Source organism: Grampus griseus, assembly GCF_964374135.1.
Source record: "Grampus griseus genome assembly, chromosome: 15".
Taxonomy (NCBI): Eukaryota; Metazoa; Chordata; class Mammalia; order Artiodactyla; family Delphinidae; genus Grampus; species Grampus griseus.
The window spans coordinates 76,687,711-76,759,799 of NC_139009.1; the positions used below are offsets into that span (position 1 = coordinate 76,687,711).

Genomic DNA, 72,089 nt, shown 5'->3' on the forward strand with positions numbered 1-72,089 from the left:
TAACACACCATTGTAAAGCAATTATACTCCAATGAAGATGTTAAAAAAAATAGATGTCATAATATTGATTATACAAGTTTTATCATCTTGTTAAAATATGGCAAAATTTGAACAAAGGCCGCTATTGAAGCTAACACGCAATGATTGCATTTTTCATATTGTATATATATCTAGTGTGAAAAAAGAGGGGATTTTCATTAGTTTGTATCTCTTCATCACAATAAGTTTGGTCTTCCAGAAACTTAATGTGTCCTTATTTAAATGAAAACACGATGAATGGATAATGTCAGTACTCAGGGATTAAAGTACCCACACCCACTTCAGAGCTCCATCACACTGGCGCTCTGATTGGGGACCACCAACCTCTGTAACTGGGCAAGCTGCTAGCAAGTCAGGCTGCCAAGCTTCAGGAACGCTGGCCGAAGACACAAGATTTCTGGGTCAGGGACAAGGAATAGTCTTTTCAACACGTGGTGATGACACAGTTGCCATCAGAGCAAAAACTCCGGAGCTGAAACCTCTGTGGGAACCAGAGCCAGGGTAGGAAAAGCGGAACTGTAATTGACAAATCGCTGGAGCCTCCGAGGGGACAAGTCGGAGAATGAAAAACTGGAAGGGGGCCCATCAAGAGGAGCCCCGACACATTGTGAATTTTACCTCCAGGATGTGGACCAGGTTCTTACAGTAAATATCAGAGAAAAATCCTTCTGTGCTTCCGGCTGTGTCTACGAGAACACAGAGACCCTGATCCACATTGGTGTCTGGGCCCCTGAGCCTAGCTTGTGCTGGGAAGCTGCTGCCCCTGATCCCATGATCATTGCTGTGCCTTTGGCCTGTGGTGACCACAGACAAGGGACTTAGCCTGTACAGGACTCAAAGAGACAGCTGCTTCCCATTGGGCAGTGAGTTGGTGAAACAGTGTTCCTCACAACAGAGCTGGGAAGGGGCGGGACTAGAGACAGAGAATAAGAACATTGAAGGACTTTGGCCCTGAACTGGCCTTGGACCCTCAGGGAGCAGACAGGCCTGGAGACATTGATCTCTAAGAGGGGACAATGCGCTTCCCCCTACTGGTAACTTGCTGTCCCGGCATGGGACGGAGGGGATGCTGATGCAGAGCCAGAGAGCAGCAAATTCTAAGCAGATGCATCTGTTCATCTTTTGTGATGCTCGCTTCCTGGCCCATCCCAGAGTATCCCTCCAGCCCTTGGGACCGAGGATCAAAGCAGTTGATGGGTTGGGAAGGCCTCAGGGTCCTTCCCTGGCCTCACAGTCTTTGAGAATGCAACCCCCATGCACTGCTGACGAGTCTACTTTCCATGAGTTGTTGCTCTCCTAGGCTTCATAAGTTGTCCTAAGCATCATCCTTCCCTTCAGGAATAAAAAGGGGACCTCCAGTGGGAAGACGCTGAGAGAGTGTAAGAGAGTAAAACAGCCCAGTCACTCTTCGGGCTGGGCTTAACAACACAGAGAAAGCCAACTGGGCATTAACAGGAAACATGCTGCAGCTGAAAAGCGGCATAACACCCCCCTTTTCTGAGTGACTTCCACTTTTCTACTCTCGGAGACTTTGTTCTTTAAAACTCTGGACTATCAGAAACTTGGCTGTTTGAGCCACTGTGGAAAACAGTATGGAGGTTTCTCAAAAAAACTAAAAATAGGACTGCCATACGACCCAACAATTCCACTCCTGTGTACATATCCAAAAAAAACAAAAACACTAATTTGAAAAGATATACGCACCCCAGTGTTCATACCAGCATTATTTACAATAGCCAAGATATGGAAGCAACATAAGTGTCCATAAGAAGATGAACGGAGGACTTCCCTGGTGGCGCAGTTGTTAAGAATCTGCCTGCCAATGCAGGGGACATGGGTTTGAGCCCTGGTCCGGGAAGATCCCACATGCCGAGGAGCAACTAAGCCTAGAGCCCACATGCCACAACTACTGAGCCCGTGTGCTGCAACTACGAAGCCCGCGGGCCTAGAGCCCGTGCTCCACAGCAAGAGGAGCCGCCGCAATGAGAAGCCCGCGCACCACAACGAAGAGTAGCCCCCGCTCACCACAACTAGACAGAAAGCCTGCACACAGCAACAGAGACCCAACACAGCCAAAAAAACCCAGAAGATGAATGGATAAAGAAGATGTATATATACACAACAGAATACTACTCAACCATAAAAAAAGAATGAAATTTTGCCATTTGCAACTACATCAATGAACTTGGAGGGTATTATGCTAAGTGAAATAAGTCAGACAGAGAAAGACAAATGCTGTATATTACTTACATGCAGAACCTAAAAAATATAACAAACTAGTGAATATAATAAAAAAGAAGCAGACTCACAGATATAGAGAACAAACTAGTGGTTACCAGGGGGGAGAGGGAAGGGGGAGGGGCAATAAATGGATAGGGGAGTAAGAGGTACAAACTGTTGGGTATAAAATAAGCTACAAGGATATATTGTAGAGCGGGGAATATAGCCAATGTTTTATAATAACTATAAATGGAGTATAACTTTTGAAAATTGTGAAACACTATAGAGTACACCTGTAACTTATATACTATTGTACACCAGCTATACTTCAATTTTTTTTTTTAAGTCAAAGGACATACAGACCAAAAAAAGAAATTCGACTGTTTGAATTATATCAGCAAGAATGAAACATCTACTTTTACCTGAAGGATATAAGTCACTTTGACACAGAGGAGCAGCCTTGACTTCCAGCCCGAACACAGAGCTTCAGAGAGTGCTCTGGGCACAGCATTCTAGATCTATCTCAGCTTTGTACTTTCAAAGGACACAGATGTGGGATGCCTTTCACAGACTGAGGTTGATCCCTTTCCACACAGTCTTTTTGCTGTGGGTCCAGCAAAACACTGCTTCACTTAAATCTTGCCTAAGCATTACCCTTGCCCCAAATCAATAACGGTCTCTCTTCCCTCGTTTGGTGAGATGGCCCACAGCTCCTGCTGGACAGTCTCCCTTATCGCAATGAGTCAATTAACCTGACATTGTCGGGCTACGGAGTTGTTCCTGGTGGTCTTAGGCTGATGGGGGCACTGTGACAATCAGACATGGGTTCTTCACCGTTGGACCATGACAGCAGATCCAAGTACCCATCATGATATTCTAGACGAGTGGCTAATATATGCACTGCTGCCCTGATGGCTGTTTCCAGCCTCCTCCTTCACCGGTGCTGCTGTGTCACGTGTGCTTAGTTGTCACTTCAGATTGAACCCAAATATTAGGTCAACCTGGAGTGGGACACACCCGTTGATACTGATGACCCTGGCAGTGAGGCCAGAATAGCATTTTTTGCCGTGTTAATTGTTAGAGTTTGAGGGGAGGGGTAATGGCATCCCTCTTTCCCACCTGAGTTATGAACAAATTGAGAATTAAGACAAAGTCCAATTTTTTGCTTACTGATAAGGGTATTACTGATAAAGCTGATTTTGGAGAGTATGGATTCCTTTTGGGGTTTTTTGGTTTTTTCGGGGGGTGGTTTGGGGAAGTTTTTTGTTTCTTATATTTGGCTGCATCAGGTCTTAGTTGAGGCATATGGGATCTTTCCTTGTGGCTCTTCCTTGCGGCATGCAGGCTTCTCTAGTTGCAGCGTGCGGACTTCTCTCTAGTTGTGGTGCACAGTCTCAGTAGTTGCAGTGCGGGGGTTCAGTAGTTACAGAGCGTGGGCTTAGTTGCCCCATGGCATGTGGGATCTTAGTTCCCCGAACAGGGATCAAACCCACGTCCCCTGCATTGGAAGGCAGATTCTTAACCACCGGACCACCAAGGAAGTCCCATGGATTCCTCTTTGCAAACAAATGAAGCACTGAGGGAGAATCACAGTCATGCCCAGTCACAGGCAGCTCTGGACTCTCCCAGACTTCCTCATAAAAATGTAAATAATGAAGGAGCAGAGTAGAAGGGATGCTTTCTTTAATTCAGTTGGTTCCCAATAGAAACTAGGTAAATAGGTGGGCCATACAACCCCAGCTTCTAATAAGTCAGGTGACCCCATATTTATCCTATAATACAGTACTTTTGAGAGTGGAAGAAGATGGTATCAGCAATTACACCAGGACAATAGGTGTGCACCAGGGTGTGTGGTCTTCCCTCCACTTGGGTAGCAGGAGTGCAGGGGAGGAAGAAGGCCAGGTGCATCACGGAAGGAAGCATCATGAGTGAGTAAGAACTGCTTTCCCTCTTTGGTGGTTCATGTCAAAGCGGAAAGTGTTACCAAATTGGTAAACTAGACCCTGGCCAAGATCCCTTGTCTCAACCAAGGAGTTTCTTTTTCCACTCGGATTTGCACAGCCGATAACAAAACCGATGCTGAGACTGGAAGAGCACAAGCTTTATTCAACTGCCAAAGAATGGAGAAGTGGGAACTTAGTTCACAAATCAACTTCTCAATCCAATTTGGGTGGAGACACCAGTGTACATGTCAGAAGGTTGAGGTGAAAGGGAGGGAATTGGAAAGAGAGGGAGGAATAGTCGTGAACTGGGGTATGGTTTGGACCTGGAACTGATGCAACACTCCTTTTCAGTCCTTGTCAGGCTTTTTCGGTTGTTGTCATGTCAACCGTCAACTCTGTGTGTGTGTGTGTGTGTGTGTGTGTGTGTGTGTGTGTGTGTGACTTAGCTAATGCATTACAATGAGTGTATAATGAGCTCACAGTCTAATGGAAGTCAAATCTTCCCCCATCTTGGACTTAGTTGGTTTTAACCAGTTCTTGTTTTTCTCTTTGCAGCTTCCTCCTGAAATTTAGATAAGAGCAAGTAGTTTCCATTCAAGGGAGGGGCAGGGGTATGATTCTGGGGCAACAGCCTTGGCAACAAATGGAAATTAAAGGGCCGTGGGCGCTGCCTTCACAAGCTGAAGCCCTTGTGTGGACTTGGGAGCTCCCTTCTCTGTGACATCTAGGATTAGGGACGAAAAGGTAGGCTTTATTCTGAATGAGGCTAGTCTTGCTAGGGAAGGTGGGTTGCCTGAGGAGGAAGTCAGCTCCTCATTTATTCATTCACTTAGCAATTTATTAATAATTAATATACTTATTCAACATATATTTATTAGACACAGATACTGTATTAGGGGCTGGGGATATAACGGTGAACTTGACAAACACTACTTCCCTGCAGTCAAGGACTTTATATTGCAAGGAGGGAAGGAAAGAAAGACAAGGGCAAATAAAGTCATTACAAATTGTGTGAAGGAAACAATGGAAAACTGGAGATAGAAATTTCAGGAGGTAGAAGAAACAGCTTAATTCAGACATGGTGGTTAGGGAAGGAGTCTTGGGGATGTGACATATAAGGAGCTCCTTGTAGGAGCCAGAGAGGCAAAGAATGAGAATAAGCCAATACACGTAAAAGGGAGGTACATGAGCATAGCATATGCAAAGGTCCTGGGGCTATAAAGGACTTGGCATGTTCAAAGAACTGACAGATTAGCATGACTGAATATGGCAATGGAGACAGTGACCTGGAAGAAGGGTTCGGTCAGCAAGGGCCAGACCATCCAGGCAAACCTGTACACCATGGTTAAAAAATTTGCATTTCATTCTAATTGCAAATGGAGGCATCAAAGAAGTCTAAACATTGGAATGACATAGTTGAATTTCCGTTTATGGGGATAATCCTGGCTGGCTCAAAGAGAACTGATTTAATATATAGATGGAGTAGTAGATGGAGGTCACCAGTCAGGAGGCAGATTTACAGGACTGGTGAGCTATGGTGGTCGCCAGATATGCAGTGGTGGGTGGCAGAGAAGTGGGAGAGGGATAGGTGGATCTGAGGTGGGTTTTTTTTGAATGATTCCATTTATATGAAATGTCCTGACTAGGCAAATACAGAGAGAAAGGAAGCAGATTAGTGGTTGACCGGAACTGGGGGGAGGGGCGATGAGGAATGACTGCCTCATGGGTTAGGGTTTGTTTTGGGAGCTCAGCAAAATGTTCTGGAATTAGTGGTCATGGTTGCATAACACTGTGAATGCATTAAAAGCCGCCGGATGGTATATTTTTAAGTGGTGCATTTATGTTATGTAAATTTTACCTCAATTTAAAATGAAATCACCTGGAGAGCTTGTTAAACCACAGTGGCTGGACTTCACCCCTGAGTTTTTCTGAGGCGGCAGGTCCGGGAGGAGTCTGAGCATTTGCATTTCTGGTAGGTTGCCGGTTGACGCTGAAGCTGGGACCACACTCTGAGGGGCTCTGATCCAGGCAGGTGTTGAGTGATGGAAGAATTCCTCCTTCGTATGTAAATCAGCACATCAGGGCTGTATTGATCACCGTCCATGTTTCAACAGTTTACTGCAGGTAATCCAGGGCTGAACTGATGTCCGCGGTGAAGAAAATGAGTTTTTTTAAATAACTGAACTTAGGGCTTCCCTGGTGGTGCAGTGGTTGAGAGTCCGCCTGCCGATGCAGGGGACACGGGTTCGTGCCCCGGTCCGGGAAGATCCCACATGCCGCGGAGCAGCTGGGCCCGTGAGCCATGGCCGCTGAGCCTGCGCGTCCGGAGCCTGTGCTCCGCAACGGGAGAGGCGACAACAGTGAGAGTCCCTCGTACCGCAAAAAAAAAATAAAATAAAAAAATAATAAAATAAATAACTGAACTTTGTATCAGATCTAGTCTCTGCCATCCCCTAACTGAGAACTCTTAAACTAGTGCCTTCACCTCGTTTGCAAAATGGGAATAATATCTCACTAGGTTGTTTTAAAATGTAAATTAAAAAATAAGGAAGTATAGAGAAGAAGAAGATATTACTATGAGAAAGCACCCACCATATCATCTAGCTTAAAGCAGGTTCTCAATAGTTATTCCAAATGGACTTGAGATGTATTTTGAAGGTAGACTTCTTGGTGGATAGACTTGATGGGTTGGATGGTTGGATGTAGGTCTTTAGGGAAAAGAGGAATCAAGGATGACTCCTAGGTTTCTGTCTTGAGTAACCGAGATGGAAAGGACTGGGAGTCGGGATAGGCATATTGGGCAAGGATCAAGGGTGCTACTTAGGACATACTCAATTTGCAAGTTCTGAGACAATCCAAATTGGTAGCTGCCAATGCAAACCTGGAGCTCCAAGAAGAGCTCTGGGCCAGATCAAATTGTCAATATCCATTTGGAATTTAAATTCGTAACAAGTAAGATCTTCCAGTGAAACAGTATAGAGGAAACAAGGACTCAAGGATGAGCCCTGAGGAATTTCAACCTTCAGAAGTCACATAAGGAGGAATCAGTAAAGGAGAGCGAGGTTGCGGAAAAACTAGGAGTGACTTGCTGCAGAACCCCTAGCACTGAGGGTAAGGATGAGGGGAGAGCAGCAGGCCATGTCCGATGCCAATTAAGGTGAGGACAGTGGAGTGTCCACTGGATTTGGCAACAGCGACATCATTGGTGATGCTCAAAAGAAAGGTTTTGGTGGAGAAGTCAAAAGTCAGAGGTCTTGACTTCAGAATGTTGTGAACAGCAAATGGCTTACCAGTAATCGGGGACTTACCAATTAAAGTAACAACGAGAGGTTATTCTTTGTACACTGATGAACAAAACTTTTTTTTTTAACTTGAAAGTAAGTTTTGGGCAGGGAGGAATGAACACATAATTGGGAGTATACATTGGAAAATCTACATCGAAGGGCAGATTGTCAGTAGCAGTTGAAAATAAAGAATGTCCAGGGAATTACCTGGCCGTCCAGTGGTTAGGACTCCACACTTCCACTGCAGGGGGCATGGGTTTAATCCCTGATTGGGGAACTAAGATCCTGCATGCCACAAGGAGAGGCCAAAAATTTTAAAAAGAAAGAAAAAAGAAAATAAAGAATTTCTTTAATCTATGGTCAAGCAATTCACCAATCTATTCTAAAGAATGTCTTGTGTGTGTGCACAGGAAGCATATACTAGAACGTTCACTGACATTGTAAAACAACAACAAAATATGGAAACAAACTACCTGTCCATCAATGAAGGGATGACTATTCAACCAATGGTAAAAATCATTCTATTGGAAACTGCAGCAGTTGAAAAGAATGAGATAGATCCATCCATATAAGCATAAATAGCTATTTGAACATATTGCTGAGTGAAAGTTGGAGGAATATAGGTATTGTATCATACCAATTAGGGAAACACACACAGAACAACACCAAGTGTTTCCAATGGGTACATAGGAGTATGTAAATGCATAGGAAATGGACCAGGATGATGCCAACACATCAGTGGTTATCGTTGGGTTGGGGGGGGGGGAATTGGGATTTGGGGAAAGGATTTGGATTTGTCAGTTATGTTTTTACTTTTTTTTATTTACAGGAGAATGTAGCCATGTATTAATAACAGCTGAAATTTATATTTTTTAAAGTGGAAAGAGTGAATGGGTTGTGAGGAAAGTAGCTTATAAGCAGAGGCTGTGAGTGTCTCAAGGGAGGAGAAGTAACTCTGGTCAACAAGACTCTGACCACCATAGAGCAGTGGGTAGGAGGACCAGCTCCACCCTGAGGCTGCCTAGAGCAGCTGGGAGCTTAACCCTCTGCCTCATTCTCCTGGTTCTGTTGCAGATGACAGGTCATCACAGTGGCCTGAGACTGAGATCAGAGTTGATGAACACAGTTTAGGCCCCAAAAGTTGAGGTGGGGAGTAGAAGGTACCTCTCATTTCTCTATTTCAGCTGCATCAAAAATAAGGGCACTGCTTTGAGTTTTATTTTGTCATCAGTGTATTCTCTATGTGTTTGAATGTAGATGGGGACCAGGGGTAAGGGACTGTACCCCCAAACCTTCAAAATTTAATGTCAGTTCCAGGAGGTTAGATATGTTTTTCTGCTTGTTTACTACTGTATCCCCAGCATTTATAACAGTGTAAGTGCTCAAAAAACATTTGCTAAATGATTGAAATTATCGGTCCTGACACTCCTCTTGAGAATTAACCCAAGTTCTGGTATTCGGGGTTCAAGCCACATGGTGAGTTTAGGGAAACCACTGCTGCTGGCTTTGACCTTGGGCAGTAAGTTACAGCTTTTATTATGGTCATGCTGCTATTATAGGCACAGATGAAGCCGATATTAATCAGAGCTTTAATCCGCAAAGATCTTCTAAATTGCACAGAAGTAGAGAACATCACTGTGTAGGTTTTGGTCTTTTAATGGTTGGTATTAGATATTGGGAGGTGGCACTCTATCAGCTGCACAATCTTTGTTATTGGGAATCTCATTTCTAGTTGCATCTTTGGCCAAGTAGAGAACCAATGAGGAATGATGTTATTATGACTTTTCACGTGACCTGTCCACTTATTCCTGGAGTCATTACCCAATCATACGGCTTAGAGTTGACTCTGGAGTATTTTCTTCATAATCAAGGCTCTTCTGCTTATAAATGACTCAAATGCTAATTGATCAGTTAATTGATAGTTTATTTTCTGCATATTTCTCTTCCCTTCTTCTTTCTCATTGATAACTAGTGTTGTTTTCTTGCCTCAAGGTCACATTAGATTATAAACAAAATTAAAATTCTCAACCTAAGTGAGAGACAAAAATTCTCAGTTGCAAGCTCTCAGAGCCTATGAAATTTTCTCTTCCAAAGAATAAAAGAAACTGGAGATGAAGAAAGGGAAAAGCAAATATAGACACTGACCCAAATTGGAAAGGATGGGTGGGAGGGAGTAGGAATCTGAAATAGACTTGCATTTGGGGGTTCAGGTTGCTGAATGGAAGAGATTCAGGGGAAAGGCTATCCTTCAGCATAACAAGTATAACCCCATCTCTGCCAGTCTATGGATAACTCACCAGCCAAGAGCCCTGGATCTGAGTAAGGCCACCTTAACTCGAGCTTAAGAAAGCAACAACAGCATCAACATCTTGAATATTAGAGTATTTCAAAGGCTGGAGGAAAAAGTCATGGAAACCACTGTTTCAGAGACTGGAACAAGGGAAATAACACTGCTACAGCTCTCTTTTTCCATCTGTCGTGAGGAGATCCTATCTTATCAATAGATGCACATTTGAGATTAAGGATGGGAAATCATGTTCCAGGGCCATAAAACCCCAGCTGGAAGCTCCCATCACTGTCGTGGCTGCAGTGGCCCTGGGATGCCCTCCATCTGTCACATCTGGGATTGTTAGGAGATTCCAGCGCATCAGCTCAACCGCCTTCTAGTGCAGCGAGTCTCTGGATTCAGAGGAAGGAAGAAAGACGGTGTGCCTATCTCCCTTTAGCCCTCCATACAGCTGGTAAGCCACCAATTCTCCCGACTTCAAGCTTGAACATCCTAAATAATGGGCAGCTACCCTGTCTCTCTCACTCCCATCGTCCCCCATCCCTCATCCAAAGAGGCATCTCTAAGGATTCTGCACAAGGATATCCATGGGCCCCATGAGGTATTTTGACTGTTACGGGATATCCACCTCTGGGCGTATGGTTAGGGTCCCAGGACAGTTCCCCCAAAAGACCACAAACTCCCCACAATGAGAACCAGTTGTTCACATCCCTCTCTGCCTCAGGCTCTGCAGTGCCTGATTCTATAGTCATCCCCAGAAAGGAAGTAAGCCTACATCATTGGAGGCAGTCCCAGCTCCTCTGACACCCTGTGTCTTGGACCAAGGTCCAGAGAGGCTCCTCAGGGTTGGACACAGAGCAGTGAAAGAAGGTTCCCCACACATGGTTCTGAACAGCAGGAGTTACCTTTGTCCAAAGAGATGCTCTTGTCCTCGAGTCCAATGTTCAAGCTCCACCTGCACCCAAGGGCCCGGTAAAGCTGTCCAGGACTCCCAGGCCTTTAAATGAGCAAGGAAGAAGGGTTCTTTCCTGGCTCTTGGTGTGCCCACTTTGGCAAGAAAGATAGTCCGGAACAGACGTCCTGTCAGCCTTCAGTGGGTGACTGGGAGGCAACAGTGGTGTGGCCGGGCTGGGGTCCTGGAGAAGCTAGAGCAGAGTAAATTCCAGGAAGCACCGATGAGGAAATACAGAAAAGGCCAGGCGCTGAGTGAAGGAGAACTTCCTTCTGGACTGCTTGGAGGCAGAGGTGTGGCTCTCTTGATTCACTGACTTGTGTGACCCACAGCCTCATTCACCTCTGATTTGGGGCCATTCATTGTGCTCCTTTCAGTTTTGCATAACCAATATTGAGAGCTCGTTCTGTATCTGATAGAGATTTCCCTGATTCATCTTTTCATCCTCACAGCAACCCTTTAGGGGCCATTCCTCTTTATTTGTTATGGAAGAAAACAGTCCCTGGGAGATGACACAACTTACCCAAAGCCACATAGCTACTGAGAAATTTAGCTGAGTTAGAAGCCAAGTCTCGGGACTTCCCCGGTGGTCCAGTGGTTAGGACTCTGCACTTCCATTGCAGGGGGCGTGGCTTAGATCCCTGGTCGGGGAACTAAGATGGTGTATGTCGTGTGGCACAGCCAAAAAAATAAAAAGCCAAGTCTTTCTGTTCTTAACCACGATGTGATATGTTTCCTTTGGGTCACGGTCTCCTGCACCGTGTGTTAACTGAGGCATATAGGACGCCTTGTGCTCAGTGGTGGATATTAAACACTGCACTGTGTCCAAGGAGACTCACGTAGTAGGTGGAAACTTGGAGATCTCCTGGCTTCCTATCTCTGCATTAGGAATCAGACTCAGCCTCAACATTGGTGGTGAAAGGGAATCATTATCCTTGAAACCCTATTGTTGTTCAGGCCTAAGTGTTAAGAAAAAAAATCTACTCATTCAATGCCAAAATTTGCTTGTAACTCACAACCACTGATCAGGGTTCTGTTCTCTGAAATCCACCACCGACTCTCTCCCTGGGAGTATTGCAATAACCCCTAAATGGTCTCCCTGCTTCTGTTGTTACCTCCTTAAAGTTCAACTTCCACCCAGCAGTGAGCAAGATCAAAGATGTCGATGTTGGGCTTCCCTGGTGGCGCAGTGGTTGAGAGTCCGCCTGCCGATGCAGGGGACATGGGTTCGTGCCCTGGTCCGGGAAGATCCCACATGCCGCGGAGCGGCTGGGCCCGTGAGCCATGGCCGCTGAGCCTGCGCGTCCGGAGCCCGTGCTCTGCAACGGGAGAGGCCACAACAGAGAGAGGCCTGCGTACCGCAGGGAAAAAAAAAAAAAAAATGTTAAGGGTTAGACAACTGATGATGTACTTGAAAACATTTTTTTGATTTATTTTATTGAAGTATAGTTGATTTACAATGTTGTGTTAATTTCTTCTATACAGCAAAGTGATTCAGTTATACATATACATGTATATATATATGCATTATTTTTCATATTCTTTTCCATAGTATTTTATCACAGGGTATTGAATATAGTTCCCTGTGCTCTACAGCGGGACCTTGTTGTTTATCCATCCTATATATAAGCGTTTGCATCTAATCCCAACCTCCCACTCCATCCCTCCCCCACCCACCTTTTCCCTGGGCAACCACAAGTCTGTTCTCTATGTCTGTGAGTCTCTTTCTGGAAAACATTGTTTTTAAAAGACCATGAACACAGCCTGAGTTTTCCACATAGAAAAATAAAATTTGTCACCAGTCCTCTTAGCTCTGATCTCTCTACTTCTCAAAACAAAATTTTCTCCTAAATATGGCCAGTGTTTTCCCAGGCCTCACCAACTCCTAGGACGGGGTCACACCAACCATGATGACCCATCTATGAGCTGGCTTACACAAAGGTATGGGTAGGGAGTGGTTCACCACTGTAATGCTGAAAACTGGTCTTTTCTGTCCTCCCTGCCCCACTCCCACCCCACGCCCAACCCCTGCAGATGGTATGTGCCTCTTCCCCTGTAGCCTGGGAACGAGATTTGGTTACCAACCCATATGACGGGGGAGATTTCCGAGCAGTAAGGGGAAAGTCCGTACATGGAACCCTGCCTCCTGATATCTCATGTACTCAGCTAAATACTATTTTACCTCTTTAGGACACAGCCCAGCTAATATGCAACCGTGTGTTGTGATTCATAATAAGAAACATATATTTGGTCTTTGTCTCCGTTTCTGGCACGGAACTCCTAAAACCCTTGGAATGTCCTAGGTATGGAGAGCAATCATGGTGTCTTTGTTATGTTAAAGAGGTGATTTTGCTGGTTTCCAGGAAAACGAACTCTTTGATTAGAGGGTTTGGAACTTTCACAGTGCCACCCGCCCTTGACCTCCAGGGAGAGGAGAGAGGCTGGAGGCTGAAATCAATTGCCAATGGCCAGTGATTTAATCAATCATACCCATGTAATGAAGCCAAAAGATGGGGTTTGGAGAAGTTCTGGGCTGGTGAACGTGTGGAGATCTTGAGAGAGTGGCACCCTCAGAGAGCAAGGGAGCTCCGCGCTCCGTCTCCATACCTTGCCATACGCATCTCTTTCATCTTAGGCCCAGCTCTAAACCTGGTAAGTTGGAATTTTGAGGGGAATGGGTTTAACTCACTAGGTCTAAATTCTGCCCAAACACCAGAGCTTTTCGTTTACACCCCAGGTGATTCTGCTATTGCTTCAAGTTTGAGAAACCGGTGCACAGTACAGCTCAGCACTTACGGCATTGCATAATGATGCTTAGGTGGCCAGGGGTGCTCTGCCTGGGGTGGCTCAACCGCTGACACCCTGCTAGGTAAGTACAGCCCCAATTATGGGAGTGAGGTGGTTCGTATTTGCTGTCTTGCTCTGGGTAATTGTTGCTGATTTCTCCCACAGTGTTTCATAATATCCCAACTCCAGGAGACAGAAATTGAAGGACCCCAAATCAAGAGTGCCTTTATTTCCAGTTCAAATACTCAAGGTCGGTGCCACCCTCCGCAAGTCACAGCCACGCCATGCACCTCCTTTTCCTCACCTATAAAATGAAAAGGCTAAAGGATGATGTCGTTAAGAAAAACTGTCCAATTCCTGGAAAAGGGGTGGGGGGGATAATTATGGTGTGCCTTTTATTTTTAATTGAAATAGAGTTGATTTACAATGTTTCAGGTATACAAGAAAGTGATTCAGTTATATATATATCAATATATCTATATGTATATAGATAGATAGATAGATAGATAGATATTCTATTTCAGATTTTTTTCCATTATAGGTTATCACAAGATATTGAATATAGTCCTCTGTGTATACAGTAGGTCCTTGTTTTTAATCTATTTTATATAGAGTAGTGTGTATCAGTTAACCCCAAATTTCCAATTTATCCCTCCCACCTTTCCCCATTGGTAACCATGTTTCTTTTCTATGAGTCTATTTCTGTTTTGTAAATAAGTTCATTTGTATCATTTTTTTAGATTCAACATGTGATATCGTACGATATTTGCCTTTAATCTCTATGTCCATCCATGCTGCTACAAATGGCATTATTTCATTCTTTTTTATAACTGAGTACTATTCCATTGTATATATAGACCACATCTTCTTTATCCATTCATCTGTCAGTGTACATCCATGATGCTTCCATGTCTTGGCTATTGTAAATAATGCTGCTATGAACATTGGGGTGCATGTTTCTTTTTGAATTAGAGTTTTCGTCTGTTCTGGATATATACCCAGGAGTGAGATTGCTGGATCATATGGTAACTCTATTTTTCGTTTTTTAAGGAACTCTCATACTGTTTTCCGTAGAGGCTGCACCAATTTACATTCCCACCAACACTGTGTGTCTTTTCAAGGTCATACTAGAGCATTACCTACCAGGCCCACTCAAGCATCATCTCACTCTCTACAAACACAACTTTATTTGACTTACTATTTACTGTTAACTTGTAGAAAATAAAGAGCATATGACTTTTGTCCAATAGAGATGTAAATGACATCAGTCTGATAGAAAAGATAACGTACAAAGTTTATACTTTAAGAAAGAGAAGTAGGACTTCCCTGGTGGCGCAGTGGTTAAGAACCCGCCTGCCAATGCAGGGGACACAGGTTCGAGCCCTGGCCCAGGAAGATCCCACATGCCGTGGAGCAACTAAGCCCATGCGCCACAACTTCTGAGCCCACATGCTGCAACTACTGAGGCCCACGTGCCTAGAGCCCGTGCTCTGCAACAAGAGAAGCCACCATAATGAGAAGCCTGTGCACTGCAACGAAGAGTAGCCCCCACTCGCCACAACTAGAGAAAGCCCACATGCAGCAACGAAGACCCAACCCAGCCAAAAAATAAAAGTAAATAAATAAACTTTAAAAAAAAGAAATAGAAGTAAAAGCATATACTTAGACACATGGAGGAAAACATAAAAAGAGCTGCAAAAGACTTAGCAGTTGCCTCACGAAACAGAAAGCAGTTGGCTCAGAAATAGGACTGAGGCGGGAGAATATTGCTTTTAACCATAGACATGTACTCTTTTGGTAAGAATCTTCTTTTAAATAACTTCATAAAGTCTAAGAAATAAAAACTGATGTTTCATGGACATGAATAATTATTCATTACAGCCACTGGTCTCAGGGTTTTGGGGCAGCATCTTTAGTCCCCATGCCCAGTTGTTCGCAAGTCAAGGGACAGTGTCTTCAGGAAACAGCCTTTGCCCTTCAGCAACTCTGGCGCCAGAAGATGTGAGCCCCAAAGCAGCTCGACAGAAGAACATCCCACTCAACTGTTTTCTCTGTACTTGTGATTTTGGTGGCAAGGTTCTTAACTTCCCCCCTGGAATCCAAAAGCCCCTCAAGGCTGTCTGTCGCTAAAACTCCAAAGGAAACAAATCCTTCAATGAGTGTTGGCCTGGAGCTCATGATACTCAAATGTAAGAGGATTTGATACAGCAAATGCGTGAAAATCAGAAGTGCACCAGGCAATCGCCTGAAAATGAGGTTGCTGCTCACAGGGGCCTTCCATGATCTCAGACACTGTGCTATACTGTGTACGTTATTTCTCAAATGCAGTGGGTAATCCCGGGGTCCATGGAAGTCTGTTCCCTGGGTCCCACAAGCTATGAGATTATTATGTTGTTGTTTTCGTTCGTTTGCTTGTTTTTTGTCCCTACTGAGCGGCATGCAGGATCTTAGTTCCCCGACCGGGGATCGAACCCCGGGCCCATGGCAAGCGAAAGTACCAAGTCTTAACCACTGGACCACCTGGGAATTCCATATGTTTTCATTTTGATTTACTCTTAAATAAGTTACCAGAATCTCTTCTGGATGACCAGAATGCCCACCTTACCCCCGAGCCCAGCCATATGGCACCAGGGCTCATATTAGAGCTTCGTGTGAGTGTCTACACATGCCAAGTAACAATCCAGGGTGTCACAGTGCCCGCACGAACAAAGATTTCACAGTAGAGAAAGGAGATGGGAAAACTGAATCATCACACAGCCTGGGAGGATGGAGATGCACGATCACGTCACGTGCAAATGTGTCATCGGATCCCCATCGTCAGACGGAACAGTTGATAAAGCAGCAATGTAAACTGGCAGCTGTCACAACCTGTCACCAGTTATTAGCACCGAGCGTAGTACTAAATATCCAATGACTAATTCTTCTACTCGATATTCCGGAACTAATTAGCTTGGTGTTCACTTTAATGTTGACTTTTATAAAGCTGCATGTTAAAAATAAATTTCGCTGAAGAAGAAAACTTTTGAGAATCAAGAGACACTGCATTAGATCAGGGCTGACTGATTGCTCACTAGCGTGCCCAGTAGCGTATGTGGTCTGGTTGTCCAAAAGTTCTTTAAAAAAATTTACGTTACTGGTGCTATTTTGTGGACTGTATTTAAGCGAACATAATTTTCTGCATTTGTGGTATTGTCAAAATAAGAAATCTATGATATGCAGAACCAGATCTGAGCTACATCATGAGCTACATCTGAGCTACAATTATACCCGAGGTCAGTTATTTCATTTCATCAGAATATATCATCTGAAGCATGGCTGGTGGGAAATTTAGGCTCTCTGTTCAAAAAAAAAGGCAACTTTACTGCAGTTTTTAAAGGAAGTATGTGGATGGTGAGAATGGCTAAAAGAAAAAAAAGAAAGCAAGGCTGTGAGACTATACAGAAAGTAGTCAAATAGTGGTGCCTTTTACATGCGCTATCCCTCCCACCACCCTATCACCATTGATAAGGGCCCTTCTCCCCTCAGCTAAGCCCCAGTGCCAGACTTACCCACTGCGGTGTCCTTATTCCATCACTCTTGGTAATTTCAGATTACTCCTTGTTTCCTATTTCATTTTGTAACTGTTTTAGCTTTCTTATCGTATAAACACGTGGAGTTTATATTTGGTTTTATGGTAACAGATTATTAGAATTAGACATAAGTAATTTAATGAAGAATTGGTTTTCTTTACAAGTTCCTAACCCTTAAAAGGATATATTACACCCCTTACAATACACTGGAAACATAGAGAGATTATGGGAAGCGTAATCCCATTAGGAAAGGAAACAAAGCAAAACAAAAACAAAGGTCAGCTCCATGCTAGTCCCAGGATCTCGGGTAAGACGGGTGAACTCTGAATTCGTGGTTCTTCATAACCAACCCTGGGACAGATGTTTTCTGGGTCCCGATGTCCGTGTACAGATGGCTTGAGAGATGTACAGTTTCAGCTTGAAAGGAGAGCCACACGTCACCGCCTCCCTCCTGCTTTCGAGCCCACATTCTATTCCTTGGGTGCCACGAGGTCATTGCTTCTTCTCCGTTCATAAAATAAGATGAGAACAGGGCCAAGCCCACCTCTCAGCATCAATGTGCAATGACGCTGAGAAAATCCAGATGAAGACACGCTGAGAACGAGAAATTATAAGACCAAGCTGCCACCTCTAGGCTGAGTTAAATCCTTAAATCTATGCGGAAGGCAGTACTGTATATTTTCCCCAGGTTCGAAGTGAGAAAGATGGGCTGGCCTTGTTCGGAGGAGGCGATGAACCAGTCGGGAAAGGCCACGGACTCAAAGGTGGAGGTACTGCCTGTCCGGCCATGGTAGAAAAGGAAGGGCTCCATGGGCTCAGGTCGGTTGTACAGATCCAGTATTTTCTGGTCCTGAAATGGGACAGAAAATGCCAGAAGGAGAAGCACAGGCTGTTTGAGTAGTTCAACATTACTTGTACACAACATGTAAATGTTCTGAAGTTTGAGCAACCCTATCCGTCTAGTAGAGCAAGCCTAGAAAAACCCATTTCAAAGGAACAACAGAGTGAGCACGCATGAAACGTCACCTTCCTGCCCCCCACCCTCAACTCCAGAGATGGCATGGAGTGACACAAGGCACAGGTGCATGAACAAGTGGCCACCCTTGAATGACAAATTGGAACTCTCCCCGCACAAGAGGCTGCGGGGACCACTCCACCCCCAGGAAAAGGAAGGAAATGCAAATTTGCGGCAGGAAGCCAAGGTCTTCCCTCACCAAAGCTTCATCCGTGAGAGCCCCCCTCCCGCAAGAACCACTGCTCTGGCAAAGGACCGCCAGGGCAGGGGTGCTTGGGTTTCCAATTAATTGCCAAACATATGAGAAAGGTCAGAGCCACGAAAAAGGCACAAGAGGGTCTAACAAATCAAAGGACTTGCACTCAAAAAAGCAAAGTATATAGAACAATCAGAAAAGGTTTCTATATTGAATATAGAAGTATATTTGTGGGTGTATATATTTATATATTCACATATCATTCTATTTAGGTAATATAAGTATTTCTAAGTAAATTGCATTATGTCCAAGATTCCCCAAAGAGACACAGGAATGGTCCATAATTCAGCCACATTCCACCCTGAGTAGGGGGAATTCTCCCAAAAGATTCCTTTATTCAGTTAATAACTTCCAGTTAATCTAGCCAATTCTTTGGGCAGCCAAAAACCTAGGATTCATCCTTGATATTGCTTTCTTAGATCCCTCCACATTTAATCCAGCAGCAAGGCCTGTGAGCCCTATTTCCAAAATCTTTCCTGAACTGAGCCACTTCTCACTCCCTCCCCTACACCTGCTCCATCCTTACCACCCATTCTCCACAAAGCAATTGAGTTAACTGTAAACTGAAATAAAAAAATGAATAAATAAGATCACGTTACCTTCCGGCTTAAATGTCTTGAATGATTTTCTAATTATCACAAAATTCAAAGTCTTAACAAAGCCTGCAGGGTCAACACCACGCAGCTCTTGCTTACAGAGCTGAAACTGTACTGTTCGGTCCTCATCTTCTTAATCACACTCCACGTTCACTCTGTCAGCAAAGCCCATTGACTCAACTGAAAATATTTCCAGAATCTGACCGTTTTCTTCCTACCTCCATGCTATCCCCATATCTATCAGATCACACCTGGATCACCTCAAAGCCTCCAACAGGACTCTCCCCTTTGCCCTTCACACGAGGCTATCAAGTAGCGGACAAAATAATCCCTGTCTTACAATGCGGGACATGCCAGTTGGATTCTTGGTTGGGGAACTAAGATTTCATGTGCCGCAGGGCAACTAAGGCCGCACATGGCAACTACTGAGCCTGCAGGCCACAACTAAATAGCACATGCGCAGCAACTACTGGGTCCGGGCGCTCTGGAGCTCACGCGCCACAACAAAGATCCCTCATGCTGCAACGAATGATCCCGCACGCCGCAACTAAGACCCAATGCATCCAATAAATAAGTAGGTAAATAAATAAATAATTTTTTAAAAAACCATATGTCCGTTCATGCCACTCTTCTATTCAAAACGTTCTAACAATTTGAATTGATTGAACCTGCCCTCACTGGACACTGCTGGCTCACTCCTTTGCCTCCTATCCCATCTGCTAAAATCTCACCTTTGCGATAATGCCTGCTGTACTATTTACCACACAGCCAGACCCCAGCTGTTACTGGCACTGCCAGTCTCTTAAGCCGGCTCTAATCGTTCTTTCCCAGGAGACATAACACCCTTTCACATGCCACAGATTTACCCATGATTATACTTCTTGTGGACCATTTCTCCTCTCCCACTAGAATGCAAGCCCCAGGAGGGCAGGACTCTGCCATTCTGTGCACTGATGATACACAAATGCCCACAACAGTGCTGGAGGCCAGTAAGAACACACACATTTGCTGACTTGGATTATATTGAGTTGAATTAAATTGAATTGCAGTAAACAGAAGTTTCAGAAACAAGTTTTTACTAACAGGCAGTTATAAAGAAGAAAAACGCAAAACCAACTAGAGAGCTTGAGAATTAGCATAATAAAGACTGAAATTTCATAAAAACAGAATAGAAAGATAATGTAGCAGATAATTTAGCGTGTGAATTAAAAGGTAATCAGGACCTGGGATGTTGAACCAACGAGTTCTCCCAGAATGCAACAAGAAAAAAAAAGGACAGAAAGTATGAGAAATCAGGTGAGACATTGAAGTGAGATCTCAAAGTTCCAATAACTGATGAATAGGAATTCGAAAAGGAGAGGGGAGGCAGAATGAAGGAGAGAATATATTTGAATAAACATTCATGGAGACATGGATGGACCTAGAGTCTGTCATAGACAGTGAAGTAAGCCAGAAAGAGGAAAACAAATATTGTATATTAACTCATGTATGTGGAATCTAGAAAAATGGTACAGATGAACCTATTGGCAGGGCAGGAATAGAGATGCAGCTGTGGGGAATGGATATGTGGACACGGGGGGTGGGATGTATTGGGAGATTGGGACTGACGTATGTGCACTGTCATGTGTAGAACAGATAGCTAGTGGGAACCTGCTGTATAGCACAGGGAGCTCAGCTCGGTGCTCTGTGGTGACCTAGATGGGTGGGATGGGGGGTGGGGTGGGAGGGAGGCCCAAGAGGAAGGGGATATATGTATACACATAGCTGATTCACTTCGTTGTACAGCAGAAACTAACACAACATTGTAGAGCAACTATACCCCAATTAAAACAAACAAACAACGGCTAGAATGTCTCAATATTCAAGAAAGACGAGCCCTCAACTAGCGAGGGGCAGGATAAATCAAATTAAAGTCTATTGCAGGCATGTTATTCTAAAGGAGGAAGGGATAAGTAGGCTTAAGAACAGGAGGATATTTCTTTTTTAATTATAAAATTAGATTTCCTAACAAATCAAGTTCTCAGAAAAGAAACTGAGGTTTTTCTACATTATTTTTCTCAGTCACTCACCTTCAGCTGCAATTTGGGCTGTCCTCCGACGTCCTCACAATACAGACACATTTCTGGATTCTCTATTCCCAAATAAATGGGAACCCCTCTGTCTTCCTCAACAGAGCCTGGATTCTTGCATGGCATAACAGTGACAGTGACTGTTAGATAAGAGGGGATATGGTGTCAGTGCCCCTTTGGAAGGCAGCTGTGTTCGCCACATACCACCAACGCACACAGTCCGTGCCCTTTGGAAGTCAGGAAAGACCAGGATCTTCCAGGTAAGGCTGGAAGAGATCTTAAGAGTATAATCCCTACTACCCCAGACCCACAAAGTGGCCAGCCCCATATTCATTCATTCATTCATTCATTCACACCAAGCACTAATCACTGCCCTAAGAAATGGAGCGAACACAAAGAGTTCATCAGAGGGCAGACGCCACCCTTAAGATTTTCACACCTCTTCTTGAACACCTGGAGGTGAGAAGCTCCAACCCCAAGCAACCCCCCTGAGCCTTGGAGAGCCCTGTTCACTGACAAGTATTGCCTAATGTCCTGTTGAAATCTGCCTTCCTGTGCTATCCAACCCATTAGTCCTCTTAGGACACCAGAAGTCTGGCAGAACAAGCCACTCCTCTTCCCTAAGACAGGCCTTCAGATCACTGCTCCCCAGAACGCCACTCCACTCTCTCTGCTCTCTTTGCCCTGGTCCAAGACACCCCTTCCCAGGCAGGTGTGGAATTCTTCCCCCTCCAGGTGAGCTCTGTTATAAAGCCACACTTTTAACCAAAGGCTGGATACCAGTATCCCAGCCGCAATGATGTGTGGGGGATCACATCACAAAGATCAACCGCATGGTGACCGCTCACCTACCTGGAGTCACACTGTTGTTCAGTGGAGCTGTCACGAGGGTGTGACCCTTAAGGATCCACGCCTGCTGATTCAAGTCAAAGCATTCTCCAGTCCAAGGCTCATCCATTCCTATTTAAATAGAAAAGAATAATGAAGAAACACGATTAAGGTTGCTTTATCAGACGCTAGGAGAAAGATTATCTACTCCAGGACTTTCAGGAAGGACGGTTCAGGGTTTACACATCAAAACTGGCAGCTCTCACATGGCCCATCAGCTCAGCCTTTCTTTCCAGTAAAACTATGAGCTCTGGTGAGGAGGACAAGCCTGTAACTAGTCTAAGAGTTAGACCGTTAATGAGTTAAACCCTCATCCCCATAAGGACACATGTGTCAAGGCCCAGCTACTAACTTTGACAGCCACTTTGTATTGGGCCCAAGGCTAGATCTAGAGCTGCAGCAGTGAAAAAGAAATGGTCCTCACCCTCGCGGTCCAGTGGGACATGGACAGCATTTGGTGGTAAGGTCCATATACAGGGAGGGACAGAGAAGCCTGGGGTGTCCAGAAGAGACAGGCATGAGTGTCCCCAGCCTCCAGACCCCATCCCAACATTACCTGTTATATAGACTGGTCCAGAGGCTTCCATAATTTCTGCCATAGCGGGGTTGTCTCGGCACCTGTGAGGACATTGATACGAGATCTGAGTCTCAGGAGGCATTTCCAGACCCTCCCAAGGATACTGGTTCTTAAGGTCTTGATTCTGGGCAGGGAGCTGGGAAGCCTGGCCTGATACCAAGCCCTCGTCAGAAGATCTAGGCCACCTCCTGGGACAAAACTTCAAGGCAACCTTAGGGAGGGGTATCAAGCAGAAGTTTCCTCCACCCAGAGATCCAGCCAGGGACAGTGTCCCCCTAGGGGTTCCAAGGCCAGGCATGACTTTTGACCTTAAATACCTTAAATACCCTTTGACCTTAAATACAGTTCCCTGATGTCTGTGCCTTCTCCTCCCAGCAGCCCTCCCCACTCCCACTGGCAAATTTGTCTGCCTGGGAACAGGGGAGGGACCCGAGCCAAGGCAACTCTGCCAGGATCCTAGCAGCTCCCCAAGTAAGAAGCAGCCAACTCTGCACAGGACAAGACATGGACCCAGCCTGGCGTGGCGCCAGCCCTAAACACAGCAAAGAGGGATGCGTAAGAGTCAAGGGACCTTCCAGCCACCCGCTGGCAAGAACCTTTATCAAAAGCGCAGGGGACTGAATCGCAGCTCAAGCAGCTCCCGAGAGCAGTGACGGGCTCTGGTGGAGTGGGGAACACTTATCTGGAGAGCATAGGGAGGAGCCAGCTTCCTCAGCGGGGCGTGACAATCTTACGACATGAAAGAAGAAGGCCAGATCCTCCTGCCAGAAGATCCGGTGAGGCTCAGATGAAGAAATCACGGCATCAGTATGAGGAGGACCTGTCTGGGCTCCCTGAGAAGTAAGCACCTAGTCAAGCCCTACCAACAGGGTTAATGACAGACCCTGGGTTGCTCAGGAAGGGGAGACTGAGGGACTTCCCCAGATCCCAGTTCCCCTGCTGTGTCACTCTGGAGCTAGAACTGGACATGCAGGCTCTAAGTGAAGGGAATCCATCACCTGGGCCCAGGAAGCTTGCCCACTGCAGTTTCACTAAGAGAGTCCTGTGACGGCAAAATTAGCTGTGGGCTCAGGCAGGAGCTATATGGCATTTCTGGCCACCCAACTGTTCCACTTCGGTCTGCCCGTGAGTGGAGGGTTAGGCTAAAAGCTGCTCCCCCACTCTTTCAGCCCCTCAGAGATGCACCTGTATCCTCTTGGGAGCCACAGGCATTGAGCAACACACCCTTAACTGAGATAATCCTGGTCTCTGCTACCCCCAAATAGAGTGGACTCCTGACCGGCCCAAGGACTAATGAGGTAGGTAGTGATTTCTCCAAAAACTGAGCCCCAGTTGCCAACTTACCCTTCACCCTCTGTTCCAGTCATGCAGGCCATTTGTAGGTTCTCAACAAATGGTAAGTTATTTTTCTATATGTTTGTTACACACACACACACACACACACACACACACACACAATCTGCTGAGGTCCCGCATAAAAATTTTCTGAGACGAGTTAACTTGACTGAAGTGAGTTTCAGAAGGCAGATTAGAAGCACCTACAGCTTCATATTCACCTGGAAAAAAAGTGCAAAGAATAAGACAGAACCTTCCAGGCAAGCACCTCCATGAGCCCCTCTTCCCAACCTTGAAAAGAGTCTCCTTGCTCAGCCTCTCATACATTTCACCCCCATCTCCTTTTTGGCCTTAGAGGGACATAGTCTTTTCCTGTTGAGGCCCCAGTCCCATCACTTTTGGTTTCTAGAGTGCGGTCAGGAATTTAGACACTTCTGTTCAAAGCCAAGCTCAGCCCCATCGTCACCCCTTGAGTCCCCTCCGCCCAGCTGAAGAGTCTCTCCATTATGCGTCAGTCAACATATCCCCTTTCTTGGGATGCTTACCACGAAACAGCATCGAAAAGGCTCCATCTTCTGGCCCCCAAATTCCTTAGGTCTCTGTTTCAATCAGGATCCAGTCTGGAAAGCAGAACCCACACAAGGAATTGCAAACAAAGGGAATCGAACACAAGAAACTGGTAACACACATGTTAGAAGGCTGGAGAGTAAAAAGGATGCCCGAGGTATCCCAGATAGCACCCAATGTGGGAAGGAATCAAGAGGAAACAGAAGAATCTAGAAGCTCAAAGGAGGAAACTTGTAGGACTGATACTTAGACCTCAGGACGGGTTCCTCTGCTGAACTGATGCTCAGACCTGTGAAAAGACAGAGTGTAGTCCGCGGGGCACATGAACCGCAAAGGTGGAGATGAGGCGTCAGCCCTGGAGATCTCCGAGGGCCCAAGGGACACATGCAGACAGCTGTATTTCCATTGATTCAAAAGCCTTTGGGGGCTTCCCTGGTGGCGCAGTGGTTGAGAGTCCGCCTGTCAATGCAGGGGACACGGGTTCGTGCCCTGGTCCGGGAGGATCCCACGTGCCGCGGAGCGGCTGGGCCCGTGAGCCATGGCCGCTGAGCCTGCGCGTCCGGAGCCTGTGCTCCGCAGCGGGAGAGGCCACAGCAGTGAGAGGCCCGCGTACTGCAAAAAAAAAAAAAAAAAAAAAAAAAAAAAAAAGCCTTTGGGAGCAGGTTGGTGCTATCACATGCAAGAAAGTAATAGTCACTTAAAGAAGACGGAGGTCATTATGACATTTTACAATGGCTGTGGGACCTGGGGAGAGACGGTGTTTTCTATTCACTTCTTCAGCAGGCTTTATTTGTCTGTCCTCCCAGGCTGATTAATAGCAGGGCTGATTTTTTATTTTCAGTTCTGAGCAAGTTTTGACTCTCAGATTCTGACCTTTTTCGGAGGGGATGGGCCTGAGGGGGGAAAAAAAAGTGGACGCTAAGATCTACTATTAATAGTTTTGTTACTTTTCACCTGAGTTGGTAAATTATTTAATGGAAGCGTACATGTAAAACTGGCGAATTCTGAATAAGGCTTGTATTTCAGTTAATATTGCAATATCAATGTCAATTTCCAGGGTTGTGACAACGTACTGCAGCTGGGTAGAATAAAATAATACAATGTATATTTTTTAAAGCTCTTGAGGAAAAAAAGGGGCGGGGGAATTCCCTGGCTGTCCAGTGGTTAGGACTCCACACTCTCAGTGCCGAGGGCAAGGGTTCAATCCCTGGTCGGGAAACTAGGATGCAAGGAAGGAAGGAAGGAAGGAAGAAAAGCTTTGGTGTATAGCTTGGATTTTCCATGCCCAGATAAAGATCGCAAAAGCCTACGTATGATGGTGACACGTGTCTTCTTTAGCCTCAGCCTCTTATTCCACTTGATCTTGACGTTTTCCTGGCTCCCCAACCTTCAGAGAAACCAGCATTCCCAGAATGATCAGCCATCTGCATCCATTCTAAAGTGCCCAGTTTCAACTTTAGTGTGAATGAGTATCAGAGAAATGAGAAGGAATAGTACTGATGATGGTAAGAAGGAAGAACTGAGCCACTGGGGTGCGTAACTGAAGAGCAGAGAGCCCATCTACTAAAGAAATGGACCAGAACTTTTGTCTTAGAGCAGAGTGGATGATTACATGATCCCTTAGCTCTATTTGAGAAGACTGTTAATATTCACGCTGATTATAAGAAGTAAAGAATGTGGTTTATAAACATAACCCAGTTTGCCAGATTCCATTAATGTTTTATTGTCACCTAGAACAATGAAAATTACGCACACTGTTAAGTGTGGCTTGAATTGAATTCAAGTAAGTATTCATAAAGCCAAAGGTCCTAGACATGCAAATAATTTGAAGAGATCACTAAGGGATCACTAAGTCCAGATTCCAATTTCCAAGTTCTAAGATAGCACCATCCACCCTTGTTTGGTAACAAGTCCCACCAGTCTGCTCACTTAACATGTCCATCATCTTAATAAGTCGAGGAAACATCAGTGGAAACCACTGGAATCTCTAGACCTCTTCACAATCTCCGCAATGACTTCTTCATGTAACCAAGTTGACAATCACAGGTAATAAAGCATGAAGCAGTAGAGGTTATCTGGCCCCCACAGTGGAGAAATACACAGAACCAAATTCATGGTATCCGTAGAACTAGGCTTAATCCAGGGCTCTCTGCTGCAGTGTTCACCAGTGCCCTTGGGGTTCCTAAGAGGACCAAAGTCACTGTAGCTTCGATTCTATCATGGCTACCTTCAGGCAGGACTGGCAGCCTGGGCTGGGTATTGCTACTGGAAAAAAACTGGCACTCACCTTGGTTCAACTAATGGGGCAACATAATAGGTATCATGAACCACAAAGAATAGCATGGAGCCTTTGGTACTCTGGTCGATTTGGGAAAATACCAAGGAAATTCCCAGGGCAGCCTGTGCAGTACGCACTGTACCCAACGTGGGTGGGATGATGTAGTTGAACTTGCCCAAACCTCTGCGCCTCCAAACAGCCCAAGCCCATTGTCTAAGACTTGCATCCCTGTGGGCTGACCTATCACATCTCCCCAAAGCTAGTTTCTCCATGAAACCCCAGGTTTTAGGAGTTGGCCCAAGATGCTCTTTAACAACTTCCTCTCTCTCATGAAAATGAAGGACAAATGAACAAAAATAACTTCCAAACTACTCACCAAAATGGCAGAAATAAGTAGAAGCATTAAAAGCACTAAGACAGGGCTTCCCTGGTGGCGCAGTGGTTGAGAGTTCGCCTGCCGATGCAGGGGACACGGGTTCGTGCCCTGGTCCGGGAAGATCCCACATGCCGCGGAGCGGCTGGGCCCGTGAGCCATGGCCGCTGAGCCTGCGCGTCTGTAGCCTGTGCTCCGAAACGGGAGAGGCCACAACAGTGAGAGGCCCGCGTACCGCAAAAAAAAAGAAAAAAAAAAGCACTAAGACAAAAGAAACAACTACACAGGACAAACATAAAGGGGTATTTTTCTAAATTTAAAACAGCTATTGACCAAGTTGTACACTTACGATGTGCAACCAAAAAATAAAAAGCAAACAGTAAAACTTTAATTGGACAGCTTGTGGTACAACACTTAAGGAAAGGTTGTAAGGTTAAACGCCTAAAGTTTGAAATTCCCATACAAAGAGTACTTTTAGCCTTTGCGCAATGATCACACAAAATGCAAAGCCATGAAAGAAAAGATGGTAAGGTGATCATCATCAAAATTTTAGAATTTGGGGCAAACTTGGACAAAACACACCATGGAAGAAAGTTAAAAGATAAGGTACCTTTGGGGCTTCCCTGGTGGCACAATGGTTAAGACTCTGCCTGCCAATGCAGGGGACACGGGTAAGATCCCTGGTCCAGGAAGATCCCACATGCTCACAACTAACCCACGAGCCACAACTACTGAAGCCCGCGTGCCTAGAGCCCACGCTCCACAACAAGAGGAGCCACCGCAATGAGAAGCCCGCGCACCGCAACGAAGAGTAGACCCCGCTATCCGCAACTAGAAAAAGCCCGCGCACAGCAGTGAAGACGCAGCACAGCCAAAAAAAAAGTAAAATTAATTAATTAAAAAAATTTTAAAAAGATAAGGTACCTGGGAGAAAATATTTGCAACACGTCTAACAAGCTAATAATTAATATTCAAAGTTTTTAAATTGTTCCTACTAATCAGTAAGAAAAATGCAAATAATTCTATAGGAAAAATGAGTGACAGATGTAAAAAGCATTTCACTGAGAAGAAAATGTAAATATCCAGTAAGTAGAAGTAATTATAGTTAACCATACCAGTAATTAGCAAGATGCCAATCAAAGCAATAATGAAATTCAGTTTCCACCCATCAGGAAGGCACAAATTAAATAGATAATAGGCAATGGTGTGAGGAAACAGACTCACTCACTGGATGGATGGATGTGTGAATCAGCACAGCCTTTTTGGAAAGCAATTCCTCAGAAATTTAAAAGGTAGGTACCCTTGACCCATCAATTCTACTTATGATAATCTATTGGTTAAGTTACCTTCAGCTTCAAAAGCTAGAAAAACCCAATTCAAAGTGGCTAAAACAATAAAAATACTTACTAGAGCACATGATTGAAAGCCCAGGAGTAGTGTAGGATCATGGTTGCTGATGTGATAGTTCTATGATGTCAGCAAGGATCAGCATTCTTTTAATTCTCTCTGAACTGACTTACATAACATAGGGCCAGTTTCCTTCAAGGCTGTAAGATAATTGCCTTTGACCATCAGAATTGCATGCTCATTCATTTATATCCTGCAAGGAAAAGAATGTCTCTCCCACATCAAATTCTTTCAAGAATGTTTGGGTCGGGCTTCCCTGGTGGCGCAGTGGTTGAGAATCTGCCTGCTAATGCAGGGGACACAGGTTCGAGCCCTGGTCTGGGAGGATCCCCTATGCCGCGGAGCAACTAGGCCTGTGAGCCACAACTACTGGGCCTGCGTGTCTGGAGCCTGTGCTCCGCAACAAGAAAGGCCACGATAGTGAGAGGCCCACGCACCGCGATGAAGAGTGGCCTCCACTTGCCACAACTAGAAAAAGCCCTTGCACAGAAACGAAGACGCAACACAGCAAAAATTAATTAATTAATTAATAAACTCCTACCCCCAACATCTAAAAAAAAAAAAGAATTTTAATGTTTGGGTCAACTTGGGAGCCATGCTGTGTCAATCAGGTTCTAATAAGCAACATAGGACGCATTCAAATTTAGCAATTTGAAGTAAACGTAATGCAGTTATTTACAAAGATGTGGGCAGAGGACAGCGAAATCCCAAGGCATAGTGCAGAACCCCAGGGCTGCTAACAGTAGGATACACCCTTTACCACCCATAGGCTTGAAGGGACAAGAGGAGGAAATGATTACCAGAACCCACAGAGAGAGCTTTGTGGAGAGGGCCATTTCATAGGAGTTATGACCTTTGTCAAGAAAACGTCAGGCGAATTTGCAGCAGCATGGATAGACCTAGAGATGATCATACTAATTGAAGTAAATCAGACAGAGAAAGACAAATATCATATGACATCGCCTATATGTGGAATCATAAAAAAAAGATACAAATGAACATATTTATAAAACAAATAGACTCACAGACATAGAAAACAAACTTACGGTTACCAAAGGGGAAAGGGGGGAGGGATAAATTAAGATTTGGGATTAACAGATACACACTAGTATATATAAAATAGATAGACAACAAGGACCCTATGCATAGCACAGGGAACTATATTTCAATACCTTGTAATAACCTATAATGGAAAAAAATCTGAAAAAGAATATATATGTGTGTGTGTACATAGACATATATGTGTGTGTGTGTATGTGTAACTGAATCACTTTGCTCTACTCCTGAAACTAACACAACATTGTAAATCAACTATACTTCAGTTTTTTTAAAAAAGTCAGGCCGGGTGACCCCAGAAGGGAGGAACCAGGGAATAGATACCCTGACCTCACCCCTTCCCACCATCCAATTTCTTTCCAGTGTCTCTTGAGGGGTAATAGAAGCCATCCAGCATCATCCCAGTCTTCCATCCCTCTGGGTCATGGTCTTCCTCCAGGGGTGAGAAATCTGTATTCTCTATCCGAAGTGAAATATAAAAAATTATCAGCTTCTGAATCATCACAAGTTAGGTCAATGTGGTCATACCCACAACTGAAACTCCTTTTTTTAAAAAAATTAATTAATTAATTAAATTTATTTTTGGCCACGTTAGGTCTTTGTTGCTGCACGTGGGCTTTCTCCAGTTGCAGCGAGCGGGGGCTACTCTTCGTTGCGGTGCGCGGGCTTCTCATTGCGGTGGCTTCTCTTGTTGCAGAGCACAGGCTCTGTAGTTGTGGCACGCAGGCTCAGTAGTTGTGGCTCGCGGGCTCTAGAGCGCAGGCTCAGTAGTTGTGGCGCACTGGCTCAGTTGCTCCACGGCATGTGGGATCTTCCAGGACCAGGGCTCAAACCCATGTCCGCTGCATTGGCAGGTGGATTCTTAACCACTATGCCATCAGGGAAGTCCCTGAAGCTCTTTTTTAAGCCATTCCCAGTGTTATTCATATAAGGGGGTTAGAGGAAAAGGCAGGAGTGGGGAAGAAAAAGTTAAGCAGTCAACTGATGCACTCCTTGAATCCATAGCTACTCACTAGGTCTAATTTGGTAACCATGTTGCCTTCTTCTACCACTCATTCCAAGTTCCCCCTACCCTCTACCAGTACCTCAGCTGATGTGCTCCTTCACCGTGAGGGTCAATCGAGCCTTCATTTCTGTGGAATCAGAGTCCTTTGTGTTCTTTATTGGGTGCTGCAGTTTTCCGTTGACTAAAACTACTGGGCAAGGGACTAATAAGACATGTAAGAAGACATGCTCCAGGAAACCCCTTAGATTCCAGACATAATCCTGTTTACCCTCACTGAGTACCAGCAGCCCAGTTTTCCCAGAGTAATCAGGATCAATCACCCTAACCAGTAAGGTGACTCCTTTCTTCCTGTTTATTCAGTGACAAGAGGAGCCTAAATCGTTGGGGGCAACCTGGCTTCTAATTCCTCAGATCTCGTTTCCTCAGATCCATGTTTGTTGGACAGCCTAACATCAGAATTTAGGTGTCAGAGATCACACAAACATTTACTCCTTCTAAAATTGGAGACCATAATGGCCTTCCAGCCTCCTTCACAGTAGTGATATGCCGATGACATGGAGATGATACACGCAAGTCTAAAGGCAAGAAAGAAAGTATTTAAAGTTAAAAAACAGGGGAGGACCTTCAAGATGGTGGAGCAGTAAGACGTGGAGATCAACTTCCTCCCCACAAGTATATCAGAAATACATCCACATGTGGAACAACTCCTACAGAACACCTACTAAACGCCGGCAGAAGACCTCAGACGTCCCAAAAGATATATATATATTTTTCCTTTTTCTCTTTCTGTTAGTGTGTATGTGTATGCTTCTTTGTGTGATTTTGTCTGTATAGCTTTGCTTTTACCATTTGTCCTAGGGTTTTCTCTGTTTTTTTTTTCTTTTTTTGTATACTTTTTAGCGCTTGTTATCATTGGTGAAGTTGTTTTTTGGTTTAGTTGCTCTCTTCTTTCTCTCTTTCTTTGTTTTTTTATAGTACTTTTTAAATTTTTTTATTTTTCAATTTAATTATTTTATTTTATTTTACTTTATTTTTTTTCTTCCTTTTCTTCTGAGACATGTGGCTGACAGGGTCTTGGTGCTGTGCCTCTGAGGTGGGAGAGGTGAGCTCAGGACATCGGTCCAGCAGAGACCTCCTGGCTCCACATAATACCAAAGAGCGAAAGCTCTCCCAGAGATCTCCATCTCAATGCTAAGACCAAGCTCCACTCAATGACCAGCAAGCTGCAGTGTTGGACACCCATGCCAAACAACTAGCAAGACAGGAACACAACCCCACCCATTAGCAGAGATGCTGCCTAAAATCATAATAAGGTCACAGGCACCCCAAAACACACCCCCAGACGCGGTCCTGCCCACCAGAAAGACGAGATCCAGTCTCATCCACCAGAACACAGGCACCAGTCCCCTCCACCAGGAAGCCTTCACACCCAGAGAACCAACCTTACCCAATGGGGGAAGACACCAAAAACAACAGGAACTACGAACCTGCAGCCTGTGGAAAGGAGACCCCAAATGCAGTAAGTTAAGCAAAATTAGAAGACAGAGAACACACAGCAGATGAAGGAGCAAGGTGAAAACCCATCAGACCAAACAAATGAAGAGGAAATAGGCAGTCTACCAGAAAAAGAATTCAGAGTAATGATAGTAAAGTTGATCCAAAATCTTAGAAACAGAATTGAGAAAATACAAGAAACGTTTAACAAGGACCTAGAAGAACTAAAGAGCAAACAAACAATGATGAACAACACAGTAAATGAAATTAAAAATTCTCTAGAAGGAGTCAATAGAGTAACTGAGGCAGAAGAACAGATAAGTGACCTGGAAGATAAAATAGTGGAAATAACTACCACAGAACAGAATAAAGAAAAAAGAATGAAAAGAATTGAGGACAGTCTCAGAGACCTCTGGGACAACATTAAATGCGTCAACATTTGAATTATAAGGGTCCCAGAAGAAGAAGAGTAAAAGAGGGACTGAGAAAATATTTGAAGAGATTATAGTTGAAAACTTCCCTAATATGGGAAAGGAAATAGTCAATCAAGTCCTGGAAGCATAGAGAGTCCCATACAGGATAAATCCATGGAGAAACACGCCAAGAAACATATTAATCAAACTATCAAAAATTAAATACAAAGAAAAAATATTAAAAGCAGCAAGGGAAAAACAACAAATAACATACAAGGGAATGCCCATAAGGTTAACAGCTGATCTTTCAGCAGAAACTCTGCAAGCCAGAAGGGAGTGGCAGGACATATTTTAAGTGATGAAAGGGAAAAACCTACAACCAAGATTACTCTACCCAGCAAGGACTCATTCAGATTCGACAGAAAAATTAAAACTTTACAGACAAGCAAAAGCTAAGAGAACTCAGCACCACCAAACGAGTTTTACGACAAATGCTAAAGGAAGTGCTCTAGGCAGGAAACACAAGAGAAGGAAAAGACCTACAATAACAAACCCAAAACAATTAAGAAAATGGGAATAGGAACATACATATCAATAATTACCTTAAATGTAAATGGACTAAATGCTCCCACCAAAAGACATAGACTGGCTGAATGGATACAAAAATAAGACCCATATATATGCTGTCTACAAGAGACCCACTTCAGACCTAGGGACACATACAGACTGAAAGTGAGGGGTTGGAAAAAGATATTCCATGCAAATGGAAACCAAAAGAAAGCTGGAGTAGCAATTCTCACATCAGACAAAATAGACTTTAAAACAAAGACTATTACAAGAGACAGATAAGGACACTACATAATGATCAAGGGATCAATCCAAGAAGAAGATATAACAGTTGTAAATATTTATGCACCCAACATAGAAGCACCTCAATACATAGGCAAATGCTAACAGTCATAAAAGAGGAAATTGACAGTAACAAAATCATAGTAGGGGACTTTAACACCCCACTTTCACCAATGGACAGATCATCCAAAATGAAAATAAATGAGGAAACACAAGCTTTAAATGATACATTAAACAAGATGGACTTAATTGATATTTATAGGACATTCCATCCAAAAGCAACAGAATACACTTTCTTCTCAAGTGCTCATGGAACATTCTCCAGGATAGATCATATCTTAGGTCACAAATCAAGCCTTGGTAAATTTAAGAAAATTGAAATCGTATCAAGTATCTTTTCTGACCACAATGCTATGAGACTAGATATCAATTACAGAAAAAATCTGTAAAAAATACAAATACATGGAGATTAAACAATATGCTACTAAATAACCAAGAGATCACTGAAGAAATCAAAGAGGAAATCAAAAAATACCTAGAAACAAATGACAACACAATGACCCAAAACCTAAGAGATGAAGCAAAAGCAGTTCTGAGAGGGAAGTTTATAGCAATAAAATTCTACCTCAAGAAACGAGAAACATCTCACATAAACAACCTAACCTTATTCCTAAAGCAATTAGAGAAAGAAGAACAAAAAACCCCCAAAGTTAGCAGAATGAAAGAAATCATAAAGATCAGAGCAGAAATAAATGAAAAAGAAATGAAGGAAACAATAGCAAAGATCAATAAAACTAAAAGCTGGTTTGCTGAGAAGATAAACAAAATTGATAAACCATTAGCCAGACTCATTAAGAAAAAAAGGGAGAAGACTCAAATCAATAGAATTGGAAATGCAAAAGAAGTAACAACTGACGCTGCAGAAATACAAAGGATCATGAGAAATTACTACAAACAACTATATGCCAATAAAATGGACAACCTGGAAGAAATAGACAAATTCTTAGAAAAGCACAACCTTCCAAGACTGAACCAGAAAGAAATAGAAAATATAAACAGACCAATCACAAGCACTGAAATTGAGACTGTGATTAAAAATCTTGCAACAAACAAAAGCCCAGGACCAGATGGCTTTACAGGCGAATTCTGTCAAACATTTAGAGAAGAGCTAACACCTATCCTTCTCAATAGAGGGAGGAACACTTCCAAGCTCATTCTATGAGGCCACCATCACCCTGATACCAAAATCAGACAAAGAGGTCACAAAGAAAGAAAACTACAGGCTAATATCACTGATGAACATAGATGTAAAAATCCTCAACAAAATACTAGCAAACAGAATCCAAGAGCACATTAAAAGGATCATACACCATGATCAAGTGGGATTTATCCCAGGAATGCAAGGATTCTTCAATATACACAAATCAATCAATGTGATAAACCATATCAACAAATTGAAGGAGAAAAACCACATGATTATCTCAATAGATACAGAAAAAGCTTTCAACAAAATTCATCACCCATTTATGATAAAAACCCTCCGGAAATTAGGCATAGAGGGAACTTACCTCAACATAATAAAGGTCATATATGACAAACCCACAGCCAACATTGCTCTCAATGGTTAAAAACTGAAGCCATTTCCTCTAATATCAGGAACAAGACAAGGTTGTCCACTCTCACCACTATTATTCAACATAGTTTTGGAAATTTTAGCCACAGCAATCAGGGAAGAAAAAGAAATAAAAGGAATACAAATTGGAAAAGAAAAGTAAAATGTCACTGTTTGCAGATGACATGATGCTATACATAGAGACTTGTAAAGATGCTACCAGAAAACTACTAGAGCTAATCAATGAATTTGGTAAAGTAGAAGGATACAAAATTAATGCACAGAAATCTCTTGCATTCCTATATTCAGATGATGAAAAATCTCAAAGAGAAATTAAAGAAACACTCCCATTTACCAGTGCAGCAAAAAGAATAAAATACCTAGGAATAAACCTACCTAAGGAGACAAAAGATCTGTATGCAGAAAACTATAAGACAGTGATGAAAGATTTTAAAGGTGATACAAACAGATGCAGAGATATACAATATTCTTGGATTGGAAGAGTCAACATTGTGAAAATGACTATACTACCCAAAGCAATCTACAGATTCAATGCAATCCCTATCAAACTACCAATGGCAGGGCTTCCCTGGTGGCACAGTGGTTGAGAGTCCGCCTGCCAATGCAGGGGACATGGGTTCGTGCCCCGGTCTGGGAAGATCCCACATGCTGCAGAGTGGCTAGGCCCGTGAGCCATGGCCGCTGAGCCTGTGCATCCGGAGCCTGTGCTCTGCAGCGGGAGAGGCCACAACAGTGAAAGGCCCACGTACTGAAAAAAAAAAAACCTACCAATGGCATTTTTCACAGAACTAGAACAAAAAATTTCACAATTTGTATGGAGACACAAAAGACCCCGAACAGCCAAAGCAATCTTGAGAAAGAAAAACAGAGCTGGAAGAATCAGGCTCCCTGATTTCAGACTATACTACAAAACTACAGTAATCAAGACAGTATTGTACTGGCACAAAAACAGAAATATAGATCAATGGAACAGGATGGAAAGCCCAGAGACAAACCCAAGCACATATGGTCACCTTATATTTTGATAAAGGAGACAAGAATATACAATGGAGAAAAGACAGCCTCTTCAATAAGTGGTGCTGGGAACACTGGACAGCTACATGGAAAAGAATGAAATTAGAACACTCCCTAACACCATACACACAAAAAAAACTCAAAATGGATTAAAGACCTAAATGTAAGGCCAGACACTATAAAACTCTTAGAGGAAAACATAGGCAGAACACTCTATGACATAAATCACAGCAAGATCCTTTTTGACCCACCTCCTAGAGAAATGGAAATAAAAACAAAAATAAACAAATGAGACCTAATGAAACTTAAAAGCTTTTGCACAGCAAAGGAAAACATAAACAAGATGAAAAGACAACCCTCCGAATGGGAGAAAATATTTGCAAATGAAGCAACTGACAAAGGATTAATCTCCAAAATTTACAAGCAGCTCATGCAGCTCTATATCAAAAAACAACCCCATCCAAAAATGGGCAGAAGACCTAAACAGACATTTCTCCAAAGAAGATATACAGATTGCCAACAAACACATGTAAATTGATACAGCCACTATGGAGAACAGTATGGAGGTTCCTTAAAAAACTAAAAATAGAACTACCATATGACCCAGCAATCCCACTACTAGGCATATACCCTGAGAAAACCATAATTCAAAATAGAGTCATGTACCACAATGCTCATTGCAGCTCTATTTACAATAGCCAGGACATGGAAGTAACCTAAGTGTCCATCGACAGATGAATGGATAAAGAAGATGTGGCACATATATACAATGGAATATTACTCAGCCATAAAAAGAAACGAAATTGAGTTATTTGTAGTGAGGTGGATGGACCTAGAGTCTTTCATACAGAGTGAAGTAAGTCAGAAAGAGAAAAACAATAATGTATGCTAACACATATATATGGAATCTAAAAAACAAAAAATGGTTCTGAAGAGCCTAGAGGCAGGACAGGAATAAAGACACAGACGTAGAGAATGGACACAGGGACATTGGGGAGTGGGGACACGGAGAGTGGGAAGGGTAAGCTGGGATGAAGTGAGAAAGTGGCACGGACATATATACACTACCAAATGTAAAATAGATAGCTAGTGGGAAGCAGCCGCATAGCACAGGGAGATCAGCTCAGTGCTTTGTGACCACCTAGAGGGCTGGGATAAGGAGGGTGGGAGGGAGACGTAAGAGGGAGGAGATATGGGGATATATGTATATGTATAGCTGACTCACTTTGTTATAAAGCAGAAACTAACACACAATTATAAAGCAATTATACTCCAATAAAGATGTTAATAAATAAATAATCACTTAACTAAAAAAAAAGGAAATGACTTTAGCAGAAAGGAAAGAATAAAACTGAGCACATCATTCATAATAGGGATAAGTATTGTTCCCTGAGATTTTATTTCATTTGTTGTTTGTATGTCTGTGTATGCGCTAGGCTGTATTGCAAAATGTAGTTCTTCCATTACATCACAGTAAAAAGAGTTTGAAAAACAAACAAACAAAAACAAAAAATAAATAAAAATTTAAAAATAAAGTTAAAGAACATTTGCTTTAAAACAGAAACAGACTCACAGATACTGAAAACAAACTTATGGTTACCAAAGGAGAAAGGGGGAGGGATAAATTAGGAGTTTGGGATCAACAGATACACACTACTATATATAAAATAGATAAACAACTAGGACCTACTGTATAGCACCGGGAACTATATTCAGTATCTTGTAATAGCCTATAGGGAAAAGAATACAAAAAGAATATATATATATATATGTTTAACTGAATCACTTTGCTCTACAACCGAAACTAACACAACATTGTAAATCACCTATACTTCTATTAAAAAAAAAAGAATGTTTGCTTAAAGAAAGGTCAGAAGATAATCACGTTTCTACCAAGTCATCTATTATAGTGAAATAACATGGCTAAAGAATATATATTTTTAAATTACTTTCACCTCTTTCTGTTTTCTTTAATTAATAGACTTTCATTTAGAGCAGTTTCAGGTTTATAGGAAAACAGAGCAGGAAGTACGGGGAGTTCTCATATACCCCTCCCCACAAGCACCCCCTTATACACACACAGCCTACAGAAGTTCCTTATTATTAAGATCTTGCATTAGTGCTACATTTGTTATAATTGATGAACCCATATTACATATATAACCATATATAACATTGAGATTGTTATTAACTGAAGTACATAGTTTACATGAGGCTTTACTCTGTGCTACACAATTCTGAGTTTTGACAAACACATAACGTCATGTATCTGCCATTACAGTAACATAAACGATAGTTTCACTGCCCAAAAAATCCCCTGTGCTCCATCTGTTCATCCCTTCTCCCTCTCCTAACCCCAGACACCTCTGATCTTTTCACTGTCTGTATAGTTGTGCCACATTCCAGAATGTAATATAGTTGGAATCATACAGTATACATAGCATTTCAGACTAACTTCCCTTATTTTGCAGTATGCATTTAAGGTTCCTCATTTTACAGCTTGATAGCTCCTTTTTTTTTTTTTTTTGGCTGAAGGATATTCTTTTGTATTGATATACCACAGTTTTTCTGTCCATTAGCCTATTGAAAGACATCTTAATTGCTTCCAGGTTTTAGCAATGATGAACTAAAGCTACTCTAAACATTCATGTGCATGTTTTTGTGTACAGTGCAATTTCTGGATGATATGGTAAGACTATGTTTAGCTTTGTAAACAAACAAACAAACAAAAACTGCCAGGATGTCTTCCAAAGTGGCTGTACCATTTTGCATTCCTACCAGCAATGGCAGAAATTTCCCATTGCTCCCCTTCCTCAACAGCATTTGGTATTGTGTGTTCCTGATTTTGGCCATTCTAATAGGTGTGTAATGGTATCTCCTTGTTTCAATTTACAATTCCCTAATGACATATGATGTGGAGCATCTTTTCACATTATATGCCATCTGCATATCTTCTTTGGTGAGTTGCCTGTTCAGATGTTTTGCCCATTTTTAATGGGTTGTTTTCATATTATTGAATTATCAGAGATCTTTGTATATTTTGAGTTTAACCTATTTCTTTTCACTTTTGTTAATATGGCCACTAGAAAATTTTAAATTCCATACATGGCTCACATGTGTAGTTTACACTGTATTTTTTTAATTGGAGCATATTTGACTTACAATGTTGTGTTAGTTTCAGGTGTACAGCAAAGTGATTCAGTTACACATATACATATATTCATTCTTTTTCAGATTCTTTTCCCATATAGGTTATTACAGAATATTGAACAGAGTTCCCTGTGCTATACAGCAGGTCGTTGTTCGTTATCTATTTTATATGTAGTAGTGTGTGTATGTTAATCCCAAGCTCCTAATTTTTCTCATCCCCCATGTTTCCCCTTTGGTAACCATAAGTTTGTTTTCGAAATCTGTGAGTCTGTTTCTGTTTCGTAAATAAGTTCATTTATATTATTTTCTAAAAATTAGATTCCACATATGAATGATATAGTATGATATTTGCCTTTCTCTGGCTGACTTACTTCACTTCGTATGATTGTCTAAGGATGCAGCTGTACTGCCAGTAGAGGCCCAGGTACAGCATCATGAAGGGGCAGCCACTTACCCAGCTCATGTGGAAGGGCCAGGGGTGGGAGACAGGGCAAAGCAGAACATTTTGGTGTGACACTTTTGACACACTCATTTTGCAACCCTGAAAAAACAAAACATTACATTTCCAGCTTTTTAGAGTGAATTACCTAGTAATATGTGCAACTCACATGCTCATCTAATGGCTTGACTTCCCTCTCCCATTCCCTGATCCAACACTGCGGGCCTCGGGGTCTCAGTTTATCACCTGGGTTCCCACTGCTGTCTGTTAATGGTCTGCGGCCCCAGACCCTCACTGATTCAAGCTGTCCTGCTCTCTTTGGTCAGATTTTTCCAAAATACACATCTGTTCTTGCCACTTCCTCCCTAAAACTCTCAATGATTCCCTACTACCTGGACAGTAAAGTTCAAACACTAGCGCAGGTCAGGTCCTAGCAAGGGATAGAGCTTACACTCAAAAGATGCAACTGGGGAGAATGCAATCAAAGGGGTATTTACAAAAGTGCAGGCAGGTCCCGAGGAAACAACAGAAGATGGTGAAGCTGCCGACAGCTGGAATCTACTACGCTTTCCAGAGGAAAAAGGGCAAGGGGACCTGGCGTGACCTGACACAGAGAGAGCCGAAGCTGTGATCTTACTTACTGGAACGTAGCCATTGACAATTGGCCCAGGAGTTCGGCTGGGGGGCCGGGGCGGGGGGCGGAGGGAACGGGGAGGGGGCGGTCGTGCGCTAACCAAACTCTTCCCCTCCCTCTGACCTCCCAGTGCCTGAGCCCAACCGGGAGAGAGAGGACAAGAGACCTCTGAAGTAGCCCACAAGGTCAGTTTCACAGGCACGGAGCATGTAGTGATACGAGGCACGCCCACCTGAGGCTCGGTGGTAACGCTTACCACTGGGTTTCCTGACCCAGCCCATAACTGCCCGCCCACCTCAAGGCACCCCTGCTGCAGGCTGCGCACTCACTCTGGCCAAGAAACCCCTCTGCAATGCAGTGCCGATCACAGCACTCCCCTGAGTAAAACCCTCCGCGCTCTCTATCCAGCAAATCCAGACTGTACAGTGAAATCCCAAGACCCTCTTATAAACTGACTCTGCGCACCTCCTCGCTCACTTTACCTTCATGAATGCAAAGGTTTGGTTCAGCACAGACCCCTTATAGAGCATCCTCAGCCACTATCCTCTCTTGGATGCTGCTACAGAGAGGGCCTGGCTGCCAGCGAACCCGAAATCCGTCCTTGTGGTCCCCCTAAAACACCTTCAGGGCTTCCAGGGACCCTGGCTGAGCTAGTGTCAGAACTGTGCCTCCTCTGACCAGCAGAGGGCGCCATGACACCGAACAACGTCGAAAGCACTTTCGGAGGCCACCCCGGGCGTGGGGTTGCGAGAGCTCTGAGCTCGGCGTGGTGCCTGCAGGCAGGACAGTTGTCCAACCCGAGAAATGCGCTTGTCAAACTTTTTTTTTTTTTTAATGCAAACCACGGTTTGAAATACATTTTACCTTGCCACCTAGTACACACATACGCGTATATTTATTATCGAGTTTTAATATTAATCTGTCCAAATCTGATTGCTGATATTTCACAGTGATAAATTCAAAATTAAATAGTTTAACACAATTAAATTTAGTTAATTAATTGAAGTGGAGTTTTGGTCTTTGTACCAGTAAAGCAAGAGTTTTTTAAACTGTTTTTATGTGACTAAAGCATTTATTTTGTGAAATATTCACAATTTTAGTTATTGAATGCGTGGGATTTTCTGTACCTTATTTTCTTGCTGTGTACTTAATTTTAAAAAATTTTTTCAATGCAACTTATTTTGAGACATTTTTAAAATATAGCTAACCAAAAAAAAATGAAAATCTGAGGCTGTAAAGTCATAAAGGCCTACAGTCTCCTTAAAATGAAACATTTAATTTTCATGTGTTATTTATTTTCTGGGTAGCAGAGTGCGTAACATTTTAGTTCAACCTAGAAAGTTATGAGATTCACAAATCATACACAGTTGTGGGGAAAAATACTTTGTCATAAACTCTTTAACATGTTAAAAGATAAACTGGGCCTTATTAACAATTTTAAGAGTTTATCTGAGCAAAAATATCCATCCGAATTGGGCAGCATCCAATCTAGCTGACAGAAAGGAGCACTGAGGAGCTGTACAAAATAAGACTTATATAGGCAGAAGGGCCGGGGAACAAGGAAGTAAAAAGTCCGGTTTGTTGTTACAAAGTTACTTTCCTTTAGGGGATGACAGAGGTGTACCAGGCAGATGACCTAACTAGTGTTGGTCAGTTGATCCCTGATTGACTGGGTTAAGATTCCATTTCTGGGAGATCTGGGAACACTGATTAAGTGAAACCTCAGTTTGTTGACACAGGCTTAGCATAATCGACTCCATTTTGGGCCTTTTGTCTTGTTTTTTAACAAACATAGTAATTATCTATATTTATATTCATGTTCCAAATAATTATCTTGCTTAGTTTAAATAGCTTGTTTGCATGGAAAGTCATCACAGGCAGCAACAGCAGGAAACAAACCACATGGAGGCCTTGTGAGACGGACCTTCCTTTAGTTTCCACAAATGCAAAACAAGAAACAGTGTATTTTATAAGCTTGGCTACAACAGTGTGGGAGGGAGCCCTGGAGGAGGCAGTCACAAAAGGATGCCATTAACTGTTAAAAGCAAAATGCTTCTCACAGTGCAGCACCATACCTTTAACCAGCCTGTGCAAAAGCTGTTTGCGGTGTTTGAGACCAACAGAGAAAAAAAAAAAAAGGTTCCACTTTCAAATAATAACTACTAATAGATTGTTAAAGTTTTCATTACAGATTGATAAAAGTATGTAAGCATGCATAGTTAATACAATAATTGGGATCCCTGAAGAGAAGTTCTTCAAGACAAGCTATTGGGGGGTGAAATATTCAATGAGTCAATAAATGTTCTAAAACAAAGATCTTCTTAGAAGCGCTGCAAAAGTCTGTGTCCTTGTGATGGGGCTGCAGTGATAAAACGTCACCGTGGCTTTGTTACCGAGGCCAAGCTCGCTCTGCTCGCTGCACTACCGGACAATACATCAGAGAAGCCAGCAGACCGAGAAGATGGCTGACGAACGTCTCAAAATAACCATCTCATCAGGGTTTGGATGCCAGTTTCTCTTATAGAACAGAGAGGGGGAGGAGATGAGGAAGTAAAGTAAAAAGGCTATAAGTTTTGTAAATATCACCTGGAATGGCCAGCCCCGGGGAGGGGATGTGTTAATTTCTTCTTTCTTACAGCCATCCACAGGTGCACTGGGTGGGATGTTTCCCTGAACAAAGGCACTTTGGTTTAACATTCAGGCAGAGGAGCAGGCTTCCCCGAGGCAGGCCATTATGTATAGACAGTATCCTTTTAATGAACAAAAGCAGCTGAAAGCAAAGGTTAAAGTAAAAGAAAGAGATCCAACATGCAGTCTGATTCGGCTCTTCCGTGTTACAGCTTTATATCAAGTCCTTTCTCAAAGTACTGAAATTCAGGTATTTGGGGTGATTCCTGAATTCACAGGGAAGAGCTGGCATGTTAAATCTTGCCTAGACAGCTGAATTCCACACCACGTGATGTTAAAACATTGATGTGTCTTACATGGAAACAACCTAAATGTCCAGCGTCAGATGAATGGATAAGGAAGATGTGGTACATATATACAATGGAATATTACTCAGCCATAAAAAAGAATGAAATAATGCCATTTTCAGCAACGTGGATGGACCTAGAGATTATCATACTAAGTGAAGTAAGTCAGAAAGAGAAAGGCAAATATATGATATCACTTATATGTGGAATCTAAAATATGACACCAATGAACCTATCTATGAAACAGAAACAGACTCACAGACATAGAGAACAGACTTGTGGTTGCCAAGGGGGAGTGGGTCGGGGGAAGGATGAGTGGGAGGTGGGGGTTAGGAGATGCAAGCTATTATATATGGAAAGGATAAACAACAAGGTCCTACTGTAGAGCACAGAGAACTATTTTCAGTATCCTATGATAAACCATAATGGAAAAGAATATTTTTAAAAAAAGAATGTATATATGTATAACTGAATCACTTTACTGCACAGCAGAAATCAACACAACATTGTAAATCAACTATACTTCAATTTTTTAAAAAAACTGGTATAAAAAAAAGAAAGAAAATGTTGATATGTCTTATAAAACCCAACTGCTTCTGTCCAATCTGTTTTCAGCTCCTTGTTAAGATGTGGGAGCAGAAACCTCTGCTGAAAAGTAAGTAAAAGGAGCCCTTTACCAAGAATGCGTGAATGGTTCAACCCTTATCGTGCTGAATGGATTCTGCTAGTTTAGGTTCTGTTCCTTTTTGTTTTGCGGCTGATTTCTATGACTTACTACAGGTCTCGGCCCACAGTTGATAAGGCCCTGTCTTAGAAATGGAGCTGGGAAGAAAATATAGATTATTAGCAGCTGGCTCTAGAGAGCACAGGGCCCCTCTCACCTCCTCCAGGGTTGGCCGCATGGAGAGAGCCAAGCTTGGAATTAGGAGAAAAATGTCTTTGGCCCATCCTGTCCCCAGGCAAGCTTGGACCCCACCTGTACTTCATGTGTTAAACGGGGGAGTAGTTCCTGCCCCTTTTACTTCTGTTGTTGTTGTAAGGGTCTGACGAATTAAAAAAAGACTTCAGGGGAAAATGCACTGCTTTATATAGAATACAAGTGTATCGTCAGAATCATTCAGCAAGGACCAGCATATCCCTGCCCTGTTCCCGGCACTACCTCTGTGCCTAGTGGCCCTGCGGGTCCCCAGGCTACAGCCACTCCTGGGCACAATCAAATGCACACACAGTCCCAGAGTTAGGAACAGACTGTGCACCCCAGGTCTGTTTCTAAGACAATTGATCAGAGCCACAAACTCTGGGGCTTAGCCTGCTCGGTACCGGGCCTGGTTCCTGCCACTGTTCGTGATTTGGTACCTAGAGTTATCACACCACAGAATACCCACAGAACGGAATAGTGCCATTCTATCAGGTCACCCCACCACCTTGGCAAGCGGGGGTTGGATGACGGCTCACCCCGCTTTACCTATGAACAGGTGTGTGCAGAAGCACCTGCCATCAGCCTTTTCCTCATAGGAAGTATCACCTGGACCACACTTGTTCCATCCTTTCTCCACTTATGGACTATCATCTACTCTACCTACATCTCTGGCCATCCTCTCTAAGTGACCAAGAGGACATTTTGATCTGGAAAGGAAGTGACATGCCAGCCCACACAGCTGGGGGAGCTTACTATCAATCTCAAAGTCTTCTTTCATCCTGATGTCACAGCAGGCTAAAATAGTGAAACATTAAGACAATAAATCAAAGAAACTTCTACATGTTACCAAATAAATTTTTTTTCAATTTTCACATATATTAAAAACTTCTCCCTTCTCCTACTCCTTAATGTAAAAACTCCTCTCCTAAGGTTATATTCCAAGGAAATAATCACTCACTGCTGAATTTATAGGGTATATGCATGTGTCCAGCAATGTGAAATCATTTCAAAAATTGTAGGATGTTCATGTCCTCTTTCCTCAACTTTGATGCCAAAAGGGGTCCACTTGGACCCAAATATGTGTTAGCAATGTAGAAGGTACTGGAGAGTTGTAGAAGGCATGGAGAAGGTTTACAGTGTAACCCCCAGGAAACAGCTTAATCACCCCAGTATCCAGTGTCCCTTCTTTGCACCCACTGGCTGGCTTCCCCTTCCCTGCGCTTCCCTCCCCTCCCCCCTTTCCCTCCCCCACCTCGCTCTCCCCCTCTTCCCCCTTTTCTCTCCTTCCATCCTCCACTCCTTTCCTCCAATCAAAATTTCACTGACTCCAGTCTGGTCCTTTCTCACTGAAACCCATTTTTCTCAACTCTCCACTCCCGCTCCTGCCAAATTTTCATTCTTTATCCAGTTCAGAGCTCACCAAAACAAAGGCCGATACAGTACACAGGACAGACCTTCCTTAGAACACAGTTTAATGACCATGTTTTGGCATATTGGTATGATTTAGGGGCTCGCATCCCCCTTGGAAAGACTAACAAGGAATTCTCCAACAAAGATGGGTCTCCCCTTACTAAAAACCCCTATAATGGATGAAAAAGGAAAAGAATTTTCTACATACTTTTACATATTCCGTGGAACGTCATGCAACAATTAAAAACGATCTTATAGAAGCCTACCTTGTGACATGGAAGGGAATGCAAGATACACAGTTAGTGACCAAAAAAATTAATTTTTCATGCTTGATTCTATATTTGTAATTAAAAAGAAGTCTATAGATGAAAAATAAAAGTCTAGAAGGATAGACAGTAAACATTCGTACTGATTAAGAAGTAGTGTAGGAGAATTGTTAAGAACGTGGGTTTGGAGTCACAAAAACCTGAGCTACATCCCCTCTCTGACTTATAGACATGTGGCCTTAGAGCAATTTACTCAGCCTCAAAGCCCCTGTTCTTTTATCTGAGTGCTAGGGCCCTTATAAGATTTAGGTGCGATCATACAGAGCATGTATAACACATGTTAGGTGCTCGATAAAAGTTCATTATAGTCATGGTTGTATTAGGTTCCAAACGGTTTATGGAAATTTTTCCTGAATGAACCATCTGTTTGTGTCATCATGAAACATAGTCATGCTAAAATTTAATCATCAACTAAATATTAAAGAATGTTTACAAGGAAAAAATAAGGAAAATGAAATCAATAATCGAACAGCCAATTGGCTGTAGGGAGAAGTAGGTCCTTGGGGGGTTGATCAAGGGCGGTGTCCCGGAAGTGCTTCACATTTTAAAGATTAGGGGGCCAGAGGAGGCAGAGGGCGATGGTAGTCGGGTCTAAATGAGCATCTGGAAGGAGAGATAGGAGAGGCCACTGCTGCCTGGACTCCCTGGGCTGTTAAGAGAATTTAATGAGAGCAAAAGCCTTGCCTGAACCCAGTCTCACTTGCCGACTTACCTATTCTTTCCCCTTTTCCTTGCATCAAGGCTGTTTTCCACAGACACCTTGTTGTGGGAGTGAACCTGCAGGCACCTCAGCTTCTCCTTCCTCCTTCATCACGGTTTAGATGGTTTCGTGCCATCGAAGGAGGCTACAATAAAGGTTAGAGAAAGCTAAATATCTTTGTTATCTGCTGTTACATTACTAACCATCCCAAACTGAGTAGCTTAAAATAATAACAACCATTTATTTTGTTCAAAACTCTGCCAGGTGGACAGGGCTCAGTGGGGACAACTCATTGCTGCTCCAGGCAATGTCAGGGGGCTTAGCTGGATGGAGGATTCACATCCAAGGCTGGCACGTTGGTGCTTACTACGGATCAGGAACTCAGCCAGGGCTACTGGCCAAGGGCTATTGGCCAAGGGACCCAATTCCTCTCCACGTGGCCTCTCCTTGGGGCTGCTTGGGCTTCTTTACAGAATGGTAGCTGGGTTCCAAGAGCAAGTATCCCAACCTACAGAAGAATGGAAGAAGAGTAGAAGTTGGTAGTCTCTTAAAACCTGGGTCCAGCAACTGGCAATACTTCAATTCTGACATATTCTATTGATCCATCAAAGAACCTGCACCGATTCAAGAGGAGCGCATGTAAATGTCATCTCTCGATGGGAGAAATGTCAAGGAACTTGCATTCATAGTTAAACTATCACAGTCTGCCTCTTGGCCATGATTATTTCAACTCCTCCCTTATGCGAAATACACTTATGCCCTCCCAAGGGCCCCAGAAGTCTCATCCAATGAAGGCATCAGCTTGCGGTCCAGGACTTCATCATCTAAACCAGGAAAATCCAACCTGTGGGCCAATTCTGGCCAAGCCCACATGTTCCATGGCTCTTTCCCAAGTTCAAGGCCAGCAGTAGCTGCTCGAATTTTTTAAATAGCACATCACTCTGACTCTGATTCTCCTGCTACCTCTTTCACTTACAAGGACCCCTGTAATTACATTTGGTTCACCCAGAATCATCTTCCCATCTCACGACCCTTAATCACATCTGTAAAGTCCCCTTTGCCATGTAAAGTAACATAGTCACAGGTTCTGGGGATTAGGATGTAGACATCTTGGGGCCATTATTATTATATATATTAGATTATATACATTAAGTCCTCATTTTATTTTTTTACTTCTCTGTCCCTTTCAGTCCAAGCTTTTATCATTCCTTTAAAAACGTTTTGCATTGTAGCAATGTAGGGGCAGTGGATTAAGAGTTACAAACTATTAGGTATAAAATAAGCTACAAGGATATAACATACAGCATAGGGAATATAGCCAACATTTTATAATAACTAAAAATGGAATATAACCTTTAAAAATTATGAATCACTGTATTGTATACCTATAACATATATTATTGTAAACCAGCTATACTTCAATAAAAAATTTTAATAAAAAATAAAGTCTATGAGAACAAAATTTTCAACCATCGTATATATTATATATATATACACGTACATATATGTACATGTATTTATAAAATTCCAATGATCTTCCTTTTAAGTAACTTGGAATCAAACTATAGATTGATGTTCGATTAATACTTGTAAATCAATTAAATTCTTCTCTAACGGAAAAATAAATTCAATAACAAAAGTTTAAAAAAACATTTTGCATTCGCAATTGATAATCCATTCAACTAGACAAAAAAACACACCTACGTTTCCTTTCCAGATGGCCCACCTAACTTGCATTGCCTGTGAGGCTTCTGTGGGACAAGACCTTCAAGTTTCTTAAAGGACCTGCCAGGTACGCCCTTCAATCCTTCTAAGGTTCAATTTCCCACATTACCTTAGGCAACAGTTTTGCTAAACTTCCCACCACAACATAACACACATCATTCTTTTCTCCGGCTTTCAGTCGCATTTTCCTCACTGCCCTTCACGCCCTCATGAGCAAAGACTTCCAGCTTCCACCGGCCACCCAAACCCAAAGCCAGGGTCACATGTTTTACATTTTAGTTACTGGAGCACCTCTCCTGATACCAAAACCTCTTCTAATTATCTAGTAACCAACCACCATAACCAACCACCGCAAAACTTTGTGGCCTATTTTGTTCACAATTCTGCATTATGGACAGGGCTCAGCTGAGATAGCGACTCTGTTTCATGTGGCTCGGCTGGGCCTGGAGGATGATTTTCCAGCAGGTCACTCGTTCTGCTCTCATGTTGGTGTTAGATATCAGCTAGGAGCTCAGCTGGGGCTTTCAGTAGAGCCCCAATTTCTTTCCACGTGGACCCCTTAGTGGGGCTGCTTGGAATTTCTCACAGTATGATGGCTGGTTTGTAAGAACAAATATTCCAAGAGACAGGAAGTACAAGCTGCCAGTCCCTAAGACCTGGAAGCGGCTGGAAGCAGACACAGTTCCACTGCCTTCTATTGGTCAAGCAATCACAGCGCCCACCCAGAGTCAAGGAGAGGGTGCATAGACCACACCTCTCAAGGAGAGGAATATCAAAGAATCTGCAGTCATCTTTACTTTGCCCCACCAGCGAGCTGTTGACTAATTGTTGCTGTCATAATTTCACATCTACCCACTCCCATCCACTCCCATCCACCATCCATTCCAGATGAGCAACAGTTCCTGGTGGTACATAAGACACACCAGCACGCCGACATCCACTCAGAGCTGCACACATGGTGCATCCCTGGCCCAGGTATGTGGTCCTCACTCCTGGTTTCTGGAACACCCCCTCTGGGCTATGGGCACCAATGATTTTGGCCCTTCTCAATCCCCTAGATCAAGTCTAAATCGTCTTCCTTAGCTATGGACCTGCATGGACGAGGGGCTGGAAGAGCACTCATTGGCTTGGCCTGGCTGGGTTGGTTTTGGGGGGTTTGTTTTTCACTGTTTTTTTTTCACAATGCTCCTCCTTATGTTTCTCTAACTATTCGTAATTTCATTCCTAAGACCACTCCAAGCAACTTGCTCCAAAGAACAAGAACAGATATTTTCTCCCAGGAGGCCCTAAAAATCAATGGGTTGTTAGAGATACAGTGGGAGGGAGAGAATGGAGTTTGAGAACATACATGCCTTGGTGTGTCCTGGTAGGGTACCACTGACGTCACTCACTCTATTCCAGGGGATACAATGACTCATTTTGAAAACAAATAGAGAATTAGTCTTAGGAGAGTGCTTTTGGTCCCACTGCTTTGAGCATTCTTTGCTGATGGAGACAGATCCCAGATGACTGAATGTAGCATTTTTCTAGGTGGATCTGTGGATATCACCCGATTGGATACCATCTAAAGATCTGTTGTGAATTTCATTACCCTTGTGAGCCAGTTCTGTCCATAACTGGATATCAGTCACCTAAATGTCTCCAAGTTCTTCAGACGATTGGGGTCATCTTTTTTGCAATGTTTAAATAGGAATTAACTTAATCCCCTACCCAACATATGGTGGAAACCCAATTTCCCCTACCCCGTTCCCTCACACCTCAGGAATACCTCTCGTCGTCACCGATTTCTTATATCCTCTGACCTCTCTCATGGTTCACATATTTCAATTGGCTCCTATGTTGGTCCCAAACTGACCCAGAACTTTGGTTTCCTCTAAAAAAAAAAGGAAAAAGAGTTGCTACTGGGTGTTACTAGCCCTGTAGTTAGCAAACTTGGCTTTAGAAATACCAGCAAGCCTTAGATATCCTGATGGTGAGTCTGCTCCCTAGATCAATCAAATAGGAATTTCTGAGGGTGGGACACAGGCCTTCGTATTTTTATTAACTCCTTTGGGTATTTCAGCTGAGAAATTCTCAGCTAGCACAGTGCTTCTCAAACCCCAGTGTGCATGAGAACCACCTGGGGATCTTGTTAAAATGCAGAGTCTGGGGCTTCTCTGGTGGTGCAGTGGTTAAGAATCTACCTGCCAATGCAGGGAACACGGGTTCGAGCCCTGGTCCGGGAAGATGCCACATGCCACGGAGAAGCTAAGCCCGTATGCCAAAACTACTGAGCCTGCGCTCTAGAGCCTGCAAGCCACAACTACTGAGCCTGCGTGCCACAACTACTGAAGCCCGCGTGCCACGACTACTGAAGCCCACGCCTAGAGCCTGTGCTCTGCAACAACAGAAGCCACACCGCAACGAAGAGTAGCCCCCACTCGCCACAACTAGGGGAAGCCCACGCACAGCAACGAAGACCCAACACAGCCAAAAATAAAATAAATCAAATAAATAAATTTTTTTAAAAAGTAGAGTCTCTTTCTGGGGTTGGAGTGGGGCCCCAGATTCTTCATTTCTCATAAGCTCTCAAATGATACTGCTGATCCGCAGACCACACTTGAAGTAGCAAGGGGTCAGCACACACGGGGGAAGACAACGGTCCAGAAAACAATCTTCACCCTTCCTGGTAGACGTCCATCAGTGACACCGCCATCAGGAACTTCTCAGACGCCATCTCCTCCAGTCCCAGCTCCCAGTCTTCTCTCTCCTTTCATGTTTCTTGGCCTCCCTCAATCTCTAGGCCCCTTGCCTTGTCCTTCTCAGGATGCTTGTGCAAGTATCAGACTTTCCCTTGTTTATTGGATGGATCAGTCTAATCCTCTCCATCTCCCAGCACATCCCATCCCCATTCTACGAGCTTTGTTTCCACACCTAAATGCACTGTCAAAAGGATTGACTAATCCCAAAGCAATATGACCTCCATCTTCTCAACCAGAGGTTCCCAAACTTCTCAGCTCACTGTGCCTTAGGGTCTCAGGAACTTCTACAAAGAACCTCTAAGACAAAAAATAAATATATATATATATATATATATATATATATACACACACACACACACATATGCCTGACAGTTCTGTTTATTAAGTAGTCAGATTGATACAACTTAATGGAATTTGCATACACAGGTCTAACCCATGTTCTTGTTTCCCTCAAAAATTTAAAGTATCCCGTGGCATTGACACATGTACACTATTGATACTACGTATAAAATAGATAACTAGTGAGAACATACCGCATAACACAGGGAACTCTACCTAATGCACTGTGGTGACCTGAATGGGAAGGAAGTCCAAAACGGAGGGGACGTATGTATGGCTGACTCATTTTGCTGTACAGTAGAAACTAACACAACATTGTAAAGCAACTATACTCCAATAAAAATTAATTTTAAAAATAAATAAAGTATCCCATGGCACTCCTGTGAGTGTGGTGAGGTGCCCCAGGGCACCTTGGTGAACACTTGGGGAACCATGTTTCTAAGCTAATAATTGGGATAAACGCAACCTCCAAATGTCCTAGGAAGGTAAGAAAGCCTTGTGGCAATGATTCTGTCTGATCCAGATGGGGCTGAATTTGGTTAGTAAAGAGAGGCTCTCTGGGCATTTCTTTCCTACCACAAACAGGCCAGACTCCACTCTCTTCTGTAGCCAAGAGAGTAACTTTCTAGATTCATCTCCCAGTGGGATTCCCAAAGGACTCTGGAGTTAGAACCATAGAAGAAAGAAAATAAGGGCGGAAAAGTAGTTCCTATCCTGGTAACAACTGTAAATATGACTCATCTCATACCAGAAAATCTAGCAGGGGAGCTCAAGTGTTATTAGGAAGCTGTATTACCTGACAGTGTAGACTGTTTCCAGTTAGGAGCCCAACCCTACAGCACAGTGATTCTCAAGACTGGCTGCGCATTAAAATCACCAGGGAGCTTTCAAAAAATACTGAAGCCTGGGCCCTACCCGAGACCAATGGAGTCAGCTCCTGGGGAATGGCACCCAGATCTATCATTTTTAAAGCTCCTCAGGTGACCCCAAAACACAGCCAGCGTTAAGCGCATGGTCCATGGATCTACTGCCTTGGTATCACCTAGGAACTTGTCAGAAATGCAGCCTTGGGCCCCATTAAACACCTACTGAATCAGACTGCACTTTAACGAGGTCTCCAGGTAATTCACGTGCTCATTAAAGTTTGCGAAGCTCCTCCAGCCACAGACAACCACAAAATTCTGGTACTTTCTGAGATCTCATCGAACGTTTTCTGTGTACCATGTCTTTGGGGGCCCAGAAATCTTACATAACTTACCGTGTCACCCTGCAAGTTGGTGGTGGGCCTGAGATGAGCACTGCTGTCTGGTGACCTCCCACCTGGCATTCTGTCTGATGGGAAGCGCACTGGGAAGTCTGGATTTGAGCTCCATGGCCCTATGACCTTGGGGGCCTCTCTCAACTTGTTTCTTTATCTTTATCTTTATAGAAGATTATCTTTATCTTTATAAAAGGGGCTAAAAATACTCACCCAGTGTCCTTTGAAGTTTCATGGTAAGGATTTGCTGAGTCATGCATGCAAAACGGCTTTTACACTGTAAAGTGCTGTGGAGATCCAAAAGAGGATTAAGGTTGTGTGTGTGTGTGTGTGTGTGTGTGTGTGTGTGTGTCCCCCACCCCAGGCCCCGGCCCACACAAGAGGCAGGATTGTAAGCCTGCTCTGCTCCAAGGCACTAGAGGTGGAGCTTCTTAGAGCCTTGCTACTCAAAGTGTGGTCCGTGAACCAGCAGAATCCCCTGAGAACTTGTTGGATATGTAGAAGCTCAGGACCCACGAGACCTACTGAAACAGAATCTGCATTTTAGCAAGAACCTTCCCCCCAACCGCCCCCGCAGTGATTCCTGGGAATCCTTCCACATGGGAAACACAATATGGCAAGTGGCCAAAAATAAATTGTCATTTGACAGGCACACCACCGAATTACCTCCGAGGGCTACAATCTAAATAGAATTCCATTGTGAATTGAAATGATCTGGTCCTGCGACATTAAAGCAACATTCCCAAGTAGAGATAAGGCAAGGTCCTGTAGGCATTAGGGCACTAGGTGAGGTTTCCTAGAGTAGGGTCCATAACCAACATCCCCTGATCTTTGCAGGTCCTGAGTTCCCTTCACCTCTCCCATTGCATTAATTCTCAACTTGGGTGATGTCTTCTTTGGATGGTAGCTCAGACATGAACATTGACCATGAGTCCCGTGAGGACTAGCATGAATCCCAGCCAGACCTGGAATGTAAGCAATCTCTACAAATTCATCATGGGCGTCAAAATTGGTTCCCAAACAGGAAATGGGTTAAATGCTATCTATGGAAATGGTTTTTCCTCTGTCTAATTTGCCAGAGAACTGGACTCTGGGACTCTCTCTAGCACATTAAGTAGACAGGGACAATTCCGGAAAGTGGTGGAAAGGGACATATTATGATTCAGGCCTTCAGTCCTATCATGAGTAGACACAATTTTCATACATACCCTCATATAGAAAGCTTTAAAGCACTGCTTCTCCAATCAACTGGTTTGCAGCTACTAAACTCCCTACTCCACAAAAAAAAAAAACACGAAAAACTAGGAATGAGAACCTTCTTGTTGAAAGGCTTACTGAGAGCTCCAACCCCAAAGTCAGAAAGGGGATCCCCTTTTTGGTCTAGCTAAGTCACCATTGGTAAAATCTCTTGTAATTCCTCACAGAATATTTTGAAAAAATGCCTCTGAGAAGTCCCATTTTAAGGAACCAGACTTAATAGTATTCAATCCAGAATCTCCCCAAATTATTGGGCACAGAACCTCCTTAAGCGCATTAATGTGTTTCTTTGTGAGTGTTTTGCAGATTGTCCCTTGGAAACTGCAGAAATTAGCAATGAAATCACCCCTAAGCCAATGAACTCAAGTCCTAGGCTAATGGCGTTGCATTTGCTAACTTGTCTTTGACTCCTACTGTCAGCACGAGGTGCCCTGGCATCAGACCTCAGCCTTTCTTCTGTAGTTTCTGCCTGCTCAGGTGATCTTCCAAGGGGTCTTAGGAGGGGAAGGAAGGGTGGTAGGTAGCTAAGCCTCCGCCTAGAAGTGGGGAAATTTCTCCTGGGGGCATCTAAAACTGGGGGTGGGTGGTTGGAGGTGACACCCAGCCTTTGCACTTTCTGCTTTCAGAGAATTAGCCTTTGGGGGAAGAATAAGCCCAGGAAGTTGATCCAGGACTTGGTGCTGGTGAAGGACAAGAAACTCATATTTCCTGACAAGTGTATACTAAGTTCCAGGCTGAGCTTTTTCCACAAGGGAAAGGGAAACTCCCATGACAACTTTACTAGTAAGGTATAGTTTCCACTTTTCCGATAAAGACAGATCATCAAAAGTGTGAATATAAGACACGCAGCTAGCAAGTAGCAGAGACAGGATGACCAGCGGGTCTGCCGCCTCTAGGTCCAGGAGTCTTTCCATCACCTATGGCAGGAAAACCTCAGTTGGAGTCCCAGAATGTTTCCACGGGTCCCACACGTCCTTGTCTGTAAAGTGCTGTGAAAATCCAATGTCAGGAAGAAAGTAAAAGAGTGTTTGCTACTCTTCCAGCGAGCGGTTGCCATTCCCAGTTTTGCTGATGCAGCGGTGGTTTGGTTGGCATTAAAAGTGTAGACTCCTGGACTGAACTGGCCCCAATTCCTCTGGCCCTGGGGTCCCTCAGAGACTAGGGGAAATGATGTATTGGAATCTGCCCCACCAGCAGCCCCCAACCGCCATTCTCTGCTGAGATGCCCTTCTTTCAAGTTCTCCCGACCTACCCCCTGGAAGCCGGGCCCTGTTGTAAGAGCCCTGGGCATTGACTTGGGTGTAGAAGCTGGTGTGCCAAGAACGCAGTGGATAGGGGCATGGAAGTTCCCGTGAATGCGCTCTTGTGCTCATGCAAACGAGCACGGGAAGTCTTTCATTCATCTTTTAGCAATCACAGGCTGGTGGGGGAGGGAGGGGGGGACCGACCTCTAACAGTAATTTTGATGTTCTATATATGGAAAGGGCTGCACTAGAAGGCAGCACAGGTTGCTATGGAAACACAGGGAGCCAGCCTATGCTGAGGGGGGTTGAACTGGGGGATATATCCCAGAGGAAGTGATACCTGCACCGAATCTCGAAGGAGCAGTTGGAATTACGCTGAGAATAAAGGTAGAAAGCATTTCCAGGCAGAGGGAGCAGTGTAAAAAAAAAGCGTGAAGGAGTATACAGGAGAGAAGGAACTTGGGACTGAAGCATGAAGCAAGAGTGGAGGGACAGGGGGGCGGGGGTGATGCAGGCTGAAAGAGCCAGGTAATGGAGACCTTGTTCACCTGCCTGCATGACCACACCCGTATGATGCAGGAGAGGACTGGGTCCTGGGCTGCCTCTTTTGGGCAGCCCTACCTTAGTGGTATCCAACTTGGGGTGATTTTCTTCCAATGTGTGCCAACCATGTGGTGAATCTCTGATGCAAGTTACGTACAGGATCACACATTGACTTCTGTTAGCTCTCATAGGTACCAGTTAGTGTTGAACTATTGATTTTTAAAAATATTCTAGTGCTTTTTATTCCAATTTTTGTGTAAATCGATTTTTCCCCAGAAATACAATATGAACTTGGAGATACAAGTAAATGTATCTTCAGTTAGTTTTAACCCTCGTTGTTTTATTCCGCAACAAAAGTCATAGAGGGCTGGGGTCAGAAGAGACCTCAGAAGCATACAGACAGCTTCCTCCAGATCCAGAGAGGCAAATCCAGTGAACTCTGACCCATTGCTGGTTACTGAAAGCCCCACCCTGGGCCCCATGAACAACATAGAATGAGTCAGAAATTAATCCTGCACAAGCAGGCAACACCTGCAGTACGAGGTATTGACATACAGCTGCTCTTCCCCAAGGGCTGGGGCTGGGCAGCTCTGAGAGGAAAATGTCTCTCCCATTAAGGGACTGAGGGAGGGCTTCAGGGAGGAGGTGGCATATGAGTTAGGATTACAGGACGAGAAGGAGGTTGACCCTAGGTGACAGGAAGAAAGTGCAAAGCATGGGTCTCAGCTAAAGGCATCATGTTTATGGAGTGAGTAGGAAGCTAGACTATGTGGGTGCCTGTATGTAATTATATAGTACAATTGCTAATCTACAAGGTCATCTATCACATTATCACATCTTATATCTCTTGTTCTAGATAGACTCAATCATCAGTTCTGTATATGGGCTTGTACCCTCCCCCATGCAAAGCCTGAGTTCACTCACTGATAGATGGTCACCTGGCCAATCAGAGGTGGCAGAGGGACAAGTTCCCAGTCTAGGTTTGCCCACCCCCCAAGCAGGGCTGAGCTGACTGAACGCACAAATCCCCCCGGAGTCAGGCAAATCCCTGGCCACTCCTGCAGCTGGTCCTGCCCACTCAGGCTCCACAAAGGCAGACACAACCTCTCTGCATTTTGCACAGAAGTCTTGCCATCTCCATTCCCTCCCAGCACAAAGTTGCTGTTCTTGGGTCCTTTCTGCCTCACCTCATCATCTTCACCCTTTCATCTTCCTCACCATTAGCCCCGCTGGTGCCCAACATGGCAGATATCTGTGCCACCCAGGCATTGCTGAGGGCATGGGCCGCCAGGGAGAGGGTGCAGAAAAGAGGGTCATCAATACTACCACTAATAATAATGATGTTGTATCATTAGTACTTTCATGGATGTATTATTTTTTCATGATGTATTACTTTCCCTCCAGTTGGATGTATCCATACAACTATTACTTGTAATAATGATGACTTTTCAGTGAATGTTACCAATACCACCACTACTAATAGTAATGAACTTTCATTGCCTCCCTCCTATTCCCCACATGAACCCTATGTAAGATAGCTTTTATTAATGCCATTGTACTGGTGGGCAAAATGAGATTTGGAGAAATTTAGTAAGTTGTTCAGCTTGTAAGTGACTGAACAGGGATTGGACCCTGACTTAATCTGACTCCAGGGTGCAGGGGTTAATCACTGAAGTTCCTCAATGAATGGACGGATGGGTGGGATAAAAAACTAATGAGAGGAATACACCTCACCTAAGCCCACTGGGCAAGGCGGGAACTTGAGGCTGGTGAACTGCAGCTTGTTAATTGTTCATAATCTCTAGTACTGTTTTTTCAGGTCCCAAAGTCAAATCCGTAACCTTTCAGAAGTATAATATTCGAGACCTGAACCAGCAAGTTCTGGTCCTGGAAGGCGAGGTCCTCAGAGTGGTCCCAGACAAAAGCATCAGAACCGGAGGTGACTCTCAGCCTTGCTTTACTCAGCAGAAGTGGTTCTTATTCTCTCACTGCCCACCTGGCCTGTAGAAAACTCCTCCCCGGTGGGGCAACTTGACCACCCCCTCCTCTGGGACAGGTAAAGGACTGCCTCCTGGAAAGAGCCTCAAGGGCAGCTGGTGGTGGGCAACAGTCAGGATGGGGACACAGTTCCAGAGAGTCCCTGACTTCAAAGAAGTCTCCCTGGGAGGGCTGGGAGGAAGAAGGAGCCAGAGGCAGAGGGAGAGGGAAATTCTGAGGATAGGGACATTCTTGGCTCCTGGGCCAACCCAGGATTGAGCATTTGATGACATTGCTCAGGCAAAACAGGGCGGTTGTACCCGAAATGTCAACAGAAAAAAAAGATCATTTTTCTCCTCTAGGGCTGACGCAGTCTTCTGACTTTTTCCAGAGACCTTTTATGTATCAACTTCACACTTAAGAAAAGCTACTACTGAGAAAAAACATCATATGTTTTTGGAACAAAGTTGCCTGATCTTTCCGGAAGCAGCCTGGCTACCTAAGAAATTCTGCCTCATAGTTCAGAAAAAGAACATTAAAGAGCTGAATTCACTGACGGACGAGGAACGTCTGCCCTTCACCTTCCTCAAGGAACAGGTGGGTTCCTATTTCACTCTGGAGTCAGCTGTGAATCACGGATATTTATCTACACCTCCAACACACCCAGACAACCTGTGGGAGTGACCAAAGATCTAGGGAAAGAAAAACAACCTTTCAATTTCAAAAGACTAATGTGGAACTCAATACATTACAAGACTGAATATACAAACTGACAATGGCCAGACGACCTCCGACAATAGAATGCAACCCTCAACTTCTATAGCAATTGGCCCAGAAAGGTCAGGACTTGGTCAATGACGGCCAGCTTCTCTATTTTTGTGCCCACTTTCAACTCAGGACCAATCAGAAAAAGGCAACTATGCTGCCCAAACCAATCGCATACGATGCCCCTCTCCCGGCTTCCCCATGGCAACAGCTTCAATCAAAGCACACCTGGAGCCCTCCCTTTCTGCCTGCCCCGAATCTCTGCCGAAAGCAACTGATGGGGGCTGACTCCTTTGCTATAGCCAGTTCTGAATAAATAGCAGCTGTTTCTTCTCATTTGAGTGGTCTTCATTTTTTTCCATAGAGAACGGCAAATAAAAGCATCTTCTCCCGGTAATATGTCACCTTCACCTAGCAAGACCATGGGCTTGACTTTCGGTGTCATTTGTCCCTTTCATGGGTATGAAGTTTGAGCTATAAAAAGTAGAGTGTGGGGCTTCCCTGGTGGCTCAGTGGTTGAGAGTCCGCCTGCCGAAGCAGGGGACGCGGGTTCGTGTCCCGGTCTGGGAGGATCCCACGTGCCGCGGAGCGGCTGGGCCCGTGAGCCATGGCCGCTGAGCCTGCGCTCCGCAACGGGGAGAGGCCGCAACAGTGAGAGGCCCGCGTACCACAAGGAAAAAAAAAAAAAAAAAAAAGAATTCTCCCTTCTCTATAGTTATGTAAGCACTTACCTAATATTTCATTTGTTCTAACTCTTTGCATTTATGTGCATTTCGGGAGTTCTAGCAAATGAGTTCTTGCTTGGCAGTGGCGTGTAGCCACTGATCTATGTTGTGAGAGGCCCCTTACATGAATGATGCCGCCTTGAGATAATTCAGAATGGGCTCAGATGAGATCGTAAATATCCTTAGTCTGATACTACCTGGCAGACTGACTTGACCTAACTTTTAAGTAACCATGCTTGATATATTGGAATAAATATATATATTTATTTTAATTGAAGTATAGTTGATTTACAATATTGTGTTAGTTTCAGGTGTACAGCAAAGTGATTTGGTTATACATACATATATCTATATATATAATATATATCTCTTTATTCTTTTTTTCTGTTCTTTTCCACTATAGTTTATTATAAGATATTGCATATAGTTCCCTGTGCTATACAGCAAATCCTTGTCCTTTTTCTATTTTATATATGGTAGTGTGTATATTTTTACAGTTATTCTTAAAGGACCATGCTTGATAAAGATGTGGGGTCCCAGTCTTCTCGAGACACTGTGAAAACTGCCACTTCGCAGCTCCTATGGCCCACGCAGAAGCAGCTGGCTTTCTCAGTCCTGTAGAGCTCCAAAAAGAATGGGACTTTCAGTGAGCTTAGACTGCAGGCTTCAGACCAGTCCCTTCCCTTAACCAAGCATGGTTTCCTTCCATCTTTGCTTGCCACCTGGTGGGTGATGGTCTGAGTCTATCCTTTTCCTGAAGGACTTTGCTGACGGAGGCTAGCACACACCAACATCTTGAAATTTGCCTGCCCTTTCTTCTCCTGTGCAGCCTTGGGTAATAGGTGGGCTCTGGCCATCGCTTCTGAAAGTGCATCAGGAGCAAGGTTCTGCTTTAGGCTTGTGTGAAGAAGCATAAAGCAGTTTCTCTTCCCGAATTTCCGAGGAAGAGGCAGTGGTTGTCTCATGCTGTGGATAAGCCCAAGGCCGGTGTTCATTCATTGCACTTCCAGCAGCACTTAGTTCACCTGCCGGGTGAAAAAAATGAGTTTTGTGCGTGTCAGGAGACAGGGTGGAAGAGGGATGGATGACAGGACCCCCTGTGCCTCTAAAGCACTGTCCCTTCCCTTTGCCCCCCCCATAGGAAAGGAGGTGCCCCAAGGCATATAGATGGGGTACGATAAACCATCCCTGCCAGCTGTGGAGATGCAACTGGCTCCTTGTCGTTCATAGCTCTCCCTTTTCTCCATCTTTGCCTTATTCAATAGCAATAAAGGGAACTCATCAGGACCCCCCCCCCAAAGATGGCACCTCGAGCCTGGCTGACACCAACTCTTCCTTCTGATCTTACTCGGGTCTTGCCCAGGGAAGTCCCTCTACTTTCCTGGTTGGGTTGTGCACCCCCGTCATGCACTGGGCACAGCTTCTCCACTTACACTTGTGTTGGCCTGATTAACGTCTGTCTCCCCAACAGACCACAAGCGCCTTGAGGGCAGGGTCTGCTTCTGAGTGTGCTCAACATTCCATCCTCATCGCCCCGCACAGAGCCCGGCACAAACACTGTGTAAGGAATGAGTCAGCTGGCAGAGGGCTCACCAGGCCAGCCCGCACTGTCCAAGCTCTGTGTGAAGAAGCCTCTCTGAGCACTGTCTTCTGCTGGGTGCCTCCCTGCTGGGGACAGGGCACAGTCACCAGATGGGTTAGGCAATGGGATTTCTCTGTGGTTCAGGCTCATGTCACCTGGAGTAGGACATTCCTCCTGGTGGTGCAAGTTTAAGGCCAGCCTGAATACTAGTACTGTTGGCAGCTGGTACCCAATCACTCAGCCAGAAAGGCACATTATCATTTTCTAATGAAATGTATGGGGAGGAGGAAGTGTGGACAAGAAAGAAATGCCTGAATCAGAATTACTTGGGTTTTTTTTTAAAAAAGCAGTTAGATAAAAGAAGCCAACTCACAGATACAGGGAAAAAACGGGCCAGTTGGGGGAGAGGGGCAATATAGGGGAGGAGGTGTGGGAGATACAAACTCTCAGGTGAAAGACAGGCTTAAGGATTTATTGCACAACGCAGGGAGCATGGCCAACATTTTGTAATAACTGTAAATGGAAAGCAATGTTTAAAAACTCTATAAAATTTAAAAATTAAAACAAAAAGGCAGTTATGTCCCTGGTTACATCCCAGAACACCTAAATCAGAATCTCAGGGTGTGCAACCCTGAGAATCTGTATTTTTCCAGCTTTACGGAGACACGATTGACGTATAACATTGTGTGAGTTTAAGGTAGACAACGTATTGATTTGACACATTTCTGTATTGCAATATGATGGCCCCCATCGCCTCACCTAACTCTTCTATCCCATCACATAATTATCATTTCTTTTTTGTGGTGAGAACATTTAAGATCTACTCTTAGCAACTGTCAAGTATATAATATTGTATTATTAGCTATAACCACCATGCGGTACCTTAGATCCCCAGAAGTTGTTAATCTTATAACAGGAAATTCATACCCTTTGACCAATATCCCCCATTCTCCTCACCCCACCAGCCCTTGGTAACCACCACCCTCCTCTCTGTTTCTCTGAGTTTGGCTTTTTTAGAATCATCATATAAGTGATGTCACACAGTACTTCTCTTTGTCTGTCTGACTTAGTTCATTTAGCATAATGCCTTCAAGGCTCGTCAGAAGCTTCCTGGGTGATTCTTTTTTTTTTTTTTTTTTTTGCGGTACGCGGGCCTCTCACTGCTGTGGCCTCTCCCGTTGCGTACCACAGGCTCCGGCCGCGCAGGCTCAGCGGCCATGGCTCACGGGCCCAGCCGCTCCGCAGCATGTGGGATCTTCCCAGACCGGGGCACGAACCTGCGTCCCCTGCATCGGCAGGCGGACTCCCAACCACTGCGCCACCAGGGAAGCCCTTCCTGGGTGATTCTTAAGCACAGCAGCATTTTAACCCCTCAGGGACAGTGCAAAGAGCTCTGTACTAGGAGTCAGAACTTCTGGAAGTCCGCCACTTAGAATCTGGGTGACTGGTCAAGTTACTTGTCTCTGAGTCTGTTTACTCCACTATTAAATGGGCATAATTCTCATCCAGCCCTGGTCACAGCGTTAGGTGAATGCAACGATCACCCAATGCATTGTGAAAATTACCTCCCAGACCAGAAATCACCATGACCCTGACAGCCTGCCAAGCAATCCCCTCTGAACACTCTGCGAAGAGTCTGTCCCTGCCGTTGGTCAACTGGCCTCTGGATCCTGCCCTGAGCCCCTGTACGGAGCTGCACTGACAAAGCGCCTTCTGCAAAAGGGCTGTGGGGAAATGACAGGCACCGTCGAAGGCTCAGGTCCCTGATTATGTGGAATTTAGAATGCATGTTCCTCCTGAAAAATACCAGGAGAGGCTGAGCTACGCCAAACAAACAAAAGCAATGTTACTTTTGCAGTAAAAAAAACAGTGCAGGCTTTTGTGCGTGAGATGGAGACCATCTTGCATTGCAGCTCTTTGATGAAAAGTGGAAAGTTCCAGAATGACTCAGGGATGAATGTCTGGAGACTTCAAACAGTCTGTGGCCCCTTGCCCTCTAGAATGGGAGTCGGCAAACTTTCTGTTAAGGGCCAGGTAGTAAATCTTCTAGGCTTTGCTGGCTGAGAATCCACAGGTTCTACTGTAGGCGGAAGGTAGCCATAGACGACCAGTGAGCCTGGCTGTGTTAGCAAACTATTTGAAACAGGGAGTGAGCCTGCAGGCTATGGTTTGCCAATCACCCCTGGCTCTACAATGATGATCTTAAAGGGGCTTCCCTGGTATGCTGGAGTCAGTTCATCCAGCTTGTAAGAGCCCATTGTTAGCCCCTCTTCCTGACAGCACCTACAGTGACTTCATGGGGGGCAGTTTGAAGTCGGCTGTGCTGGCAGTACTTACACCATTGAAACTGGCAAGAGCTGTGTATCATTGCTCCCGCCCATTCCCACCCCTCCCCCTCCATCCCATAGAACTTGTTGTTAAACATTTACCAGCCCATCACTAGGTGTGTGTCTCCAGAGACTGGGGTGAAGAGAAGGGGCTGGGAGAGCCAGTCCATTGGAATGTGAGACGAAACTACTAAACGTTAGTTCCTGTTTTATCTAGTCCTTGTAAATTTCCTAATTTTATGGAAGTTTCACAAAGTGCTATTGCCCATATTTCAAGATGTGTCCTCCGTTTTGTTTCCTTGAGTGGGGTAACTGGGATCAAAAATGCTTGGGCTGTACCACTCCTAAGGCTGTGCGTTAATGCGCTGTGCTGGGTCACTCACTCCCAAGCAGAGGGCAGGATGGATAAGGGTTTCCTCTTTCTGTCCCCAGTATAGCCTTCCTCTTTCCCTCACCTGCTTCACCCTGCCCAGGATCTTGAATGGGGGCAAGAGGAATGATCAGCTGGGAAAGGAACCCCTGGATGGGGTCCTCCTGAAGGAGTTCTTGCTGCAGGGTGAATGTCGTGAGATCACGCATTTTACAGGCATAGAGAATTTTTTGAGGTGAACAGCTGAAATTTGAGTGTTATGGGTTGAGTTGTGCCCCTCCCCCCAAAAAAGATACGTTAAAGTCCTAACGCCTGGTACCTGTGAACGTGACATTATTTGGAAATAGGGTCTTTGCAGATTTAATCAAGATAAAGTTCTTAGGATGTGTCCTAATCCAAGGTGACCGCTGTCCTTGTAAGAAAAGGGGAATTTGGACACTGACATAAACAGAGGAGGATAAGAAGACACAGAGACACAGGGAGAAGAAGGCCATGTGGCAATGGAGGACGAATGCTGCATCTACAAAGCAAGGGACGCCAGGGGTTGCCAACAAAACTAGAAGCTAGAAGAGGCGTGGAACAGATTCAGAGCCCTGAGGAGGAACCCACCCTGCCAACATCCTTTTTTTTTTTTTTAACATTTTTTAAAATTGAAGTATAGTTGATTTACAATGCTGTGTTAGTTTCAGATGTACACCAAAGTGATTCATATATATATATATATATATATATATATATATATATATATATATATATATTCTTTTTCAGATTCTTTTCCTTTATAGGTTATTTCAAAATATTGAGTATATTTCCCTGTGCTATACAGTAGATCCTTATTGGTTATCTATTTTATGTATAGTAGTGTGTATATGTTAATCCCAACCTCCTAATTTATCCCTCCCCCCCACCCCTTTTCCTTAGGTAACCATAGTTTGTTTTCCATGTCTGTGGGTCTCTTTCTGTTCCGTGTATAGGTTCATTTGTCTCATTTTTTTAAACTCCACATATAAGTGATATCATATGATATTTGTCTTTCTCTGGCTTACTTCATTTGGTATGATAATCTCTAGTTCCATCCATGTTGCTGCAAATGGCATTATTTCATTCTTTTTTATCCACCCTGCCAATATCTTGCTTTCACACTTCTAGCTAGCTTCCAGAACTGTGAGAGAATAAAGTTGTGTGGCTTTAAGCCACCTAGTGGTTTCACTTTGTAATAGCAGCCCTTAGGAAAGAAAGACATTGGGATTCGCAGGTGTAACATGCAATGGCCCAAACTTTTTCACTGAACACCTAGACCCATGATTACAATGACGGTTAGGAAAATAAAATCCAAATCACCTTAGTTGTTTTTATACAAGTTTTCAAAAATGCATCTGCTTTGCAGGGGATGTCATATTAGCTGCAGTAATAAGAAGACCGTCATTTAAATAGCAACCCTTCCCTCTCTCCATCCTTTTCTTCCTTCCTTCCTCCCTGTGGTCTTTCTGTCTCCTTCATTCATTCATAGAAAACATGTTGGGTGGTAGGTTCTTGGGATACCTCAGAGAGAAGAGAACTCTTGGAACTTACATCCTAGTGGAAGATGCACACTTTAAACATAATAAATAAGCAAATTATATAGCATGTTAGGAGGACCAAAAAAATAAGACCCGGGAAAGAGGGCTTGGTGGTGCTGGGGTGGGAAGCCGCTCGCAGCACTAAGTGGGGTGGCACACCTGTGTGGTCACCTGAACCATTTCTGACTTTCCATCAATAAAGTCAGAGCACACAGGAATCTTGTGCTTCTGTAAGGAGGCGGGTAAATTTGTGATCTCGGTGTAGCCCCGCAGGAAGCCCGCACAACATGCTACATGCACCACAGCGATTTACTTCATGTCACCAGGTTGGAAGGACAGGTGGAGGAGGATGGAGCCCAGGCTATGCCTGCCTCCATTTGACCCACATGGTCGACCTCCTCAAGACCAAGGTTTCACTCCCATTTGGAAGTCAGAGTCCTCACTGTTAAGAGACAGCCTCAGCTCAGAGACCAATCTGAATAGACACGTCTTGGTTGCAAAGAAGTTACGTGACGTTATGAAGAAGACACACCCTCACCCCTGCCCCCCACCCCCCATGCCAAGCATCACTGTCACCTGGACACATTTTCAAACACTGAAAATACTAAATACTTTTTTACCTCGGGCTTGGTGCTGGTCGCCAGCGTCCTCAGATCAGAAACAGAAGCAGCTGACCTTGTCGGAGCTCTTCCCTGGGGCCTCATCCCCCTTGACCCTCACAGGCTGGGGTACTGTTGTAGTCCTAGTTATGGCTGAGGGGACTCAGGGAGGCATCGCTTTGTCTTCTTGCCCAGTACCTGCTGAGATCAGCTCTCCAGCTTGACTTTGAGGACCCTCGCTGCCTCTTGGAAACATAAGGGGGTATCTTGTAGAGAGTTTGATTTATTTCATCTAAAAACTCTACAATGAAGCAATCCTTCCTTCTATGACCTCAAGATACAAATTCTCAAAGTACTAATAAGGTGTGTTGCCTTTAGCTGTCTGAGAAGCAGACACATGAGCCAAACTAGGGCAGTCACATGCTCTCCTTGGAATCTGAATCTTTTCCTCATCCTCTAAAGTTCTTTGTGAATCGGGTGAGATGTGATGTGTACAATTGGAGGGTGTTTGGAAACCTCTCTCCTCCAAGCCCTTTCAATAAGGGGATTCTGTGTCAGCCCTGCCCCAAGATATCAGGAGTTCAGCTTCCTGGGACCTTTGGAAGCTCAGTTTTCCATGACAAGAGGCTGCGAAGAAAGTGCCTTTCTTGTCTAAGGTTAGACTCTAGCAGAGGGTCGGCAACCTTTTTCTATGAAGGTTGGGAAAGTAACCAGTAGTGGCTTTGCTGGCCAGGTGACTCCCTTTCAATGACTCATCTCTGCTGTTAGAGCCAGAGAGCAGCCATAGAAAACGTGTAAACACAAGCATGACTGTGTTCCAAAAAAACTTTACTTGAAAGCAGGTGGTAGGGCAGGATTTGGCCTGTGGGCTGTAGTTTGCCAGTCCCAGGATTAGAACAATACACTTTGAATGTTCTATTTCCTTTTGCTAAAATACTGTCAAGGTCCATAAAAAAGATATGGTGACCCACAGTTTGGAGAGCATTGCTTTGGATGGGCAAGCATCAAAGAAGGAATGACAGAAGAGGATGGCCCAGCCCTGGGAGGCCTTCCTAGAGGCAGCAAACATTTCCAAGAGAGAGCAAGGCCTGCGGCCTTATCAGCAGGGGCCTCTGGCAAGGTTTCCCGGGGTCAGAAGGAGCTGTAGCCAGTCCCCTTCCTGTCCACTCAGGTCCTGCCCTTCATCCCAGGCTCCTGTTGAGTCATTTCTTCACGTTGAAAATGTCTTTTTTGGAGGAGAAACCAGGTGTGAAAATGGGCTCTGAAGACTGTGAAAGAGATGAGCTTCAGTGTCACTCGGAAGGTAAGATTCTTATAAAAATCCGCACCGGGGCCAAAGAGTAACTCCTAAAGTGGGACCTTGTGAGGTGCTGGGCACAGTCCCAGCTCCTCCTTGTTGACCTGGCACAGTTTTGGGAACTTCCTTGGTGAATGAATTAGACAAGAGAAATACTTGAGGGGAGAATGGAGCTTTGCAGCAGGTGTCCAGGTGCAGCGAGTGGGAGATAAATGCATCATTTTCACCCAAAGTGTCAGGGCTGTGAAGTCCTGACTCACCACCAGGATGGTTTTGAATCCTCCAAATGCATCTCTTTTCTCCCTACTGGCTCAGGCAGAGGAGAATGCCCTGCGATGGACGGGGTTCTCTGAGTCCGGGTTGGAAAAAGGACCCCTGCTCAGGGCTTCTGAGTGTCCCCTGGAAGAAGGAACTTGGACATTGGCTCCAGGGGGACAAGAAGAGGAGACTTTTGACCCAAATGACTGTCTAAAGCACGGGCTGTGAAGGGAGAGGAGACCAAATCCTGGAGCTTTCAACTCACACGTGGCATTCAGAGTTCCAAAACGAAAAATCAGGATGTTGGTCTGACGGATGTGGATCTGCTAACAGTGACAAGAGAGAACCAGCCCTGCTCCTGGAACACAGGCGATGTGGAGGCCACCATGCTCATTCATGCGGTGGGGCTCAAGAATCCATGGTCTGAAGATGTCACCCACCAGGTGATTTCTGGTATAGAGCCGAGGTTGAGAACCCTGCCTTAGACGGTGACACTCCAAGCGTGGTCCGCAGCCCAGCAGCATCGGCAGCACCCGGGGCTGATAGAAAGGCAGAGTCTGCAGGTCTGGTTCATGTTAGAGACGTTCAAAGGCTTAGGGTTAATCTAGTTTAATGATTCTGAATCAACGTGCATCTATACTGTGAACTCAGAATGTCTGGGGCCCAACAGAGCTGCCGAGGAGATTCTAACGTGAGCAGAGCTGAGACCCAGGGATCGTATCCGACCCCGCATCGCTGCAGAGCCACTTAGGATCTCGCCTGGGCCAGTCACCCATCCCATCAATGCCGAGTATCTGTGATGCCTGGGGCTCTAGGCTGGGGCTGAGTCAGCCAGGGAACCTGCTCCCGGGGAGCTTACAGGGCTGCAGGGAGATGAGACAAGGACACTGACACCTGTGCTGCAGCGATGGGTGCCAAGAGCTGCGCAGCCCAGAGAGGAAGCCGGTCCACGCAGAGGGGCTGAGGAGGGCTTCCCGGAGGAGGTGGCAGGAGAAGCAGCAGGAGCCCTCCCCATTCTCAGGCAGGAGGAGACCAGGAGGCCATTCCACACTGAGACCAGCCAGAGGCCTTGTGCCGATCGCAGAGGTGGAGAATGAGGCCTTAGACTCCATCTCCATGTTATAATTGCCTAGGATAGATAATTATGTTACAGGATCACCCGGTGCAGTGTTACCGTGTTGTCACATTGGACTTTTTACAGCCACCTGTCCATGATGGTCATTGGCCCACATGTGGGCCCCTGCCCTTCATCCAACAAGGGCCTGAGCTCCTCCCTGAGGGCCTGGCCCCCTGCCCAGTCCAAGGCCCAGTAGGGAAGGTTCCCTCTGTGGCCGAGCCTCTAGGCAAGAATGGTCTGAATGTGTCCCTAGGAGCCAGGCCCTAGGAAGTCCCCTGGCCACTCTTGTGGCTGGTCTGCCTGTTCAGAGAGGTTCTCCAGGGCCAGGTGCAAACCCCGCAGCTTTTCCTGGGAGCCTGGCAGTGCCAGCTCAATCCTGCACGATGCTGGGCTCCTGCCTCCTGCCTCAATCTCTCACTCCCTGCTCTGCCACTGTCCCTTCATCGGCCCAGCCAGTGCAGGCATCTGTCCCACCCCAGGCACTGCTGGTGCACTGAGGGTACAGGAAAGAGGGTTAAGAAAAATAATAACTCCAAGAATAATAATAAACAATTTTTTGATATTTCCTCTATAGTCCAGACACCTTGATAATACCGATCACTGAATAACTTTTATTTTATTTCTTTTGATACGCAAATCATAGAAGATTTTAATATATCACTCCCAGGACATGATAGGTCAAGTGAACACAAAACAAGAAATGTAAGCATCATAATAAGGTAGATTCTATTGATATCACTGAGTAACTTTTAAATTCTCAGAAGAACCCAGTTTGGTCGGCCCTTTTACAATGCTCATTTCACGGCTGAGAAAACTGAACTCTGAAGAATTTAAAATGTTGCTCCAAGTCCCACAACTAGTATGTGTGAGAGCCAAGATTGGAACCCCATCTGCCTACCTCCAAAGCCAAAGTTCTGAGAAGAGGGTCACTTGCTTCTCATTAAAGGCTCGGGTTGATGGAAATCGTGAGGGGTCCCAAGCTCATCAGAGTCCAGTGGAGCTGGGCTGGTACACTTGATACAGGGCTGCAAATGCACAATCTTCCACGCTCCAGGTGAAATGCCATCCTCTGGTCACAGTGATCCAGGCTCAAACGAAAGCCAAATTCAATAAAATTCAATATTTAGGTCATGTACCATATGTTCCTGCTTCTGCTCTGTGGGATCTTTCAAAGCCATTCTGCAAACCGCCAAGAGAAGCCCAGATGAATGGCCCCTGCCCTGTTCTCTGGGGAAGGTTTGTGTCCCCACCAGGCCAAGTAAAGATCCCTCGAAATGGGCTTTCTCTTTCCTACCTCTTCTTGCAGGCCAATGAGTGCATCGTCTGGGCCTCCAGAACCAGCTGGCGGTGAGCCGCGTGAGGGAATCCCCAGGAACCATTAGAAATTAGATGATAGAGTCTGGAAAGATTCCTATTTCTGAGAGGGATATTTCTAGAAGGGCTGGAATTAAGAAGGAGCCGGACAACTGGGCCTTCTGAAGAAGCATGACCAGAGAACAATTCAGGAGGATGGACCAGTGTGATGGGGTAGCAGGGGGAACGGGCCTTTGACCACAGATCCCAGGAGAAGCGTTACGTGCCACACCTGAAACTTCAGCTGATTTGAGAAGTTTTCCCCACTCCAGGGACTAGACCTTTTTCACTGACTGTTGTTTTCCGGAGACCTGTGTTTTATCCTCACCCTTGGGCTCAGTCTGTGAGAAGAAAGGGAGTCTGGTGGTCTCTTGGTGATCTCTAAAGAGAAGTCCCATCTCAACTGTGACCAGGATGAAGGACAAAGCCCACACTCGCTAGAGCTGAAGGTGAGTTATTGAGGACATGTATTTTCCAGTGTTGTAGCCCAATGTCTCTTACCCATACTCAACGGGGCATGAAAGAAGGGCGTTTTCCCAGGGATCTGGTGAAACTCCTTGGCCTTAATGTAAACGCAGGGGATACTGTCTTTTTCCTTTCCCACTTCCCTCCCTCTGCTATTTGGCACGTACAGGGGAGAGCGCCTTCTGCGCGTGTGGCTCTGCCTGCTCCTCTCAGACTGTGTGTGTGTCGTGCAGCCTGAAATCTGGGTGCATTCTCCTTCTGACACTGCTCTCCTCCTAGAAGCACCCCAGATCCTGCTTTCTGGAGGTCTCCATACAAGTGTGGGCAAGTAACGCTGGGAATGACTTTGTGCTCTGCAGATCAAAACACTCCCTTGGGGGGCTTCCCTGGTGGCGCAGTGGTTGAGGGTCCGCCTGCCGATGCAGGGGACGCGGGTTCGTGCCCCGGTCTGGGAGGATCCCGCGTGCCGCGGAGTGGCTGGGCCCGTGAGCCATGGCCGCTGAGCCTGCGCATCCGGAGCCTGTGCTCCGCAACGGGAGAGACCACAACAGTGAGAGGCCCCCGCACCGCAAAAAAGAAAAAACGAAACAAACTAACAATTTTTAAGGGGCCAGCGTGTTGGGCAATAAATAGGAAAGAATCCGGAAGAGAACACAGAGTAGGAAAGTGGAGAAAATTATGTGATTTCATCTTTGCTGTAAGAAGCATTTAGAAGGCAGTAAAGAGATGATTGCAATCTTCATTATTAGCGCTGCTATTAACTGACATCTCTGGAATGCCAGTCTGCTCATATCAATCTTACATTTTTCCACCAATGTCTGTATGTAAATATTAGACAAGTATTCTTCAGTTGTTATGTACAATATTCTATATATGTCCATGAGGTCTGATGTATTAATCTTATTTAACAAATGTTTTCTATCCACAGTGATTTTTTTGTTGTCGTTTTGTTGTAAGAGGTACTTTAAGATATCCTACTATGCCATAGGTTTATTATTTTGATCTCAGTTTTGGCATTATATATTTTGAAACCATGTTATTAGGTGCATATATGTTTAGAATTTCTATATCTCCCCAGTAAGCTGAGGTATTTGCATCTAAGGAATGACCCTCTTTAACTCTAGGAATCTTAACTGCATCACAGTCTACTTTGTCAGATACAGCAGGCTTCTTTTGATTACTATTTGTGTGACATGTCTTTTTCCATTCTTTTCCTTTCAATCTTCTCCACCTTTATGTTTTAGATTTATCTCTTGCAAACAGCATGTAGTTAGGTTCTGCCTGCTTTGCTTAATCCACCTTATAAACCATTTACTTCAGTTCTAAAACACCATGGATTGTAAAACACATCAATATTTTATATATCAATAAGAAAGAGAAACTCTACCTATTAAACCATGACACAACATCTTAACAATGTCCCTGTGAAGTGCACAAATCCGTCACACCAGCTTCTTCCTGCTTCCAAATTTCTTCTATCAGTTCCAAGGGATTTGGCAAATTCTCCTGTTTCACGCTGCACGTGTCTCAGAAATAAAATGTAGCCCAGCTTCACGACTTGTGGGTAGCTCCTTCTTTAGGTCTCAGAAGCTCTTGGTATTTGCCACGCAAAAAATGGAATTCACTACAAATTTTCACCCTACTACTGTGTTTCTGTGCCAAGTTAGAGAGCATCTTTTTGAAGACGTTTTAAACAGGGATTAATTCAATACATGTGCAATGATGCACGAAACTCAGCAGGTGACCAGAAGAACAGCTCTGACAGGTAGCACAACGTGCTGACAGAGCTTGTATGATGCCACAGCCTGTCACATGCCTCCCGGTTTCAGAAATGTAAAAATATGAGTAAATGTGTGTTTTAAAATCAACGAAATAGAGCATCTGGACTTAAAATCTACCGTTGTTACGTTGCTTTCTAGTCATTATTCCCATTTTGTTTCTTTGCTCCCTTCTTGCTTTCTTCTGGTTTGAATATCTTTTCTCATTCCATTACTCTCCTTACATAGCTTGAAACTTATGCACTATTTTCTATTCTTTTAGTGCTTATCCTAGAAGTAATCCACGCATCCTTAACTTGTGAACGACTAATGCTAACGAATAGCTTTATTCTCCTCCCAGACAAATCAAG

General features: G+C 44.3%; 1 protein-coding gene across 1 annotated transcript; it reads right to left on the bottom strand.

The window, feature by feature from the left end:
• Positions 1-17,721: 17,721 nt before the first annotated feature.
• Positions 17,722-50,901, bottom strand: LOC309834148 (interleukin-36 gamma-like; the record flags this gene model as incomplete). Its single annotated transcript, XM_082672768.1, has 4 exons — positions 17,722-17,931; positions 21,018-21,157; positions 22,462-22,523; positions 50,846-50,901. 4 exons carry the CDS (start codon positions 50,899-50,901, stop codon positions 17,722-17,724), a joined length of 468 nt encoding a protein of 155 aa, XP_082528894.1.
• Between the last annotated feature and the right edge of the window lie 21,188 nt (positions 50,902-72,089).